Here is a 72,089-nt window from a genome sequence, read left to right on the forward strand (position 1 = left end):
GGTCATATTTGGTTTGTTAATGAACAGATTCAGTTCTGGTTCTAGGAATGGCAGTGTCACTTGATTTATGTTATCCACCTCTTTGGTCCATAACTCAACAAGTGTTGAATGGATTGCTATGAAATTCATTCACATTCATGGTCCTCATAGATTACCAAAGGCTACAGACTTTTGTAATCAAATTACTTCATCTAGCGCCACCAACAGGTCAGAGTTATCACTTGTCCAGTCACATATCTCCACATCTACCAGATAGATTGGTACAGACATTCATGATCTCCAGAGGTTGAATTTGAATGACTTTGGTGATGTCATGACTTTGCTACCTAGTCGATATTGGTTTTTGAGTGAAGTTTCTTAACTACTGAATGGATGGCTGTAGACTTGGTTGTGTCTCTTGTTAACTGATTTTCAGAATAGTTGCTGATTGATTACACAACCAACAGAAAATTAACGATTCATTTCAACTCTAGACAGGTTCCTCTCTGTTAATCATAAGATAGTGGAGATTTCTTTTGAGGTTGGGTACAGTGACCACCCAAGGTAGATGTAGAGGGAGTTGCCTTAAGTGTCAATCATGTACACTTGGATTTCTTCAGATTCAAAGTGCTCCAGCTTTAAAATAGATGCACTTGAACCTAATGAATCACAACCATAACATTTGTGTGTTGGTATGCTGACACATGAAGAATGAGAACAACGTGAATCTGCACCTTACCATACTCAGGATCCTTTCATTATTTTCAAGCCTGTGGAGTCTTTCCCAAGAGGGGAGATATTGTTCTAGCACAATGGGTGTGCATTTGAGTTTGATTTTGAATGTGGTTTGTCTCTGTGCCTGATAAAATATGCACCGAATCATGGAATTCTCTCCAGTGTCTTTCCTGGTGATAGAGTGAACCCGGAGACCACAATCAATTCTTGTTGGTCGTAAGATAATTCTTGAGACCAAAGCTACAGTTACACTTGTCTCTTGAGTTTGACTTTCCAGCACAGAAATCAGATTTAGCAAAAATAGCTATTGAATCTTTAAAACCATATGTGGAAGTGGTCAAGCTTGCATTCAACACAGTCTGCATGCAAACCACCCACAATGCATGTAGTAAGCAGACTGAGTAAAAATGTACACAGACACCATAAGAACTGTGTGGTCACATTAAACAAACACAGCCATTTTGAGGTTAAGTATAGATGTTAAGCATTTTAAATTAATTCCGTTTTAGATGACTCACGCAGATGGTTATAACTATAAATGCCAAGATAGAATCAACATGTGTTAGTACTGTGATTTTGGACAGTTCAGTCTACATGTGTCAGTGAGGCAGTCTGTCCAAAGCCTAGAAACAAGATAGGCAGGATATGTTTAAGAGGCAGGTTCTGAGCTTTGTTAATAAACAGGAATATGATATTACACTGTATGTGGTCATAGAAATGATGTACTGTATGAAGCCTGACAGAGCCAAAATGTGATGGAGACTGTACAAACTCCAAGCCTTTGAAAAACACACTTTTTAATCTAAATTAAGAGTGAAATAGGAGATAAGTTCTTTGTCATACTGTACACTGGCTCATATGCTTGCTTCAATATTTCCCAAAATATTCCTGTTTACAAAATGCATTAGTAAATATTAGGACTATCAATAAAGTCTAATAACTAAAAGCCAAGACTAATTTCTTTAATTTGCTGCCAAACAGGTGTGTGTGTGTGTGTGTGTGTGTTCCTGTAAGGGTACTTCATCTTTGTTTCTGAGCAGAATTGGCGGTGTGTTTTGAAACGTTACCCCTCACACCCCGGAATGTACATGGATCGCTCCACATGCCAGCTCATCACGAGGCCCGCAGAATGAGTGTGTTTGTTGTGTGTGTGTGTGTGTGTATGTGTGTGTGTGGCTGGCTGGTTGGGTGCATGCTGATGTGTGGGTGTTCCTTGATTACCCTGTAGTCTCTGAACGTATAAGGTTAACTACCAGTGCAGCATGGGCTGAAAGACTACCCAGGAAGGTGCATCATCATCATCAAAACTGAGCTGATGACTTCATGATGACAGTAATATGAAATACTGACTTTGTACTTTTCACTCGTCTTCATCTGTTTCTGCGTTCTCCTCCATGTCCTTTACTGGATGTAATATTAAAAAAACCCCACATGTCTTTACATACAAGTTGATGATCACGCTCTCTCACAAAGGACATTTTGCTGAGAGATGGACAAACATATGTTTGTAGCACCCACAGTGCCTTTGGAAATATTTTTAAGGTTTGACTTTGCTTTGCCTTCAAAATAAGTTTGGCTGACTATAGGGACTGTTTATTACCATCTGAGCACTTAAGTTTCTCATCCCATCAATTTTTTTTTTTGGTGAATATTATGCTATTCTAACTGGTAAGGATAATTCTGATTATTAAAAATACAAACAGAACAATAATTTTTTCATAGTATATTCAAACCTCTGATTATATGCTTGTCTCTGTAATCTTTGGATTCATATCCAAAAAAGTTTAACAACACTGACAGAGAAAACAAGTCCTTCAAGTTCAAGCACCAACTGACCAACACTCGATAGAGGGAGGTTCTTTAAAAAAAAATCTCCACTAGGAAGTGCTTGAGTATTTTACTGACATCAGACAGTGTTACTACATTTCCTCCTTCCATTAAGCAACATCTGTGTTATTGCGTGTGCATGTACAGTATGTGTGTGTGTGTGTGAGAGAATGTACATGAGTGTGTCCATCTGCATGTGTGTTTCCCTGAGCATTCCTACAGAGTTTCACCTCTAAAACAAATAGAGCAGGAGGTCACAGTTACAGATAGGCCAAGAGAGACACCACAAAGAAGAGAGGAGAGAGAGAAATGTCAAATAAACTCGCTGGCCTCCAACATCTTGTTTATCTATCAGAGTTTACTGGTGACTCAGTCTGAATATATTTTTTGGTTGCTCGCATGTCTATGTGTTTGCTTGTGTGTGTATATGTGTGTGTAAGCACAAGCTCACGTTTTGCTTGTGCGACACGTGAACATTTGTATGGACATTTGCAATATTTGGTTATTTTCATGCCTTTTGTGTACGCTGTCAGTGGGTGTCCCCAAATGGAAGTGTACACGTGCAACATATCTGTGGTTAACCTGGGGTGGCCTATCTGCCACTGCTGGTATATATTTCAAAGTGTATGTTTAGTTTTGTTTTCTTGCTTCAGCTACTGCTGCTGCCTGACATGTGGTTAAAAAAGAATGTGTTAGTGATGCATTGTAGGTATTCTCTCGGCTAAGGAGAATAGCGATGTCACTTAAACTTCCAAAATCTGTCAGGATGATGGATGTCTTCCTGAATTTGTTAAGTGTTACTAAATGTCAGTTTATTTCATTTTTTGTCAGACTTTTCTACAATTTTATGCTAATGATTTTTATGTATCTAATTTTATTACTATGCAGTTACATACCATGATCACAACACTGATCAAGCAACTGAAAAAAATTGCCATACTAAACCATACTATTCAAGGAGTAATGAACTTTAACCTACAACATTTGTTCCCAACCTTTTGCACTTGTAACCCCTAAAACTGAAGCCAGGTCTACTTGCTTCTCGTAGCTACAGTCAGTTCAGCCAAAGAATGATGTATAGTTGTATTAGATACTATTAGTGTTAGCTAGGTGTACCTAATAAATTGACAGCTTAGTGTGCAGTACATTGATTGGTCCAGTTCCACATATTTGTATGTGGTGTGGTCATCCCAAATGTATAGACTCTGGATATTGTTTTGTCTCTTGCAACCAATGAATTTGATGATGATGATGTTAATGATGAAGAAAATGTCAGACTGTGGGTTTATGATTGTCTCTTCAATTGTAGATACATCACTTTTTCCTGCTACTTTCCAGCTTGATCTTTCCTGTCTTTAATTTACATTAGAAAACCTGTTCTCAAAGGTCAAGTGCTTCAGTCTACCAAACATGTTTTGGGACACTTTGGGCCCATTACTCATGTGCATGTGTTTCTGAGTGGCACAGAGTTACTTTGGGGTGACTGTGTTAACAAAGGGTGAATCATCTCACCCCTGGCTGGATGTCTCCCCACCAGGGACTATTGTAAATATTTGAGAGGAACTGTTGACATGAAGATAACACTGACTAATGGATATACAAGCCTGGACTCAGGAAAGCACTGAGGGGTTTGTGGGAGTGATGGAGAAAAGGATGGGTGGGAGAGATACTGGAAGGGCCATGGAGGGAAGGATGGAAATGTGGTAAAGCACAAAGGGTGGAGACATAGAGAGGGGAGCGGGAGATGTAGAGAGGGGGAGGAGTGACATAACTGAGGAGAAAGTTGGGGGGAAAACTGATTGTGTGATGGAAAAAGAGGTGACAAGGCAGGTGGGAGAAGAGTGAGATTTGACGCTTAGTGTTGCCTATTGCGAATCAAAAAACTGAGCAAACAACCAACATAAATAATATATGAAAGTCACATGGTCTCCTGATAAACTGAAATTTAAATGAATGTCATTAGTCGTTTCTCTCTCATTTTCCTAAGTCCTGCTTTTTAAGTGTGCACCACGTTTTCTTTTTGATGAGTGGAAAAGAAGTGAGGGGATAGAAGGAGGCAAGAACGGGAAAACTTTCCATTCCAACACTGGTGTTTAGTTTGAGATTATATCAATATTGATAAAACTGTCTGTAACACTGATTTCAGGCAGATTACCTTTACTATTCTGAGAAGTGAAACACAACAGAAAGGAGGTGGCTGCTGCTATCTAATACACAATTTAATACCAAGCCTTAGAAAAGTCTGTCTCCTGGATCACCACACAGATTCTCATTCGTTTTGATTATACCGTTAGAGATGTAACACTTTTGATGTTTGCACTTTTAAATGATAATGATTACAATGACTTCTATTAACAAAAGAAAGGTCAGAGCAGAATTTGGCCTCAAGATTAAGTTTAACACAAACAAATGGTTTCTTCACTACTTTCAAGTTAAGTCTGTTTCTTTTTCTTTTCACAGTGTTGGTTTCAGCAATATTTTTCTGGAACCAGCTTTTGACAAATGTTTAGATGTTAGTGCTGGAGTCAGGTTTCAGGGTGGATTCTTCAAAAGCAAATCTGACAGCCTGATTGTCTGTTTGTGCTGCTGTGCACACACATGCACACACATGTTCACTCACTCCACACTTGGACCCCATCCATCCTGTCATAGTACCAGATAATGTACTGCTGTATGTAAGGAGCCTCTGGTGCTACAGGATCAAATCAATATTTCCTTGTCAGGGAGGGTTCAGGGAGGTCAGTGAAGCAGCAGATTCTCGCTCCAAAGTGAAGGAGAACCGCTCTGTCATCCCTGAGCTAAAATTATTTGCTTTTCTTTCAGGGAAGCTGTAAAACTCAACTTGTTGCTATATTAGTGAGACAGTGTAGCTTTATCTTTTGACCTGTATTACTTTGTAGGAGAGTTTTAGTGAGACCACAGTCAATAGAATACATTCTAGACAGGTGCTTATATTTTCCTACTGAGCCATCAACATAAGTTCTTCATGAACCTGAGCAGAGAGACTCAGCTGGATGTTCTTGCTTCCTGTTACGAAACTGAAATTTAAAAAAAAAAAAAAAAAAAAAAAATCCTGATGAAATGCCAGACCAGGCACTTGCTGAACGTTGCTTAAATCTTAGATTTAGAAATGCCTAGTTTAAGTAATTGCAGTGGGGTTTGGGGATCTAGTGGATGTTCTCCAGATCAATATCCCATTACAAAAATGTAGCCTTTGAGATTTAAGATGGCTTCTCTAAGACCAAACGGCAAAGCAAAGAGTCATTATGAAGTTGGAAACAGGCACAGTAAACAGCAAAAGAAGAGTCAAACCTTTTCCCTTAAAAGGAGGAAAAACCAGTCTATGCAAAGACTAATGTGTGACGTTTAGAGGGCGGTGGCTCTCTGTTCTGCATCCTCACATTCTTTATGGTGCTGTTTCTGTTCTGGCCTGTTTGTGCTCCTTAATGTCACTGTCCATAACTTGACTGTATCCAGGCCTGGATAGAGTGTTTGGCTGCCAAGTATATATTATACTGTTACACGCATGCTTTCTTCAAAGTTCATATCTGCATTTTGCCATACACTTTTGTCCTACATTTATACTCTTGTATATATCTGCTTTGTATCTGTTTTGTTTGTTTTTGCAGTTTGCCTGGTTGAGCAAGTAAACATGTCGCCCTTTTTATCCTTTGGCCAATCAACAACAAGATGCAGCATCCCCAAGTTTCATCAAAATCAGACCAGTGGTCCAGTGATGTGTGATGTTTGTAAAGACAGTTGTCAAGGTTTGTTGTCAGCAATAAGAATAGACATCATCAATTACTACAAATTAAAATAATCTTATTTAAATTAGATTAAAATAATGGCCTTACTCAAAAAAGGGGAAAAAAACACTACATCTAATCAGATTTAGTGCCAAACTAAATTCAAAACAAGCATGCATTGGCTTTCTGTAACAATGGAAAATACAATCATTCTCCAATGCTCCAACCATAAAAAGGGCATGTTAAGAATTCAGAATATGAGCAGTGCCAAGTTTCAGTCAAATAACCATCATGGCAAAGGGAAACCACAACTCGAAACATGGAATCTCAACAAGCCATGAAGAATGTAGAAAAGTAAGACTGTAAAAACCATAGACAAAAAGTCTACAAGGAGAAGGGAAGGAATCTTCAGAGGAGGTCTGAAAGGCACTCTTCTCTGTTTTACACTAAAAATTCAACACATATGTTGGCTTAGCAGACTTTTGAAGAAATTGCATTTACTTACATGTTATTTATCAGGGAATTAATCTGATCCCTAGCCCAGCCAGTACCCTGACCCAGGGGTTTTCGAGGTCTGACGCTATGGGGCGTTGTGAGACAAAATCGAGACAATTGCACATTATTTGTTGCACATATGTAAACTTCATATTTTTTTACATTGTGGCAAATTAGCACCATTAAAAGTATGCCGAATTAGCAATTAGTAGATGCTCTTGCATGGATGTACAGAAAACGATCACTGGATTACTTTGAAATCCAGAGGAAATATTAAAAACATGATGATTCTCAGGCAAGTTCTTGACCAATTACAAGCATTCTTTTTCTATGATACAATGCCATGGGATAATCATATCATGTCACACTGAATCTAAAAGTGTGTGTCATGTTTGTTGAGATTTGACTGAATAATGACTCAGAGGAGGCATATGTTTTTTTGTTTTTGTTTTTTTTTTAGCAAATTGCACCAATTGGACGATAAATGTTTTTAAACTATTTTAAGTGCCTCCTATGAGCTTTGTGTCACAGCGTCTGCTGGTGACTGTGTTGATACATGTGCTAACGAACTATGACACCCAAATATTTCATGCTCTGGTTCCAACTAACCAATGGTCGCCTCGTCAGTTTCAAATAAACTCACACTTTTGCCATGACTTACAAATCATCAGCTCAAGTCAAGGAAAACTTTGGCACATAATTTATTTCAGCATGAAATTATGAATTTTATACGCCTTCTTGATTTTATCATGCTCTAAATTTGATTAAAATCCAAGCAGCAATCACATAGTTCACAGTGATTCAGAGAGAGACGAGGGTGACTCAGTGTGTCACTTGCCGGTTTAATTGAATACAGCGTTTGAGCTGTTGCCCAACTTGTTGTCAGTAAAGAGCCCATGTCTAGTTAAGTGTGTGTGTGTATGTGTATGTGAGTATGTTCATGTTTGTGTGTGTGTGCGTGCTCATGCATGTGCTACGTTAAGTGTTCCAGGAATCAAAGTGAAATGAGAGGGAAAAAAGCTTGAGCTCCAAAGGACCTTAACTACGCCCTGGAGGGCAAGCACCCCCATGTCCCCTCCACATGTACGCACACACACATATACACACACACACACACACACACACACACACACACACACACACACACACACACACACACACACACACAGCAAAATAACCTGTAGCCTGTAGGTGAACCCCAGAACAGAGAGGAGAACAGAGCTGCCAGCTGCCCATAAAGCCTGACTGATAAAAGTGAATGAAACAAAATGACCCATGCAGAAAATGGAAGCCATTTTAACTTTCAGAGTAGACCTCAATAAGATATTTTACATGCTGTACTATTTTTTTGTATTTTTTGACTCCTTTCCCCACCCTTGATGAGATTAATGATCAGCTTGCTTTACAGAAGTGATATGAAATGGTCAATTTCCTCAGCACAAGTGCACCATTTGACTTTTTCATTTATTTATTTTTTTGTGGAGACGGTTAAGGATGATGTTACAAATAAAAGATCCATCCAAAAAACATTATTGCTAATGAAGGATGTATTAAAGGTAGATGACTTCAGAAGCTTTAAAAAAAAAAAAAAAAAAGCATATGAGCAGAAAGATATTTTCTGTTGCGTCACGAGAAATGATACAACAAAAATACAAAATAAATAAATACAAAAGATAAGATAACACGAAAATATTAGTTTTTATAATGAAATGTTTCATTTAATGTGTTGTCCTCCAGATCAAAGCATGCGTCAGCTGGTGACATGGAGGTCCTCATAGTCTGACTCAAGATGTCTCCAGGTTTTTTAGTGTTGTGCAGTCACAACTATGTGTTAGAACGTGCGTGTGTGCAAATGCCTGTGTGTGTGTGTGTGTGTGTGTGTGTGTGTGTGTGTGTATCTTTTGGTCAAGGTAGGAGTGTGTGAGTCATGCTGTGTACAGCTGTGGTCCAGATGAAGGAGGCCACCTGCTCCCTCCCTTTCCTTTATTTTCTTCTTACCTCCATCATTTACACATTCTCCCAGACATACAAACAACCTCCAATTAGGCCAACTATGACTCGCTCTATGCCTGGACTTTAACACACACACACGTATGCACACACACACTGCCACCTCATATTTGGTACGTGTGTTTGGTACGTGCTCATGTTTATGCAGTTTGTGACTGTATGAGCCAGCCAAAGAGGGAAGGAGAGGAGAAGACATTCGATTCAGTTCATTGGAAGCACTAGATTTTAATCTGTGCTTCATTGTGTTATTTGACAGAGATTAATCCCAGGACTACAGAAAAGATACTGTCCAAACTGAAATCCCAGACATAATTCTTCAGAAATCCTCCACACCACCCCGACTGACACCACTGTGGTTTTTGGCAGGGCTGGTAGTTAAACTTGTGATCCAAGTCATATTAGTGCAAACATGCCAAACGGAGGATATCCAACTCGGCAAGGCGGTTGTTTGACTCAACTGCCTGAAGAGACCTTGTATTTCCAAAAAGTCTGGAACATAAAAACCAAAAAGAAAAAAAAGGTGTCTTTTAAAAGACAAATATTCTTGTATCTCTTGTCATATATATTTTTGGCTTGTTCTCAGTATTATGAATCTTTTTTTTTTTTTAAATCTAAAGGAGAATTTCAGCTTTAACATGAGCTGAAATTACCATAATTAATTAATAAGAGCCCTTGTTAGCTGTGAAAAACCTTAATGCATGTGTTCAGTATTAATATGTAGAGGTGAGTTTACTTGCCCGTGGGTTCTGTGTTAGATTTGTGCTCGCCCATGTTATGCATTGTACCAAAATAAAACTTTTGCATGAATATTTTCTCAGTCAGGAATGACTGAATGCTTGTGGTTTGTGTGTTTGTGTCTCATTCAGTCACGGTGGTCGTTGGTCGGACCACACTAGGTGTGTGTATGTTTCTGTGTGTGCGTGAGTTTGGAGAGATGTAATGTGTTGGTGTGTGTTGTAGAGGCAATCGGCTTGCGTGCTTACTTGTGTTTGTGTGCCTGCGTGCGTTTGTATGTTGTGTACCGGAGGACCACATCAACCAGCCATATCAAATCGGAGGATAAATATCAGGCATTGCTTTGCCTAATTTCACCCAGTCAACCGGACCCATCAACCTGAGTTCAGTCTTTGTCCTGATTGGTGGAGGGGATGTGATCTGAATTCCTGTAGGTTATACTAATTACCCAGCATGCAGTTCTACTTGTATTTTATCCTAGAGCTGGTATTCATAGATTGGGTCTGTATTTTGAAGACCTATTCTGTGCTTAGGTTCCAATGTCTGGTTAAAGTTAAAAATATTTGGATTATTTTCTTGTCCTGAGTTTGGCCATTTTGCTTTTTTGCTTGTACGCATTTGCTTTAATTCAACTAAGAAAGCAGAATGGTTTGAGTAAAAACAGCTCATTTTAACACAAGCATGTTCAGAGATCATCCCATCATCTAAGCCATGCATTACATTTGGCATCCAGAAACACTGGATGAAAGTAAACTAATCAGAAAGATGGATATTGTACCATATTGCTCATGCTTTTATATTTACTCAAGTTCTGTATTTAATCTTACATATAGTCTTATTGCATTTCTGGATCTGAGTCATTTTATATTTTGTTTCTCTGTTTATTCCTACCAAGCATGTGAAGCTGTCATAAATTAAAGTTATAGAAACCTGCACAAAATCATCCATCCACATCATATAAAATAATACTGTTAATTATCTGCATGACTGTCTTTAGAGATTTCATATATTCAATTGATATAATAGCTGGAAAGATGATTTATAGATTGTTGCTGCCATTACCTGAAAATATTATGATTATACGCATTTTTACAAGTACCTTTGAAACCAAGAGCTTTCAGAGATCAATGAAAGCGATTGAAAAGCCATTGCATAATGAAAAGGAATGCCTGGTCTTTTACTCCCGCTCCAGTGGACACAAAGTTTTTATAAAAGCATATCAAAACGTCTGGTCTACAAATGGTATTTCTGTGTTTATCCCTGTTCTCCATTTCAGCCTCCATACATTCCAGTCAAATGAGGCCTCCCATTGGACCCAGTCAGTAATCAGCCCACTGGCTGGCTGCTGCTGTTCTGTAATAATATTCTAATAAGCAGTGACTGCTGCTTTGATGAAGGCCTGCTACTCCTACTACTGATCTACTGAACTTACTCCTACTTGGGTAATTAAATATAGCTGAAAACAAGGAAATGGACCACCAGCTCTCCTTGTTACTGCTTTTCCTCTGTGCCTCCCTTTCTTTCGCTCATGTTTTAGCACTGTCTTCCTCCTTGTGCTCTTAAAAAGCACTTTTATGTGCCTTTTGCTCATGCTTCACTGCTGTCTTGTTCTTTTTTCTATCGTTTTTTTGTGTTTTCTCTCTCATCTCTTTAATTTCTTATTTGTTAGTGTTTCTCAAGTCTGATAGAAGCCTAGTGCTGAACTGCTGCTCTGATCTCACTCCTACCCGGGCAATTAAATCAAGAGAGGCAACAGTGGGAACATGGACCACCAGTGGGAGGATGGAGAGACAGATTTCTTATCTTTTTGTCTCCCCTTTTTGTTTTCTTTCACACTTTGTCTATGATTATCCATTATCATTTTGACTTTAACACAGTCATTTTTTTTGTCTGTTATCCTCTCCCTTTTGTCTTGTTCTCTGTTTTACCCTCTCTCTCTCTCCATCTGTCTCTTTCTTTCTCCCTTCCCCCTCACTCTCCTGATTGACTTGTGTGGGTGAAACGGGCCAATTTGTTCTCCCGGAGTCTAAAATTACCTGCCTGTCTGTTTGGATGTGGAGAGGTACAGATGATTTCTGCTCTCCGATCGGTGACCACAGTTCGCGTCATTCAAATAAAATCTAAATCAGCATTGCATGTATAGGTCTTTACACAAGGTCTTTCCCCAGGGTTATTTCCTGAAGTGATATCAAAGTTGTTTGCATTAGCTTGTTGCCCCCAGGGACCAGAAATGGAGGCCTAGTTGTACGCTTAAGAGCTATAAGAATTGACAGCTTAAAAAAAATTAAAATATTGAATTATAAACTACTGTACTGGAAGGGCCAGTTACGTAAGTGCATTTTTTGTAGATGGTATGCTTCTTGATCTGGCATGATTTTGACAGCATTTCCTATAAATACAGGTGGAACCTACTGTAGTAATCATCCTCCTAGAGTATTTTGGTCCGGTGAAATCCCACTGAAATGGCACTTGGTATTTTTAACTCTTTGTAATGTGAAGTATGTCCAAATTAGGGGGATGTGATTTCTCAAAAAAGGTGGGGAGTAACAGGTGGGGTTGCTTCAGTTTCAGGCTCCTGGTATTGTGCATGCTGACTCACCATGACACATCAGGGCTTACTGGGGCACAGAGCCATCGTTAACATTATTAGTAGCACGTGTGCTTTTTGTTGCCATGACAAATGAAAATGTCTGATCCTATGAAAGAGGCCTATCGCAGCAATGCTGAGTTATAAAACACCACATGTCCCTCACTTGTGTTCTTGAATCAGGAGGCAGGGGGCGAAGGAGTGATGAATAAATTAGACAGGAACCACGCTCTTTTGGGAATGTAAATAAAATCAGGCAAAGTAAAATTTGCCTAATGATATCAAACCCTCGCCTTTAAACCCATAATATCACTCCACTAGTTACTACCACCCACGAGCGAACAGCCAATAGTCCTAGCTCACGGCAGCCATTTTGATTTGTCAGCAAAATTTGACTCATCTGTGATTTTTCCAGCAAACAATGGCTCATTTCCATTAAGTGTTTCAGTAAGCGATGACTGTAAGCCAGCATGCACAATACCAGGACCCTGGAACTAGCTCAGTTAAAGGGAATGCAGTCCCTTTTAATGTTACAAGTTACACCTGTGCTCTTCCTGCTGTCACATGCCAAAATGTCTTCTGTGAAAAAAATCCAAAAAGTGCAGAATGAGTCACTGTAATTATAGAAAATTTATAGAAAGAAGGATTTTTTCATATATATTATAACACAACAATTAATGCAGGGATGCAGGATGAGAAAATCATGGGATACTAGGTCTTTCTGTGGAAAAAAAAAGTTTTAATCAATTCAGTCAGACTCCAAATAATATACTGGTCTCTTTGGTACTATAATGTTTACTAGTTGATTAATGGCTCTTCAAATATTGTCTCCTGTGTAAATGTTATCACATCTATGGTACAAGGTACCACAAGCAGACCCTAAAACGACCTCCTTTAGTATACACCTGGCCCCCGTTCTCCTGTTGAGAGATGGTTTCAAGATCGCTGTAAATATGACAGATGAAGTGCACCTCAGTGGAGGCTTAGGAAGGTGTGAGTGAGTACTTTTTGGTCTCATTCCTGGCAGTGTCTGGCCCTTGTTCAGCTCCTGTTTCACTGTTCTGTCAGCCCTCATACTGGGGGTCTGGAATTAAACAAAACAAAACAAACATAGTACAGATTCCACTGTGTGTGTGTGTGTGTGTGTGTGTGTGTGTATGTGTGTGTGTATGATTTTCAGGCTTGGCTTTTTGGGGTCATTTCAGCTATTCCTAGATGTAATTTCGCACATGCTAACACTCACACATACAGATACTCAATATCCAGTTGAAATAACATTGCCTCCGTGTTCTAAGAGGTGTATTAATATTGGCACAGCTCTCTCGGATTAGGAAAAAGACAGGAGATATTTCTAGACAGACATTCTAATTTTACAACTCTGCATTAAAACTCATTGGGGCAGATTTTTTTTTTCTAGCATCCAAAGATCAACAGTTATTGTTTTTTGTGTGGTTTTAAGAGCCAGGATTTTGTGGCTACATCTTCCAGTCTCCAGTGTGCCTGGCCTTTTGTGCTGATTCTTTGTGTGAGGAATACTTTTCCACCTCACTAGCTGTGCTGCTCGCCTGTTTTCCCTGCTCATTCTTTGGATGGAGAGTGTGTTTTTTCTTTGTCAGTGTGAACATTATTTCATTTCTTTCCCCCCAGTCTGTGGAGACTGTGGTGAGGTGGGGTGACCTGAACTTTTGGCTGTGTGTGCTGTGTGTTTGTAAGTGCATGTGTGTCTATTAGGGCTATCACTTGTTATTTGAACATGGCAAATAATTAAATATGTGATCTGTAATGATCAGATGGAACTCAAAATTCAGAGCCATAGACCTTTTGCTGGGAGTGTTTGTAAAATCTTACCTCATTCACACCTGGCGTAAAAATGTGTTTTGGATGCTTGGATTGCAATCACATAGTGCTTGACCACATGAAAGTACAGCTGTAAATGCACCCAAGACACATTGAGGATGGTTTGTGATCTGATCGGCCAAACCAACTCCGGAGGTGGTCAGGGATGATTTGTGACCACATTGAACACGAGTGTAAATGCAATTGCACTGTCAGTTGAGATACAACAACTACGTGGACGGAAAAACATAATCGCGCACAACTGTTGTTGTCGTGACTGTTTCTTCCCCTGCTGCGAAAAGCAAATAAACACAATAATATTGAATAATGTGGCTTCATAGATGGCTACTGGCTGGATGGCTATTCTTCTTCTTCTGTCTTTTTTCATTGTTGTTTTGTATCTGTGTAAATGACAGGAGGATGCAACATGAGCTGATCTGATCTCAATGTGGAGGCACATAAGATCTAGGTGTAAATGTAATCTGGTTAAAATCATATCTAGGTACAATCTGGACATAACACACACTTAAGTGTCTGGAATGGATTCCCTTATGCACATCCTGCTGCCCAGCAGTTAACTGTGCTATTGTGCTATTTGATAACGCAAAATGGAGGAAAAGCATGACCCCTGCTGAGCTGATAATCGTGACACCAAACCAACATCCATCAAGTATTGTTTGGAAGCATTTTCTGTTCAACACAATAGGTGGAAAAATCATGGATAGATATGACGCAGCACTCTCTCTAAACTGCCTCAACATTACCACAACAACACATCTGAAGTCAAAGTTTGGCTTGTTGCTCACTGAGACAGCAGAGGCGCCACAACTGAACAGAACAACATCAGCTCTGCAGAAGAGTTTTTTCATTTGGGTTGTGTTTGAAGTAATCTCCATAAAGAAAGACATTTCCATAAATTTTAAAACATCTCAGACAAAACCAGAGGTTTAAAATACTCTAATACTAGGTAAACAGTAGAATTAAGCTGTTGATGTTTGTGGCTGTACACACAATGCCTTGTTAGATGATGCATTGTGCTGTGGCAAACGTTTAGCTGCATCAGCACCTCTTGTTTACAATAGACTTTGGCCCAGAGCAAAAAACACAACTTTTGAGTGTCTCTGGACAAAATGCAGTGTATTTGTCAGTGAAAATCCATAAGTATGAAAATGACGGGCTTTAAGTGTGAGTTTGTGTATGAGTGATTATGCTTCTGTGCATGTGTTTGTGTGTTTGTTGTCCTCCCTCTGTGACACCAGGTTGTCTGATTCCTGTTGTATTCCTCAAGCAAGCACCTCCACACATTTCCCCTGAGGTCCCAATAAAGTTGCCCGCTATTACAAAGTTTATAAGTCCACAGAGCCGCTGCAAAGTCAGAATCTTTCACAAGTGACTTGTTATTGTTTTTAAAGCTCTGTTTACTCTGAACAGCCCCTTAAACCCAGCCCCTCTCTGGGCTGCGGCCCAAAAGCTTTATTAGCTAGATGAGTGTTGGGTGGCCAAATCTGAAAGCGTGACTGTGTGTGCTGAGCATGTGTGTGTGTGTGCACACACGTGCATGGAGAGAGTAACTGTAACACAGAGTTTATGTATTTGTGTGCTTGCCTGCTTGCTTGTGTGTATCATATGTGTGCACGTGTGTGTTTAGTCCAGTTATGACCAGCTGCTGTGGCTGTGGTGTGCTTGACTTCACCTCTTAAAATGTTAGCAGGGAGGTGATTATTGCATTATTTGTTGTTTGTTTGTTTTACAGAGTCTGTGGTGCCAACAGGTGTTTATTTCAGTCAGCCAGGTTTTCATCTGCTGACAGGTGCAACACAACACTACATTAAAATAGTTACGGTTATTACTATACGTTTTACTCTGTCAGAATGGTAAAAATATTACAAAACATGTGTCTATCACAAAAGTACACACGAAGTAGAGGGAGACAAAAAATGCAAAAAAAAGAGACTGATCTTTTTGTTGAATCAAAGGATCATGGAGCTATCTCTAACTTCATATATTCCACATTTGTTTTTATTACACCAGGGCTTTCACTGACCTGCTAGCATTTTAATAGGTTTTGATGGAAAGGGTATAGCATTACTGCATCAGTAAGTTTCTGTGGTGGCCAAAATCCCTGAAAGCCATCCCTGAGAACAGTCATTTCAACTCTTTTTCACTATAGCACAATGATGTCACTGAGCCTTTCCTAACAACTCTGGGAAAAGTACATTTTACCCAGGGTTTTTTTTCCATCCCTCAGCTCCTCATTCACACATACAGCTTGGCTTGCTCTTTTCATATAGTCAGCTAATCAGGTGCCATTACTTGATTATATTTAAGGTAAATAATCTAATCACCTGGAAATGGTGATGATTGATCAGCAAATCTATGTTTGATCGATATCTGTCATTCAGGTTGATGGAATATTAATCATCCTTTGATAACTTTCAAATTTAAATACACCCAACTTAAAATGAGGTGTAGTGCCGCCACTTTACCGTGCATTATTTTAGTCTGAGCTCTACATTCTCAGGTTTCCCTTCTCAAGCTGTTTGCCAGTTAAACATCAACACACCCAGCCTTGCTGGCTGAGGAGAGGACATCCAGTCTCCTCAATTAGAATAACGCGTCTACCCTCACACATTCCTGTTGTCTCGCAGATGTCGAAAAGGATTAATTTTTATTCTCCCTGGGCCAGACTGGGGGTGAAGGAGACATAAAGAGATAAGGAGAGAGATGGAAAAGGCCATGGGAGTTGACAAATGATAGAGTATGTTGTCTTATCATGATCTCACCTGCAAATTTTTTCTGTCTTGATGCAGTTTCCAACCACGACTAGAGATATTACAAAAGATGATTGGTAAGTGTGTGGCCTAAGGTAGGAGATGAGTTAAATTAATATACAGTTAGGTCCATATATATTTGGACACTGACACAAGTTTTGTCATTTTAGCTGTTTACCAAAACATATTCAAGATACAGTTCTATAATCAGTATGGTTTTAAAGTGCAGACTCTCAGCTGTAAGTTGAGGGTATTCACATCCAAATTGGAGGAAAGGTTCAGTAATTAATAGTAAGTAAGTCAGTAAGTAATTGAACAGTTGACTCAAAAGCTATCTCATGGGCTGCATGGGCTATTCCCTCACTTCATCACTTCAGCAGGTAAAAGGTCTGGAGCTGATTCTAAGTGTGACATTTGCATTTGGAAGTTGTTGCTGTGAACCCATAACATGCGGTCAAAGGAGCTCTCAATTGAAGTGAAAAAGCCCATCCTTAGGCTGAAAAAGAAAAAGAAATCCATCAGAGAGATAGCAGAAATGTTAGGAGTGGGCCAAGAAAAGTGGGCAAGACTTGGAACGGCTCATGATCCAAAGCACACCATGTCTCCTGTAAAACATGGTGGAGGCAGTGTGATGGCATGAGCATGCATGCCTTCCAGTGGCACTGGGTCACAAGTGTTTATTGATGTGACAGAAGACAGAAGCAGCCGGATGAATTCTGAGCTGTATAGGGATATATTTTCTGGACAGATTCAGCCAAATGCAGCAAAGTTGATTGGGCAACGCTTCACAGTACAGATGGACAATGACCCAAAACATACTGTGAAAACCCAGTAGTTTTTTAGGGCAAAGAAGTGGAATATTCTGCAATGGTCGAGTCAATCACCAGATCTCAACCCGATTGAGCATGCATTTCACTTGCTAAAGACAAAACTTAAGGCAGAAAGACCCACAAACAAGCAACAACTGAAGACAGCTGCAGTAAAGGCCTGGCAAAGCATCACAAAAGAGGAAACCCAGCGTTTGGTGATGTCCATGGGTTCCAGACTTCAGGCATGCATTGCCTGCAAAGGATTCTGAATAATGTAAAAAAAATGAGCATTTTATTTATGGTAATGTTAATTTGTCCAATTACCTTTGAGCTCCTGAAATGAGGAGACTTTGTATAAAAATGGTTGCAATTCCTAAATGTTTCAAAGGATATTTTTGTTCAACCCTTTGAATTAAGCCTGAAAGTATGCACTTCACTTGGTTCATTTCAAATCCAATGTGGTGCAGAGCCCAAATCATGAAGATTGTGTCACTGTCCAAATATTTCTGGATCTAACTGTATAAAGTTGTTAAAGAAAACCCTCAATTCAGGTTTCACTTTTCCCTGACTTTTCAACTGCAAGATTTAGTTTTGTCAAATGATTGTTTCCCTGGTCGAGAATGACCCTTCACACTCAGATTGCGTTATTGCATAAATGCAATATGAACAAGCAACTGACAAGAAAAAAATACCTGGTTCAGACTGTCTCCAAATTCTTCACTCCAACTTGTGAACAGTGCACTGTAGCTTTTCTTCACATAGACTTTCCAGACAGAGGTTAAACATACTAATATCAGATTCCCACAAACCTGCTGTGTTTAATGTTAAGTCAAGATTTGCAGACTTTAACTTACAAAGGCAACAGTTGCTCCTTTGACAGATAATGAAAAACTGACTTTACAGGCACTGACAATACTGAGGGAAATTTTATGGGGATATGGGCACATTCTCTGGTTCAAAGATGTCAACACCACAGTGAAATAAAGGATGCAAAGTAAAGTTCAAACACACAAACATTCAGCCTTCAGTTCTTTCTTAATTTCTCTGGTTTCAAGCTTTGTGAGAGACATATTCCTGTTCACAATGATTATCTGAGCCATGTAAGATCTTCAGAATAACACATGGCAATTCTGTTTAGAGTGGCTTTTCTTTGCAGTATGGAGCTTGTCAGGAGCGATTAAACTGACATGGGCTTACTCCTCTCCAACAGCTGCTGAAGGATGAGACTATATGCAGTAATTCTTTTTTTTCTTTGTCAATATTTCAGTGTCACATATTTGAGAAAATAGAGTGTACAGTGAAGTATTTTAGTGTTATCTGTGAGCAGTTACACATGATTGTTGTTTTTCTGCTGTAGTAAGTCCCTTCAGCTGTGTACATCTTTGTTGCACTTTCCACTTCTTAACTCTGCCGCTTCCTCGTCTCTCTCTCACCTTCCCTCCATCTTTCCATCTCCCTCTCATCCTCTCCTTCTCTCCCTCTCTCTGTTTAGTAGGTCAACATGTCCTGCCTCCTCTCCACATTAATTGTTGTCTTGCTGTATCACGCAACCATTCGCAGCTGGGACTCATTAGACCTGTGTCTGTGTTTGTTTGAATGTGTGTGTATGGGTGTGTGTGTTCCCCAGGCCAGGGTAATTCCCCCTCTGTCTTTGATGAGCAGGTTGGTCCAAGGCTCCGGGCTGAGTACTGTAAGATGCTTCACACTTGGATGATACGCTGGTGTTTGTAGTTTTCCACGCATTGCTTCTGTCTCTCATGTGTCATGTCCAAAGTAGGAATACTGAGAACTTGAGAAAGCATGAATGTATGGTTGCTTGGAGGCCTGTAGTACATGTACTTCTTGTAGTATGAGATGCTAGTGACATTTGTTGCTTGTCATCGACTCTTTGATGTCTCTATTTCATCTCCATCTACACTGCATAGTATGTAAAATGGGTAATGTCTTGTAAGACCATGCTAGGTGGCCACACATCTATTGTAAGTAACATTTTAGGCAAGACATTTTAGACTATCTTTTGAAAATGAATGCTTCTGTTTCTGTGAATAACGATAATCATGATCCTCTCCAACTCCTGCAGTATTGCACCAAACGTGTAGGGTGTCTGAAATTTTGTAATTTATAGCCAGTGCTATATGTGAGTTTTCTGTGCCACTGAACGTGGTCTCTTGCCAGGAGTGAGTGGTGTTGATGGTCGCTTACCAAGAGCATCGGCCATAATTGTGTTTACTATACAAGAGGTTAAAATATGCCCTCTGAGTAGCAATTCTTCTTCAGGGCAGTCTAGATGCTACAGTGAGTTGCTATCGGAAAGTGATGAGATGGGGCAGCTGAGCCAGGGCTAGATGATTAGCATTCTTACGTCAGTAGAAGAAACAGTTTAACAGTAGTTGAGATTTCTTTGTCAAAATGCCTGTTATTTTCTTTGGTTGCTTTTGATTACCGATCAATCGTTCAACTAATTTTTAATTCAAAACCTCTGATTACAGCTCCTCCAATATGAGGATTTGCTGCTTTTCACTGTTTTAGAACATTGTATACTAAATATCTTTGGGCTTTGGACTGCTGGCAGAAGTTTGACATCACCTTGTTTTTTTTTTAATTACAATTTTATGACTTTTAATAGATGATGATGATTAATCAAGAAAATAATCAGAAGATTAGTTGATAGTGAAAATAATCAGTAGTTGCAGCCTTTCAGTACATTTAATAAAATTACAGTAACACTGTGCTAGCTAATACCGGGACAAACTCCAGTCTTAGCATGTTGCCTAGGCCAAAATTGAGGCCTCTCAATAGAGGCTCTCTCATGAGACAGGACCATAGCCATTTAAATGAAACAATTCAGGAACACTTTGAACTTGTAAGTTAACCATGGACCCAGTTCTGGCCAAGCCCTTGAGATTTCAATGGGTCAGGTCTGTCCTCAACATATGAAAAGTAAAAGTTAGGCTCTCAGATGAGAATACAACACTGAATATCCTTTTTTATTTTTCCAAGCTGTTTTGATGCTACCTGAATGAAAGCAGTGCATGAATATGCAGGTGGATATCATTCACATTAGATGTCATGATTTTGGAGCAGATCAGTTTACACTTTGTGTCTATACTTGATTTTCTTTTGGAATAACAGATATTATTTATGTAACTTAAACACAAAAACAGCATTGCCAGAATTACACAATATTTTCACTGTCTCCCATTTTAAAATCTTGTTGCCAAACCTTTCCTTTAATCCCAGTCTTGGAATTAAAGAGAGGGTTTGCACATGTACAGAGTGAGCCATTACTTGATATCAGATATAAGGTTTCATTTGTATAATTTAACCACACACAGGTGTACCTGCACACACAAACAGATGCATGATGTGAATCATCATCATCATCATCACAGAATTGTTAATTAATTAATAAGCTGAGTAGTAAGCTGAACTGTGTGTGTGTGTGCGTGTGTGTGTGTGTGTGTGTGTGTGTGTGTGTTATGGTGTGTTAGAAGGGATTTTGGTTACAAAGTTTGAAGATGATCCTTTATCAGGCTCTTGGCCCTCATTATCCACACACATGAATGTGTTGTAAAACCTTTTAATAATTTTATACTGTACTTGCAGCTGCATGTTGAATACCTACAGGTGCTAACCTTTCCACTTTTATCCAGTGATTTCATAGGACTGTGTGCACAAGCTTTTCTATCATCCAATGATCATTTTAGCTAAAAAATATTTAAACCACCTTATCTATGTTGTCTCTCTGTAACCACCACCCCTCAGCCCCCATTATCAAGGCACCATCTAACTTTCTGCATCCATGTTAATTTGTGTCTTTCCTGTCAAAAGTTCATCTTATTTTCATATGTGACAAATCTGTATAAGCCTCATGGCGTAAATAAGACTGTTTTTTTACTTCTGGAAACAAATGAACCTGCCAGTAACTCTCAGTCCAATCCAATGCCAAATACTCAATGGTGCATCAACCCTGAGCACAGGATAGGAATCAGATTTCGACACTCAATCCATAGTGCAGCATTCCTTATGGCAGCGTTGTAGTGCAATCATGCTGGAGTACATAGACAAAGCTGCAAGTCACTGTGGGATTCATCCATTACTCCCATTTTCAGCTTTGCTTCCATTCTGCCAGAACGACTTTTAGCTTGTGTTCAAACAGGGATTAGGAACAAGACCACATCACAACCCTGTGGGGAGTTTCAGTGTGGCAGCGGTGCTTGGACCATTCATTCACCCAGCTTTGTTTAATTATAGGTCAAAGACACCTCAAGGTTTGTGGCCACATACATGTAACAATTCAAAGGGGGAAACTCCCTGGAGGATACCTCCCGCATCATAAATAACACAATCCTACAATTTCTCTCTGGCCTTGTGCATTGATTTATGGATCACTGCCATGATCCATAAATAGTTTTGTGGAGAGTTTTTTTTTTAAAGCCCTCCACCAGCTCTGGGGGTGGGAAACACTTGTACAAACTAATTTAACGGACAATATTCTGTCCAGTTTGTGGAGTGATGATATAAAACAGACTGCCACATTCAGATTTTATGCAGTAGCATGCAACAGAGTTTTCACCAGATAACACGTTGTGACGAATCAGTCCAAGGCATTTCACAACAGCTTCTGAGAGCCAACAAATTCCCTCTTTAGTCAAAGTATCATTGTTGTCTTCATTGTCTTTCTAATCAAACAAAAATATTTCTTTGGTATGTCAGGGTGCACATGCTGGTGTGTGGACAGGTATTGTTTTACATTTAAAGTTGTTAGTCACCTTACTGTCAATGTAGTGCTGTTCTTATTGCACTGCACTGTCTCATCCTGAGAAACTCTAGGGTCTAATCTAGGCCTCCTACAGGCCAGACCATATCATAACACAACAATGGAGCACAAAGCTGTCCTCTGATGGCTTCATCCTGAATGTAAGGTGTTGAGATGAGGGAGCAAAACTTGCAGCCAGGCAGCTGTTGCTTGCAGGAGTCCAACTCTGGGCTAAATCTGTTTCATTTTTCCTTCACTGGTGAGGACCCGTAGTAGCAGCAGTAACATTACTGATATCCACGTGAAATATTCTCTTGGAGGCTTTGATTTGGTTAGTCATCACATGAAAAAAGGTGAAGTGCTTTTGTTGGATTGGTACTTAAAGGATAATTCTGGTATTTTTTCAACCTGGACCTTATTTCCCCATGTTTTTGGGTGTAAATGGGTGGACAAAAGTCTTCAGAGTCAGTGCTGTATTGAGCAAGAATGGTATTCCTGGCAACCTGGAACACGTGCTGCAATGGAATCCAACTGGGCATGTTTCCACGTCAAAGTATGTTCACTAAAATGCTTGTTTTTGCAACTGACAGGCTCAGATTGTTATCACAAGTGTTTGACAACATTAAGAATTCCTACAGAGAGAGACCATTTTATTAAAGAGTAAGATACCTTTTGTTTAACCAGAAACATTGCTATATATTGCTACCAGAGTCCATTGACAAAAAGAATAATTTTACCACTTGCTAGAATACAGCTTCCTCAGTCGGTTAGTTTGTTTGTTTTACTGGGTGACTTTCAGTGGCGGAAGACATATTCAAATGGTTTACATAGGGACATTCAGACAACATTCATTGAAGCAAGTCGTTTAAAGTTTGTTGGAACACACAAATACTCATGCAAGTAATTTTCCTCCTCTTGTATCAATGCTATATTTCCAAAGTGGGGTTTATCATTTATTATTGACAGTGATCACAAGTAACATCATTGCAGTGTGTGCACACATGAAGATAAATGTATTGTCATCATTAGGTGCTCAGTCCATCTCTCCTTGTCTCCCTGAGGTCCCTCATCTTTTGAAGTCTGCTCTTGGTCCCTGACTCTTTTTAATCATGTGAAGGACCTGAGTTTTAAAGCCAAGGTAAGATAAACTCTGACTGTAGAGTACATCTGGCTGGGAGAACTCTGCTAATAAAACAGTGGGAGAGAGAAAGGAAGAGAGAGAGCCAAGTGAGATGTCAGAGTGAGGGCAGCTGCAGGCAGAGCAGGACGAACAAGACAGGGAAGCAAAGAGAACAGTATAGAGATGAGGAGCTTGATGAAAAAGGGGCAAGAAAACAGGACGAAGGATTGACATGTAAACTGAAAAGAGACAGTGTAATTGCACAAACTGTAACTTCTGAGAGCATGGCCTTACATCTGCATATTCTCCAACCAAAATAAGTCAAGGCGGGAAAGGATATACAAAATCCATGGAGCAATATAGTGTTTTTATGATCACTGTGAAAGAACCCATGTTGTATCTTTGTGAGATTATTGTCATTATCTTTGTGAACGTCTCACAGTTAATCTCTGTCTCAATGAGACGAGAAAGAAAGCCATCATGTTTTCTTCTCTTGCTACTTCGATTAGTCTGCAAAAGCAAATTAAATTTAGGAAGCCAATAACTGGCCAAATGTAGTAGATTAAGTTAGTCTTGGCCAGGTTTCCTTCAGTGAGTCTTCAGTGGTTAATACAATTGAAATGAAATTTTTAAAAACTCGAGTGAGGTGATAACTATCTTTTATTACTAATTGTTATATTGTTTTCTTTAAGAGAACACCAAAAACATGCTCATTATTATGATGACCAGGGGTGTGTGTGTTTGAATGTCCGTGTTTTTTTGTGTGTGTGTATGTGCGCGCACATGAATATTACAGTTATTATGTGTCTGTATCTCTTGTAGTTTACTGCACGTTTGCCAGTGACTGTTTGGACATAAGCATATCAGTAACCGTGTGTGCTTGTGTATGTGCATGCCCTAATGTACCGTGAAAACTCTGGAGAAAGCTTGGGCCGGCATCAGTTCTATCTGATCCATCTCATGCAAGAAAAAGCACATCATCATAACGCCCGCCATATGGAGGTTGTTACTATGGAAAGCAAAGCAAAAGAGGCTGCTTGTGAATGCAGTTTGCAGAGACTGGAGTCTGCAGGAGAGTGCACACACGCACACAGTAAGGATATTGGACAGTTACCAGGGAGAATCAGAGATAAGGAAATTGAAGAGTCTCTTTCCTCTGTCTCATTCGGCTTGTTTTCTCTCTAAACAAACAGCCGGCAGCATCACAGCATTTAGGAGCCCTTTATGAAATAGTCTGACATCCTTTATGGGACACACACAAGCATGCGCACAAGCTCACACACAGCATTTTTAACTTGACTTTAACACACAAGCACAACAGAGGTTAACTAATTCCAGCAAAATAACACTTCCCGCCAAAATCAGCAGCTGCAAACTCAAAACACTTTGAACTGCTGGAGGTCTCCACCAGACGCCACCAGAGTTACTGTAGGTTACAAGCTATCTCACATCTGGATCTGTAGGTGACCTGAGGGGATAGACAAAGAATGCAAGCCTAAACCACCACTGTCCTTGCACTGTCTCTGTGCCATAGTGATCAAACAGTGGGGTGGTTAGTTGACAGATGAGAGACAAAACACGCATGCATACATATTGTATATGCTCACAGATGGACATGCAGCTCAGGCTCTTTTACAACACATAGAAATGCCTCTGTGCACACACTCACACATGTACCCACACAGAGTCTGGGCACAGTGCTGTGAGTGACATTGTGGTTGCTGGTCCTAGTCTCGTTCTGCCATAACCACTGTTCTCTCCACAGTAAAAAAGACTGAGGCGGACTGCATTAGACTCAGGCCACAAATCTCCAGCGACCTGCGGTTCCTATTAGCTCGCCATCATTTTTGACAGTCTAATAAAGCCAGATCTTTTCAGGAAGGTCTTTTCCTTTTGTTTTCTCTCGTTTTGAGCTTTAGTTTTGAAGTTAATGTCTGGTGCTATTGTCCACAGTGTCTAGAAAAATATGAGCAGGAATGTACTGTGGAACGGTTTGTCTTTGGTTTTATTTGTTAAAGCTGTAGCCGTGATGATTTGTGTGTCCATGTGTGAACCGGGGTGCCAGACTGTGGGGACACCCTCAGGGCACTAGCCAGCTAGTGTCTGCTGAGGACACAATATAGCTACTGTAGAGCAAGCATGGTAACTATAGAGAGGGCACCTGTATGGAAAAATATCTAGTTATTGCTGTTCATGTGTACAAGTCAATGTTTCTTAAAAAGGAAACTATTCAGATCAAATATGAGTAGTTTATGAACTCTATAAACTGTTAAAAAAATCAAAAATAGAATTAAAATATTGCATTTCACTCAACATAAGCCAGTATGGCAGTATGACAATCAACAACTTCTGACAGTCATATAAAAATCAACTCATTACTAAGATTACACTAAGCTTTCACACATGACTTTGATTAGGATTTTAAACTGTGTGATTAATGGCGAATGATTGTGTCTCATATAACCTTAGGGGCTTGAAAGCACTGTATAGTCAATAATTAAATGTAGTAAATGTGTGTTGGGCAGTCATCATTGCTATTATCTACGCTCGCCCTGTATGATGGCAGGAATTGAGGACATGGGGCCAGAAGCTGTTTATTGCTTTCATATGGAGCCAACATGTGTTTCACATTTGCCAGGAGAAGTTTTTTTCCTCTTTTTTTTTTTCTTTTAAAAAAAAAAAAAAAAAAAAAAAAAACTGTAATATGTACACTTGGGGTGCTCTCACCATTGAGACATCATCACTCTGCCTCCAGTGCACAGTTATCATTTGTTAGCAAAACTAAAAGTAAGAGATGAAAACAAAAGCCAGTTAAATTTGCTGCACTCTATTATTTTCCTCCTTTTTGTGTTGCTACATTATAAATGGATTACACAGCTTTCTTCAGTGATGAATTGGTGCAGATCGGATTTTGATACATGCAAAGTAAAATCTAAACTGTAACTGAAGTGTAGAATTACAATACAGTGTGCGGCTCACCTGCACGTAGATGGCTGTGGTGTGTTTGTAATTCATCAAGTAAATTTATTTGGGTGCTTTTGATTACAGTTTGACTATCTTTTCAGAATAAACAAATCTAGTTCAAGACTCCCAAAATAGCCAAAACATTCTTTCCTCATGAATTACTGATTTGGACGCTTACAAAGGCCCCATAAGTGCCCCAGCTCTTTCTAAGCATCTTGAACCTGTATTATAATAGAGATCAGTTGAAGATGTAGTCCAGTGATGATGCGCTGGCATGGAGCACTTTCAGAAAATGACATCAGTGGGACATCTTCTGCTGTGCTGAAAGGCAAAGTGCATCACTGAAAACCTCATCAATGTTCCTGTGGGCTCTGTGCTGTTGGGACCACATCATGCACATATGTGTGCACTCACATACACCACAACCAAACCATCACATGTCTTCTTCATGATTATCCTGTAGTGAGGCACAGCAGGATCATGCTCGGTTGAAATAGGCATTGTTTTATTCTGAAGCAGAGAAGGGAGCAAGAGTGGAGGGGGAATGAAATGGGTGAAGTTCTTTTGTCAGGTCCATGTCCTGCTCACCACATAAGATTAGTGGGTTTGCAACTTAAGAAACTTATCCCCAGCCCTTTGGTCTCATGTTGACACTGATCATATAATCATTGGACACAACTAATCTGCCAGGTTAGGGCTGTCAGGTCCAAATATATTTCAAAAAACATGGCATGACATTTCCCTTGGCTTTAAATAACTTAAAATTATTTCAGTCAGAAAATTAATTTACAATAAGGAAAATGTTGCCTGCAAAGGACTGAGGACCTCTCCAGCAAATACCATCCAATTCAAGTAGTTACTATTTGAGCTTATTACACAGACTTAAGGTTATTAAAAAGGCAAAAAAATTTAACTTGTCAGGAGAACCTATGAGTATCTACCAACTAATAATATCCAGAATACAGAAACATAGGATAGTAGAGACTTCTAAGAGGTAAGACAACATTAAGCAAGTTATAAACAGGCCCAGTTATCTTTTTCTTTTCAGTAACTCACATCTAGCTAAGCAGTGTCCTCGGCAATCCCTCTGCCCACTGCAAGCCCTGCCCTGTCACTGTAAATATGGCGACTGCATAGAAATCTTTTGTTCAGAAATGAGTAACTGTGAGACACCCCTCTGGTGTTTACAACTTTGTGGATATGCAGTGTAATGCAGTGCACCCCACCACAGTGATACAGCCATACATCCTGAAGCTAATGTTTCTATAGGCTCCAGGCTGTAGGTGTAGGCTGCACTATGCCATCAAAACCCAATGAAGTGGTGCACCCACACAGACCCCTCTCAGTGCGAAACCCTGTATTTCCTAATACCATGCGGTCTTAGACTGTATCATACCAGACTATTTTTATACTGGTTCCAAACCTGCCTGAGACATTCTGACCTTCAGGCTGAATCTGAGATCGAGGGACATGTGGGCCCAGTAGTCTTTGTAAGTGATCATGTATGACAAGTTTTGAGACTCTCTCTCTCTTTTTTTGTCTTTTTTCCTTGGCTTGTGTGCCATGTAGTTGTTCAAGTGCCTCTAAGAATGAGCTCAATTGTAGCAACAGTCAGTGGGAGGTTAGCTCAAGGGGGGAGTAAATGAGAACAAACTGAAAAAAGAAATCACTTTAATAACTCCCACTCACTGAGACATTAGTGAGTAGTAGAGATTCCCAAGTACATGATGTAATTATTAGCAAAATATGTGATGGGGAACCGAAGACATTACATTTCATATTTTGTCAGACATCAGAATATTAACAGGAACGTAGACACTAGGCGTACAGAGCGCACTAGAGAAGTTGGGTCTGCCAGACACACTCTGCCTTCTTCAGCCTCCTCATCTAGTACACATTACTGGATTTTGGAGTTAAATACAGTGTTTATTGTGTTTTTTAGATATTGAGCTTGTGATTCAATCGGCTATGTACATGTCCTCAGAGCATCTGTATTCCTGTGGCTCTGCTGGTCGGTCTACACTTTTGATGGTGTGCATTAAAGCATTTAAGGCTTCCACTTCCATGTGTGACCACTTTGTTTAATTTTCGGGACTTGTCCCATTTGTTGCATTAACAGCTGCTGCAGCCCTCAGCCTAGAAGACTTTGTGTTGTTTGTAACACAGTTTCCATTTTCCACAGGAACAATATCAATATTCACGAGTTTATGGTTAACTGTGGGAGTGTTTTGGGCAGAATATGACGCTCACCAAAGTGCATACATTTTTAAGTTGATTGTGATTTATAAAGCAAAATCTGCATGGAGGCAAGTGTGTACACAGTTTCATGATTCTGATTATTTTTGGGCATACGTCTTTTCTGTTTTGTTTGCTCATGTAAACTTTTGTGATGGACCTGTTGCACAGTTTTCTAAATTGGGATCCAGAACAATGAGGATGCTGAGGAACAGTTGATGAATAATAAGGAATATTTTGGAAAGGCTGAATGTCTGAGTCTGTGCAAGCAAATTTTGAAATGAAAATAGATGATGTAAAGACATGTTAGAGTGGAGAATGTTTAAAACAGAACATACTTGTCTCACATTTCATGCACACTTCACATTATGTATTTGAATTTGACAGTTATAAACTTCGTAAAACCAAGTCCATTTAATCTAGAGTAAGACCGCTCCAGCACACACTCAGACGCAAACACACACAGACGTTGATCCCCCTGAAATTGCACACTCTCGCCACAACCCTCTTGTATGCCTGCACCACAGCAGTCTCTACACACAACCACCAAAAAACCCACTGACTCTTTTTGCCACCTTACCGCATGTTGAGCACATTCAGTCTGTTCTTACTTTACACACACTCACCACACGCAACACACCAACCCCAGCCACAGCCGCTCATATTGCCGACACTCTGGCCAGAAAATTGTATGGGTCACTATAATTCTCACAGCTACATGTGTTATAAGAAAAGAATCAAGTCAAAACACATAAGCAAAGAACTTGAAAGCACTCACAGAACACATATTTCCACCAAGGCTGCACGGTCTTAGTTTTATAATGTAAAATGTGTACAAGTTATGTAGACAATAATTGATAATAATTGTTCATAATAATTGCGATAATTGTTAAATATGAGAATGACGTTGCACATTTCCAGACAGTCTCTACGGGAAGCCTTTCATTTTGTTGCACTTGGTTGTAAACGCAAAACCTTGAGAGAGAAGTTTTAACCTCGCCAGTTTTCTCACCATCACACTATGCAGTGAATATTGGATTGTAGGTTTTGGAAAGATAAACAAATTGTTGGATGTATTGTTACTATTATTTATTATCATTATTTAATTTTGACCAAATGTATTTGAAGTCTGTTTAGTAGCTTTTTTGAAATATCATGGACAGAAAGTTTGAAACCATAAGGTGCACTGGAGGTATTTTTGTTTGATTCTGTGGTACTTGGTACATATGGCACATGATGAAGAACAGAGACAGCTCCACAAAGACAGTGACCTTGTATAAACTCACCATTATCACTTTGAGTGTTTGGCAATTTTGGTTCACAGCAGTGATGTCCAGATGCCTTTAATCCATCCTACAAACACCTTCACATCATGTTTGGAGGTCTAAGCAATTAAAAAGGCCCCCGAGGAGAGTGATACTCTTGATTTTAATCTCCTTGATAACACTTTCCTACAGAAAGTCTGCATGAATCAATAGCAGATGGTCGAGGTATTCTCTATCATAACAGCTTGTAGTGCTTTATATCAAACTCTGTACCCTGCAATGTAAACATGACATTCAACTGAATCTTTGTAACTTTTTGTAAATCTGCAAATACCTTCCAATACAAAAAAAAGAAGTTGGCTTTTAAATTAAACCAATATGATATTCACAAAAAACACTCAACTCTTCAAAATCTGTCAGGTGACAACTCATCAGGTTTTAATGTTAATACCAGAATCCTGATCCATGGCAGATATGTTGCACTCCTCTCTGTCTGTCTTTAGTAAATGATTTCTTTATTTCTAATCAGCTGCCTGTCTCTCAAACATTCTACAAAAATGTTACAATAACATGTTTTTGTGTGTGTTCTGCTCCAGTAAAAATATCTGTCCCTCTTGTTCATCTAATCGATTCATTGATTCATTTCAGCCAATTTAATTATTAAAAAACAAAACTGGGAAAGGGAATGGTTAATGTGGTTTTACTGTGTACAGGCACCCAATAAATTAGTCTTTATTTGATCCCATGTCAGGCCCTAATGCCCTGCATGTTGACTCTGCTGTCAGACAGCCAGTGATCAAGGACTAATAGAGTCTTTCTGCTGCCATAGCCGCTTCCAGCGACCCTGGGTCTAAGGCTAAATCACGCCAGTGGAGTTAGAGGAGAGAAGGCCAACAAAAACAACAAATATATTTTCATTTAGACTGCAGGCATATTCCTCTGGAGAGTAGGGGGGTGGAGGAGTAAAGGTGAGGAAAGGAGAGGAGAGGAGAGGTAAAGCAGAGCTTAGGAGAGAAAGGAGAAACAAAATGAATTAAGTGAGGCAGATATGAGAGTTTATAAAAAAAAAAAAAAGGGAAGAAAAAAATGCATTTGGAGGAGGGAAGAGGAGAGGAGACTAATTTGGGGGTTCTGGCCCTGCTCTGGCTCAGGCTCTGGAAAATGTTTCATAGGTTTATCAAAGCCTTGACTAAAATATTAGTACAAAATACATGTTTACATTCTTGTTTCTATCTCCATGTAGCGAATGCATTAAGATGAAACACACACTACTCGAGTGACTCACATTTTAGGCCGCTCGTGTCAGAGTGACTTTTCCGAATATTTCTCTCTCCTGCCGACGCGCTTTAACTTTATCAGCTTTTTTTTCTCTCTTAATTTCTGTCTCTCCCTCCCTCTCCCGACTCTCCTCACTCTTTCCGAATCGATAAACAGAGGCCTCACCTCAGTGCAGGCCAAGGCAAATGTTTGAGCCACCTGTTGCAGGAAACTTGAAGCCCTCAGGAGATGTGAAGATGGAGCTGGAGCTAAGGCTGCGCTCCAGGTACAGGTCGCCTCTGAACCAGAACTGAGAGGGAGACGGAAAACGCTGAGCAAAGAGTGTGTGTGTGTGTGTGTGTGTGTGTGTGTGTGTGTGTGTGTGTGTGTGTGTGTGTGCGCGCGCGCGCACACACACACATTTGTGTCAATTAGCAGGCAGGGGGTGAACAACTTGGTATGACAGTGGTGTGTTTGTGTGTTTTTGCACATTTACAAATGAGATGGCGTGATCGTTATTTCTATATTTAAACTAACATAGTGTTTAGTCTCGTGACACCTCAATCAAGAGAAAAAAAAAAGAATTCCAAAGGGTAAAAGAAAAAAAAAGAAAAAGAATAAAACATTTTCACTCCCCCAATACATATTATTGATTTTACATTTAAAGTCTCCTCTAAGGAAATTGTTGGGCACTTTAGCAAGGCTGCTAAATGTTTGACTTTCTTCAGCAGCTAATAACTAACTTTGTGTGTGTTTTTTTTTGTGTAATGTTTGGTGCATGTGGTTGTTTGCGTCTGCCTGAAACAGTGTGTGAGAGCCGTGAGACTGAACTGTTAATATGTAAATGCGTGGGGCACAAAATCACAACAGAGCGCTTTAAGAGGTTTTTGATAGGTCTCCGGGTTTCTCCTTGACTTTACACATCATTTGCTTCATTCTTAACATACAAAATATTGATTAGTAGTAAAGGTATCAGTGAGGGGAAAAAGAAGACAATGACAGGTAGTTGGGCTGCGAAGGACTAAATGGTGAAAGAAAAAAGAAATTAAGTAAAAGCACTGAACATGTGAGGAGGAGGAGGAGGAGGAGGAGGAGGAGGAGGACTCCTGGTTCACCTCCTGGGTTCCAGGAACTCCCTTGGTCTGCTTCCAATGATGCCCCCAAGCCCCTTTGCCCCCCCAGCCTCTTTACCTCTGCAAATACCTCTTCAAACTACCCCCACCCTCCAACCCCAAATTTTCTGGCAACTCTTTTAATCACCCCCATCACCCCTTCTTCCTCTCAACCACTCACCCCCGTCCCCCTGCACCCCCTCCAGCCTTTGGCATCCCATCCAAACTGCTGCCCTCTCAGCAAACATCTCCTCCTCCTCCCTCCTCCCCGACTGCTGTAAATGCCCCCAGGACTGTAGTTCTTTCAGTTATTCACCTCTCCTCCAAACCCACACGTCTTTCTCGATGCAAAGCTTGCAACCTCTCTCTCTCTCTCTCTCTCTCTCTCTCTCTCTCTCTCTCTCTCTCTCTTTCTTTCCCCACGCCCCCCCATTCTCTGGCTCTCTCTCCCCCTCTCCCCGGGATGTAAAATATTCACAGCTGCTGCTGCGGTCAGGTCGCACGGCCACAAGACTCTATGAGCAAACAGAGGAGCTGTGAACGTGTGAAGCCGATGGTGTACGTTTCATTTGAGGTCCGACACAGGTCCGATAGATCCTGATGTAGTCAAAACAGAAACCGCATACTGAGCCTCACCACATGCCTCAACAAACCAAACACTAACCAAACATACCCAAGCACAACACTAAAAAATGACATTGGCAAACAGTTTTTAGAAACATGTTATGCGCACTGTAGAAATGGGAGAAACGATGTGTGGCTCAGTGCCACTAAACAGACTACCTCAGATGTCATTGGGGTTGATAATCAGTGTGAAACATCTGTCTTGAATAAATGCCCTGCGTTTAAAGTCTGGCCTTGTTATGTATTACGGGTAAAGGCAAGCGCACATTAAGTCATGTTAAAGTTGCAATAAAAATACATCGAGCCATTCCAAGACGTCTACACATGATCTATATGCAGACTTGATTCCAAGTTTTCTGAATGAACAAGTGGACGAATTTGTCTCAGATATCTAAGTTTGAATCCAGATTTCCATGTTCTAATAAGGACATAAAGAGGAGGTTTTACATATGTAGATCCCTGAAGTTGTACCACCAAATAATAAAGACATCTTGGCTTAGGAATGCCAGCCCTTGAACTTTATGAGGGAGGGAGAAAGGGGTAGAGTGGGGGAGAAGTATGGGATTGGGGATGGGGTGGTGGTGGGGTGGATCAGTTTCTTGAACACATTTCAAAGTAATTGTACTTGATATGTCGTTTACAGAACACCCAAGTAATCATATAAACAAAGGACTAGATGCCCTGGGAGGATGAAAGGAAATTTGAATCGCCCCCCGATGCATCATACTTACTCACATTTTGACATGAGTGTGAGACACTGAGGATTCCTGAGCACAAAAAGGATCGAGGACCTTTTTGTAATAAACACAGCGGGATGGACCGACTCTGGCGGGTTCCATCATACTCGGAAATTAACTTGCACACACACACACACACACACACACACACACACAGAAACAGATGGCAGAGAGTTGAAAGTGATGGATGCAATGAACAAATTACAACTGTTGCAGCCCTGGGCACAGGGAGGTTGTGTATGTGTCTGTGTCTTGTGTGTGTTTGTGTGTGTGATAGCCTTGCTCTAGGTCTGATCCCACTAATTTCTGGAATCTGTCTGAACTTAACCAAGACATGACAAAAAATTGAAAAACAGTGGGGGGAAGGAAAAAAAAAGTGGGACTCGGACGGCAACAATACGAGAGAACGAGTTAAAGAAAAAGAGAGGGGAAGCAAGAGACGAATAAAGAAAACATGACATCATAGTTAATTAGAATCAGGTGATAAACAAGGGAGTGATATTTACGTTATACCATATGCCCTGCTCCATGTGTCTTTCTGTCTCAGGGGGCACAGCAACAGGTTTCAGACAAGTAAGGTCAAGGAGGAGGCTTTTCCCAGCTGCTTAGACCACACTGATGCACACACCTCTTTACCCAGCCACCCGAGTGCATTTGTGTGTGTGTGTGCGTGCGTATGTGTCGGCCATTTCCAAAGCCTGTTTTGTTTTTGTTGTTATCACATAAAAGACAGTGTTTATCCTCCAGGAAGCCATGTTTGCCATGTGTACTTGTAAGGGAGAGGGCTTTTTGCAAGCGAGAAATGAAAACCCCTGCACTCATCAACCAGGTTGTCTGCTGGGCTTCTTTCAAAAGTCTAATCTCTTACAGATTCCTGGTTCACGTCTTGGTTTTATAAAGGTACTCCACCGATCTACTCACAGTTTGTTATAAACCCTGATTACTTAGATAAAGACAATTATGATGCTTTTGAGCTGGCAACATATTTGAGTATTTGAGCATCAAAGGTTGTTCGTGACCTTTTGAAATGGTAGTTTGACAAAATAATCTTAACTGATGTCCATTTGCTGGGTCTGTGTCTGTGTTCATCACTGAATGGAGTTTGCTCCATCCAGGCAAACTGAGCAAATTCTATCTGCTGGTGAAGACTGTGAGAGACAAAGAAAAAGCTTTCATGGTCTTCATGGTATTTATTTCTATCTCTTTTCTGTGTATTTACAATATGAGCAACCAGTAACTGAACCGAGAAAATATCTTAAAAAAAAAAAAAGATTCAGTCAGTCAAACAAGTTAAAGACAAATATATTTCTTATATTTATTCAGGTTTAAATGATTAGTATTCAAAAAGAGAAGCATAAATGGTAAAAAAAAAAAAAAGAAAAAAAGACAAGACTTTGTCCTTTTTGTGTTTTTGTTTTTTGTTAAATATTACACAAAATAAATAAATTTAAAGAAAAAACATGATAGCGTTAGACTTGCTCCTGTGTTGGTGCTTTCTTGACGAAGTCTTCTCGACCGCCGTTTTCTTCTTTCCTTCCTCTCTTGTCTCATTCTCCTTTTATCAGTCAGCTTTCCATCATTACTTCTTCTTTCCCCCCATTATCCTCTCTTACATCTTTTCCCTCTGTCATTTCTTTTCATTTTAATTTCTTCCCAGTCAAGCGCTTCACATGTACACAAATCTAGAAATGTGAGTTACTAAATCACATTTTGGCACAGAAGTCATTTCTTTTCATATTTTCTACTGTGCCTATGTACTTTATAACTTAAAACAGAAAATAATATATACATTGTATACCAATATATCTTATCTTTCTTTAAAAATAGAAATGTCTTTATCCAACAGAGATAGATGTCTCTAGGTTTCCGTTCTTTTCCTCCTCAGTGCATCATTCAGATCCCATCCAGATCTGTCCAATGTTAACCATCACCGTAACTCCAAAAAAGTCTGATACCCCGCAGTCTGCAGAGCTCTCCCACGGCTGACATGTCCAATCATCGTGGTTGAACCACAATGGGCAGGAAGTGAGTGGCTGTGTTTTTCCTCCGTGTCTTCCTCCCCTTCATTGGCTTTCCGTTGGCGTTCAGTCCCACAAACATGTGCTTCTTCTTGTTGCGCCACTCTGCCGAAGCGTAGGTGTTGTATTTGTTCTCCTCAATGCGTTCAATCAGACGACAGTCTGGACCAAAGTCCCTCTGTGGGGGAGAAACAAGGAGTGTGAATGGGAGACATTTAAAGAGCAGAGAGCCTAGAGATAATAGATCATATTTAGTGTTTGTGCTGTTTTTTTCTTTCTTTTTTTTTTTCCTCTGCCTAGTTTGGCTTTGATCCAGAATACCTCTGAAAAACGACTACCAAAAAGTATCTATCAGACCACATTTGTAAAAACATGAATCATCCACTTTTTCTTTTTTGGAACTCTAAATTCAGAAGCCTGATATACATCTGTGGTTTTGTATTTGTTGTTCTTCATTTTAACCTCTTAATTTGAATTATGGTTTACTAACATGAAAGTGAAAAGTAATGTAAGTTGTCCCTTACAATGGCACAGCAGTGTTCCTAGTATTCTTCATCTTTGTCCTCACTTTATCTACTTCTAACTGTAGGCTCTTTTTAATCTTTCAGTTTCATTATTACTATCATAAATAGCTATTAGTGATTAGTACACTGGTGACTGGAAATTGGAATATTTTTGTAATTACTAATGTTGATATTTCACTTCTTTTGACAAAAACAAATGGTCAGTCGTTGCTTAAGACCAGTCTGTGGGGTGATGGATGGGGGCAGAGAGGTTAGCATGAGATGTGACGTCTTGGTTGGGGCTTGTTGCCAGCAAAGAGCATCGTGACATCGATGTTTGTGGCTTACATTACCGCAGTGACCACCCACTGGTAAATGAAGAGAAAATGATCTGAGAGAGTAACATTTGTCAGTTTACTGGAAGCTGCCCTTGTGCTTAAGGCTAACGTCGCTTAAACAGCCAGTTAACTGGATGCAGTTGATATTCACGAGCAAAAACGTACTTGCCCTGCACACACACACACAAATACACACACACACACACACACACACACACACACACACACACACACACACAATATAACTCAGTCTCTCTCTCTCTCTGTATCTGGCCACAGCTGTTCAAATTGGTTCCAGAACTAAAACTGAATGTTCCCAAAGCAAAATGAGAATATTTTACAGACACTGTGCAGCTTTTCAACTAATGCTGGTGCTCAGTACAACCAAACAACGTGTGTGAGCTGGCTGCCTTCCAATTAAAATGATTAGAGAAGTAGTTGGGGAAAAAAGAAACTAATCATAAATGATGTCAAATGATAGTGATGAATCATATCATAAAATATTAATATCAGTGCTGTTTTACACAGTTATTTACTAGTCAGATCATAACTAAGTAAAAAAAATAAAATATATATATATATATATATTTGATAGAGATTTGATTTAGCTGTTAAAATAAGAGATTTAAGCAGTGTATATCCCAGACCACACAGTGAATTTATCATCCATCCTTCACTGTTGGTTTTCTTTCAATATTTTAAAAATTGGAGCATAAAACCTAAAGCCAGTCATAATTGTTTGTGTCACTTACATGTATTAATCTGACAGTATAATGAAACAATGATTTCATTTGGTTACCACTGGATAAAGAAGTCACTGTATAAACCCATCAAGTGTAATCGAACGCCAGTCCTTCACCACCGTGCTACTGTGGTTTGTGTTGCACTGAGCAGAAGACGTCATGGGAATTCAGTTTCAGGCCATGCAACAGAATGCCTCTTTTTCTTTCTTTTTCTACCGTGTGTCATTTCATCTGTGGTGTGGCTCCACAGAGACACGCTGAAAGTTTGGGTCCTTTCAAAGTAAGGAAAAGAGGAAGGAAAAAAAGGCGAAAAAGGCAGGGAGAGTATGAGATGAAGAAAAGGAGGGAGAGGGAGAGAGAGAGAAAACAGACGAAACAAGGGCTGCTCTCCCCAGAGGGACTGAAGCAGAATAGAGAAACTGAAGGATTGTGTTTCCTGTTTCTGAATGGAGTGGAGAGGAGAGGTAGGTAGCAAAGAGGAGGGCTCACATTGACTAACTGCGGTTCCTATTTCTGGAATAGAGTCTTGCAGCCTTGTCCATTGTTTTAAAAAGCCTTCAAGAAAAGCCGCAGAGTCAAAACTTTGAAGAAAACTGTCTCTTTCGCAAGGCTTTGATTCTCTTAGATTGACAACATCATCAGATGAATTTAACACGTCATGTGGATGTAAAAGTGCTCTTGTGAAAAGCAGGGAGAGATTCTAGATGAACAAGTCCTAGATATCTTGCATAAAAAGGAAGCGGATAGCTGTGAAACAGTACTGAAGCTGCTACTCACCGCTCCGTATAGCACTCCCTTCTTGTTGATTGCCAGGTAGTGGTTACTGCTGAGGCCCCTGATGGCCACCACTCCCACATCCACTGACTTGATCTCCAAAATACCTGGTGCAGCGGGGGACAGAGAGACAGACATGTCAATACTTTATATTCAATTTCTATGATACAGTTGCATTCAGATACACCATTGTCTTCTTTCTGTTCTGCTGCCTTTCTTCTGAGATTAGACAAAATATTTATGGTCCCTAAATAGTGCTGAAACTAATTCTTCATTTTTCATGACTGCGCCCAAGGTGATGTCTTCAAATTTCTTGGTATGTTTGATCATCAGTAGAAAACTCGAAGACAAGATGGAATCAGAAAATCTAAATCAAAAATGTATACTGTTCATGGTTTCTTGCAGGAGTTAACACTAGCTTAACAAGAAAACATTGCTAATCCTTTCAGAGACTGTGGGATTTGAAACACCATAAAAATTGTATTTGACTTTATTAGCATTAGTTTAAAATGTAAAAAGGTTAATGTTGGAATATTGATATTTAGGTTGGCATGCATCACTTTTAAATGGGTTTTATAATTTTGCAAAATAGCTTCAAATCCTGAAATACGACAGGAGAAACCTGCAGTTTCTCCCTTACAAGTGAACCCCAGTCTTGCCTCCCTTTTCACTTTTTTCCCTTACTATGTGACAGTCAGACCTCAGACCGGCCTCTTGCCCCCTGTTCATTTGCTGGTTAGCTTGTGGGCCGCATGCCCTGGGACCAAGGTGTAAGCCAGGAAAAAACATTTCTCCGTTCTCTGTTTGTTTTTCTGACCAGGGGAGCTCAGGCAGGCAGGCAGGCACACGGACAGGACGGAGAGAGGCTTTCTGGCTGCTAGACTGGCAAGAGGTCAAGGTGTCCGTATCAGTTTTCAAGCCTGAACCAATTACTGGTTTAAGCTGTGGTCGCTGGCCCTTTCTTCTCTCGTCCTAAAGTCAGTTATACCAAGCCATAAAACTATCAGGGGTTTTGAGAGGATTAGCTAAAGGGGCCAGTAAGAAGTGGAGCTTGGTTGCAGGAATAGTCAGGATGAAGTGAGAAACAGAGACAGTATTTCCAGAGTATCTCTAGAGGTCTGTTATTCTCATTCTAGAGTTTTTCATAGACCATTTGAGTAATGATGGACAGCCCTTATGTCAAGCTGCTTTTCTAAAAAAAAAAAAAAAAAACTTAAGGTACATGAATTAAAATTACGGAAGAAACGGCAATCAGAAGAGGCTAGGAAATAATAAATGAAGTGAGGCTTAAAGATGAAGAGATGGCTCTCACTTTGTTCTTTTAGCCTTACATCTCATATAAATCATACCTGGTCTTTTGACCTGATTTCCTTTGCCTGCCTATGTTCCAACTCTCTCATCCTCAGACAGATTTGCAACATTCTGCAGCCCTGGTGTGATTTTTATGATGGTCAGAGAGATGAAGATGAAAGTTTGGGATGTAGCTATAGATGGAGACATCTGAGAGCAGTTGCTTGCTATCTGCTGTCTTCTACAGCTGTAAATCCAAATTCTGAAGCTGTGTATGTTGCGATATATTTCTTCTTGTGTCACAGCTGTCTCCAAATGTCTGTTACGTCTCATTGATTTGCAATAGCAATGAAAGACAGTTTTGAATTTGTTTTGCAGTGTATAAAAGGGCATGCAATTAATTATATTTTTTCAGTGGCAAAAAAATCTCCATGTTGTTGTTTTTTAAATAGTTTTTGGCTTTTTTTGTTAAATGTACTCCTTGGCTGAAGAATACTGGCATTAATCCATCCCCACAGTTGCCTTATTTGGTCAGTAAAAGCTTGCTCAACTTCTAAAATTCAAGAAGATTTCCGTGGCTCACAGTGCATCATGTTGGCTTGTTATGTTAAGTCCATTACTCACACAGACGTGTACCACAACACAACACTGATCTATCAGGTTCAAAATGTTCCATCTCACTGCGCCACAGCTGACATTTCTGAGCTGTGATCCGTCAAAATAAGATCTGTCTGTGCTGCACTAAAGGCCGTTCCACCTGTTCAAACCCTTTTCCCTCCTCCCGTTTGATGTGGTTTTGTCGAAAACCAAAAGCACAGGGCTCTTTTATGGCCCCCTTTACCAGTTACCAGAAGCAGCCCTGTCTGCCTGTGAGTTAAAAGGCCGCAACAAAAGGCTTAGATTGCAACAACAGAGTTTATGGCGAAGGAGACAGAGAAAAACAGAGCTTGTATCACTGCAGACACACTCTTCAGGGCACAGATACAGTCAGGCGCACACATATAAACAATAAGGTTCAGCTGGTATTAGGCCCCCATTGCACTTAAAACTTTATTATTTTACTCTTATATTCAGCACCTTGTCTTATTGGTATCTTGAGTCTGTTAATGTATTTTCTCTTCAGATTTTTTCTGAAAAGGGAACACTGTTTTTCTCTCCTCCATGTGCCCCCTGGATCTCAGCCCAGCATATTAATTATGAATTTCTTTTTTTTTCTTTTTGAGCGCAAAGGGGAAAGAAAAAAAACGTTTTATGACCCAACACTGAAAGCACAAATAGCACAGGGTTCACTTAATATAAAAGGCATGGATATTTTCCGCTATCAACATTTTTTAAGAAACTACCAAGGGCAAACACCTGTGTGTAACAGGGCAACGCTACAACTTTCATAAAAACAAGCCAGAAGGGCCTTTGCCAGTCAAACCCAAAGCCGTAACACTGACAGAGCACAAATAAACACAACCTGGCCTTCTAACAGTAAGAAACTGTTCATTAACCACTTCATAAAGACCTTATGTTGTGAAACAGATTTTGTAATGAAACTTGACTGTGACTCAAATCCGTAATGTAAATGGAAATCTGCCTTTAAGAGTGCATACTGTCGCACACAGTAAGTAGAATGCAGAAATCTGAGGCATTTTGTGATCTATAGCTTTTATTGGTAATAATATTGGCTGATAGCAACTGTTGCTGTAGTTTATGCTCTTTGTGTTAAATCCACATTATATGGATATTCCCTCTGACTTTGTTGTCTGGTTGTCTCACACTATCTCCTCCTATCTCACTACCTCCATCAAAATGTAGAAAACATGATGGAAGTGTAACAACTTTTTCCTGATATTTCGCATAGTTGTCTTTTCAAATTTCTGATGTTTCCACTCTGTTTTTTTATATGCATACTGGAAATGCGCTTAAAAACAAGAGGATGGAAACACACTTGCTGTCTATGTCTCTTCCTTGCTTCATCTCCACTCTTCCTTTGTTCTTTTTTGATTTGACCTCTGTCTTCATTCTCTTACTTTGTACTTTCCCTCTGTTTTCCCTCTCAGTCAACCCCACAACTTCTCTCCCTCTTCCTCAGTGTTTTAATGTGACTGACCAGACATGTCACCACCCCAATAAGATCTCAACGGCTGAAGCTTGACAACACACCAACACACAGTAACAGGAGGCTTGCTAGCACAGAAAATCCAGTTTTAAGTAAAATATTGTTGGAGTAGTCAGTAGTTGTTAAGTTTGACATAAAGCTCAATAATTCTATTTATAATAATAATTTAAGGATGTTTATGGACATTTTATGCCTTTTATCAGAGTCAAAAGAAGTGTGGTGACAGGAAACGAGAGGAGGAATGAGATGCAAGAAAAATCCCCAGCCAGAATTGTTTCCCGTAGTTCACCACGGTAACACCACTTTGAAAAAAGTTTCTGATAAGGAAAAGACTGTCACCACTCCCTTACTGAACTACAGGAACTAGAAGTCCTCATTGGCCCTTTTGCAATGACCCTACATACAGTAACTTAAAGTTTCTCAGAGGCTTTCAAAATAGCTGCCTTTATACTTTTGCTTGGGAAGTTCTCAGCACCGGTGACTATTTGAGGCCGATAACATTATTTCTACTGAGGGAGGCTTGTCCTCACTGCACCATCTGTTTAGTTCAGTATAGTCTTCTTCAGCTGATCCATGCATTTAGTGATACACTACATTAATTCACTGATGTAGGTAACTTTAGGATTATACAATACTTTAAGAAGACTCACAAGTTTGAAACTGTCTCTGATGAGTAGTACAGTTAAATTGGATGTGCTTTTCCAGAGTAATTAATAAACTGCCTTTGTAGCTCATTCAAAGTGAAACAAACACAACTTTAGATTAAAACAAAGTTTATAGACAAATGTACAGCTCTGAACAGTATACCTAGAAGTAGATGATTGCTTTGGTCACACAGTTATTTTTTCCCGATATCAAACATACACAAAGTTGCCACCATATATATTTTTTAAATATGCTCACAGGTACGCACACAAACAAGCGCGCACACACACACACACACACACACACACACACACACACACACACACACACACAGACCTCCTGTCGACCCCCGGCTGGCCCCCTTTTGGAAACATGGTCAGTGAGACTCCAGCTGAACCTAAAGGTTAAGGGAGGTTGTGAAAATGTTTCCACTGTTTATCCAGGGGCTTTTTTGAAGATTATACTGCGGTTGTTCACATCATGACCTCGACACGGTGACCAGCTGTGAGTGGGTCTACTGCGTGCCTGCAGACCGGAGAGGTCTCGCTCTGTATTGTGAAATATTGTCACTTGCGGACTAGTTTGTGTCATGAACTCCCCTCAGTGAGAGGAATGGAAATGGTTTTGGTTCTTTTAATCTACGGCCAAAGCTCAGATATTTGGATGAACCTCTGACTTTCCTGTGTTTTTCTGCAGCGACTAATACTCTCACTCTTTTTTAGATTCGAAACATAAATACGACATTCAACGAGCAAAAATTTTCATGAGGCAAAAGTAGCCCTATTATGTATTGTTTTTAAGATTTAATATCTGATTTGCATCAGCTGAGGTCTGAGCACAAAGATTGTTTTTCCTGTTGAAACTATGGCAACAGCGTGACTGACAACATGTCGTATTCACTGTGACATGAGACTTTACATCCATGCAACCGCCAAAATCCATGCCAGTAAAAACAGTAAATAAATAAATAAAAGATACAAAAGAAGAATAGAGAAATTCAGAAAGCAAGAAATAGACCACCGATGTCCTCAAATCAGATACGAACTGAAAATATTAAACTATCCGGCTTTATTTGGCCATATAAAGACAAAACACAATGAGTAAAATGGATTTTTAAAAAAGTTCTTATTCAGAAAGAAATAAGTCCTCTTGGCCACCACTGTGTTAAAGGCCACCTGTGGTTTTAACAGGATTAAACTATTTCCTTTGCATTTTTTTTGTTTGGGTGAATATTTCCGGCTCTTTATGAAGTCTGAGAGAGAACAAACATTTCTCGCTTGTGCAGCTTGCTTGGCGAGCGCTGACGAAGATATTGGGTTGGAGTAGAAACTGCTGTATATTATGTGTTCTGAGGCGCATTGAGGTATTTAGACTGATGTGGTTGACAACAGTATCATCCTGTGCTAAGTGGCCACATCAAAGGCCGCCTGGCTGACAGTTTTGACTGAAGCTGAGAAAACAGAGGCCTGTTTCTGATTTTCAAGATGGCCAAAATCTTTTTACAAATAGAATATTTTGGTGAACTGATTTATTTATTTATTTTTTCAAATTTGCTCGTATTAAATTTCTGGATTATAAATCATATTAAGTAAATAATGGTGTGCTCTTTGTGTGCTACATTGAATGGGTTTCTTTTCGAGTAGTTTTCCCATTAGTAAGATTGCTCTGTTTGACCTGCACTCACTATTATTTTGCTTATTCTTGCCCCCATAATGGTTTTATTTCCTTCCCTGACAGGAACACTCACATCACTGTCTTCTTCAGAAATAGCAATAACCACAGAGTGTTCAAGCTGTGTGTGATTTCAGAGCTAGCTGAGGCACAGAAAGAAAAACAAGCCCAGATTATTCAGAAATCAAACAAAATGGATCACCTGAAAGAAAACAAGAAAAAAAAGCCCTCTACTTAATATAACCAGAGGTCAAGCGGACAGATAATGCTCAGTTTTGTCTGCATGGCTCTTTATTCCAGTCTGCACAATTCCAGATCGTTTTACAGAGCACAGTGAGTTATGTCATACTCATTTAAGAGCAGCTGGGAGGAAACTAGCAGAAATTCACAGTGATGTTAATAGTGATTTGAGTGAAAGGAGGGGGAAAAAACATAACCACCTGAGATATTGTGATTCCTTTCACACAGTTGACTTTGTAACATGATAAAGTGCCAAAGCTGCCAGTTTCTGTCAAAACATTTCACAGGCCTGAGACGGCAGGAGTTATGTTTTCAGGCAAAGTGCTGTGATGGTTGTCTGCATTTCACACATTTTTCATTTACAGTTCAGCTGCCAGTGCGATGTTTCCCAACTGTTGTGGTTCGCATTGTTGGCATTGGGACATTCGGCTTCAGAAATCTTGTTATTTTACACCACAAATATTATGCACGGACATGCACAAATATTATTCAGTTTGTCACATGCAGCTTTCTCTCTGTGTATCATTCTTACTTTCTTTGTCTCCTGTTGCGCATGTATTAATGTTCATGCACATACAGTACACACACCCACACACAGACACACACTGAGTAATTAGCTGGCATTCCTGCCTTCTGTGTTCAAATGGCCCGGCTGTCCAGATGCCTCTCTGGACTCTACTTTGAGCTCTCAGCTTTACCTTTGATGACTCCATTAAGGACCTCACTTTCATGCTGTGTGTGTGCGTGTGTGTGTGTGTAACAGGGTTAGGGGTGAGTGAGAGAGTATAAAGGAGAGCAGGAACATGAGGTGTGTGTATTTGGTGGGGGGCTTTTCCCCAAGCACATGGTGTCTATATGGCAGCAGCCCTGGATGTTATCTGTCACAGATGCTATTCTTCACCTCCTGCTGCTTTACTGGCCATGAATTCTGCCTGTTCACATGCACCAGGCTAATGCCAAAATGACACTTTCAGTATTGAGCTTCCAATGCATTTTTCATTTTTCAGCACAAAATATGTTATAATACATTTAAGACTTGTTGTTTTTGAAGTTTAAAGAAGTTTGTAAAGGACTTGGGCTGCAGCCATTGTTTTCTTGATTAATCGGTTGGTCTGTCAGATGTATAGATGTATAGGGATGATTGCCGGTTGCAGTGTCCCACAGCTCAACATCAAACATCTTTGAATATTGTTGACCAATAATCTAAAACCTAAAGGTATTCAACTGACAAAAATATATCCATTCGTTTTATGTTAAACAACCAAGTTTTTAAATACAACTTGATTTTCAGCTGGATATAAAGTTTTCATGCATCAGGAAGCTGTTTGCTTTTCTTCTGCAAGAGGTCACTGTTAAGCCCAGTTTACAGTATAAAAGATTATGTTATGGAGTGATCAGGAAAAAGCTAAGAACTTGTTTGAAGTTGAGTTTGAGTTTGAACTTTTACAGTGATACAATTTCTCTTCATGATGAAGTCTCTAGAGAAAAGTAGGGCTGGCTTTCACTTTGCTGATAGTACACAACGGTACGTCCTTAAGCCCTGGAGATGAGTGCACTGCTGACAAGGCGAATACTACAATTTTCCAGTTCTTAACTGTAAATGATGCTAACATCTTTCTCATCACTGTTTACTCCAAAGTGAACATTGCTGTGATTTCTCTTTTGCAGTTTGTTGTCAGATGTAATGACTTGTTATTTAGACAACAACAAACTGTTGGATTATTGTTAAGACATCACTGAGATGAGCCAAGAACTTCCCTGAATGGGCAACATGTCATGCATCCATGCAGTAAATACATCTCCATATTAATAATAAGGAACTCTGCAGGCATGTAAAACTTCAGGAATATGACTCCACACTCCCAGATACTAGATGGAAATGATTCACTTCAGATCTTGATAGTTGTTTATAAATCTGGTTTATTACTGAGGACTAGTTACATGTCAGAAAATCTCCTCCTGTTCTTTCTCTTCCTCTCCCTCTCTTCAGGAAATGTATGATGGTACTCTGCAAGAATCCTCCACATAACATAAACAATGAAAAAGGCCGTCCATCAAAACAAAGATGTCCAACTTAAGATTCTTTGCGGATAGTAATCGACTCTTGATGTTTGGAGCCATTTTCTCTTCAGAGAGCCGGAGTGCTCCAAAGCGGCAGAGGATCTTACAGAAACATGATTTGCTGCTGAAAGACTTTTGTTTAAGGTGGTGCCTGAATGGTGGGTTTTGTGGCAGGGCCGCCTTGGTCTGCCTACAGAAATCTGGCTCCTATTTCAGTCTTGTTGTAGCTGACACATTAATGGACAGGGGAGTGAATTGATGGGAAAATATCAAGCAGCGATGACAGGAAATATGTAAACAGTGATGGAAAAATGAGACGGATCCTGTCATTGTCCTCAGTGACTCTTGGCAAAAGCACAGAGCTTTCGAGACTATAAAAACTACACTTAAACAATGAAAAAATATCTTCAAGAGATATCTTGATTGGATGGTTGTTCTGATCATTATATTATATTATAAAATCTGTTCTGATATTATAACATACAACGCATAAACATACACGGTCTGTAAATGACCCAGTATGGGAAGGAATGGGGTCAAAGGGCATTTGCCCCTGTGTGTAAGATGGAAAATAGTGTCGATGTAGGAGGGCAGGGTGAGGTGAGAAGTTGCATAAATGGTTTTTAATATATCTACATCTACATCTAATGCAAGTTCTCAGTCGTAACTAGAAAACAAAGAGGGCAAAATTACAATAATTTGCCCTTTTGCCCTTTGCTATTTTAGTGTGTTAAATCAATTAGGAAGTCAATGGCAACTATTTCAGCTAATATTTATATGTGTTAAATGTGAGGATTGTCTCTTAATTACTACACTTATTTAGAATAACATGTAGACCATAATAATAAACTAAGCAGTCTTGAGATGAAAATGCCAAAGTTCAGTAAGCTCTGCCAGAGAATTTATCGCATAACAACTCAAATTGGAGCCTTTGAAAGTCTCAAAAGTTTCAGACTATATCAGTTTTTTATTAAAAGACAACAAGTTGTAAATTCCTCCAGCAGAAAAATTCAATAATGCTTAGTCACTTGAATCATCTGTTTCAGGGTGTAACCAGCACCTCATCACATGTAAGTTTTCTCAGCGCAAAGAGTCTCGGCTCTCTGGACTTCAAACGGCCTGATTTCTGGGACTCGCATTAAAGTCTTGTCCAGACTGAGCATGTTAGACTCAGGCATCAATGATTATGCAACAACTTATGTGAAGTGCCATTAAACTTCCAGTAAATACCAACAAATGGTTTGTTAATTCGTGTTTCTTGAAAGCTTGCAGTGTGTTATCGATGCATTAAGTAACTTCTAAATGTATGGGGCAAAGTTGTTTGTCATTTACAATCAGTAAAATAAAATTGCTCTTATGTAAGATAATCAATATTATGTAATGTACCATAGACAGCATTTGCTCCGTAAATTCCAGTAAAGAGAGTCATGAATCAGAACTGACATGATTTGATCCAGACTCCCACTGCAGTTTAGATATTAACAAAACATCACCATGAAGGGTGTTGTATGTAAGCAGTTCGTCCATGCAGGCAGATTGTAGCCTATAAGATGAATGGTTTTCCATGATTTCTGTTTACAACTTATCAGAACTACCTCCTCCTGTTTGCTTCAGCCATAAGCAAAATTAATGTTAGTGTAGTCAGAGTGAAGGCCATACGAAATCAAGTATGAGACTGTGTAGGTAGTGTATATTTATTGTATGTTTTCTGAATGTAATTGTTGAGGTTAAGCTGTGGCAGCTTTACTCAACAACAGGCTAAGTGTTTCCTGAACAAGCTCGCACTGTGACATTTGCACACCACTTTTATTTATGGCTGGACAGAGGGAGTCCATGAAGATGTCAAAGTAACTTTGAATGAAAAGCAATGCTGACACTAACCTCTGGTGCATCTAGTACCTCCTCATAACTCACTTTTATGGGCCACACTGTTACCTTTTCCCACGAGAACCCTGAACATGCTCATCAAGGAAAGAAGGGAGAGTAAGGCAGCGAAATAAAGATACCCAGGGACTAAAAAAGGGAAAAGACTGGGACTAATTTCATGGAAACGTGAAAAAAAAAATCAGGAAGGGCAAGCACTTGTTACATTTTTGTCTTGTGCTAATCTTGCTGAGTCATTGGAGGTTTATGGAGGCAAAGGAGAAAGCTGAAGAAGTGGTTGTGGTTCTGAAGCCATAATTCAGATGTTTCCAAAAGACAAATTTGTTCTACATTCCACATGTATTAAAAGACAAAGCGACTGATTATGGCATTTCTTTTTTTTTTTAACTTGAAGTGTAACTTCACTGCAAAAATCTACCCAAGTATTTTTTTTTTCTTTTCTTTGTCCTAATAGTCAAATTTTCTGAAAAACAAGCAGAAGAATCTACCACTGGAGTGAAATGATTGTAACATTTCCATTACAGACTTTTTTCATGAATTTTATAGAATCAAGGGCAATTTGTCTGTAATTTAGAGCAGTGATCTGTCTTACTTTGTCCTGTCCCAAGACACTGACTCGCACACAAACGCTTGGAGCCAAATTGATTTGTATTGGTGAGAGGCTGAAACAAACAACAAATTACTGGACTGACAGATTGATCTCTCTTGTTTTAAGAGAAAAAATAGACTCAATATTCTCTAGATTCAATATTCAGAAACATTTGGTGAGATGGAAAATTTCTACTGTAAGAAAATATGTTTCCTCTGGCAGAATACATTTGTATTATTGGAAATACAAATGTGTAGTAGTCTTTCACACCAAAATTATTAATCTTAATGTGAAATTTGTATCCTCTACAATCACATAGCTAGCTGTGGCAGGGTAACAGAACAGCCAAAAGTGATGCACTATGTCTAATGTTGACCTTTCCATTAACAAAGCTTCCTGACTTGGGTCAATAGGTAGAGGTCAAACCAGAGGGGGCAGACCTGTGTAATTAGCCTGGACATGGAAAACCTGCTCTAAATCAGAATAATGTCCTGTGTATTAGACTATTCATAAATTGTGGTGCGTTAGATTTGCTCATGTCAGTGGGTAATGTCTGCTGTGATTAATGTTAACAATAAGTTTGTGTGGCAGCTTTTGCAATCCGGGTGGCCACAGTGAGAATGAAAGCTCTGTACTCGAGTTGGCACCATTCAATACTAATTGAGCTGCGCACGACCACAAGTCTGTGGTCCAACTGCAAACACATGTCCATTTGTTTCATTGCTTTATTCATTTGTTTGTAAACAAGATGTGACAGTCTGTGGACATCATGGAAGGAAGAAAACAAGGGCAGTTTTGTTGCTTATGGTCAGTGGCAGGATCAGTGCTAATCACATGACGGCACAACAGGATTTCCGTATTCAGAGTACTCAGAGTGCCTCATCTTGAAGGACTTATGAGGTGAGATGGATAAACGGGCACCGATCACACGAACGCAAGTAGACAAACACTGACGCGCGCTAGTGAGCACATATTCACAACACGGGCCCTAAAGGCCCTCAGTGACATAATCCCCCCCTTCCCACCCCAGCTCTGACAAGATGATTAGAAAGGCTCGGCTGCGGAGGAGAGGCTCGACCCCGGAGCCGGGCCTAAAACTTCTTTATCACCTCTGACACCATCTAATGACGCTCATTTGCAATCTGACCTCCTGAACATTACCAGACTACTAGACCATGACAGCCACACTAGCAACTGCCTGCCTCGCTAGTTTTCAATTTAAAATGCTTTCTTAAAAGGAGAGGTCCATTTCTGACAATGAGCTCTTGGATCAAATTCTAGATGTGCAACACCTGAGTTTGCTTAGACTCACTGAAACAATGCAATGCACCCTGCATTATGAAGTTACATTGTATATATTGTATATTAATAGAATATGTAATTTACATTACCTCAAAAGAGCCATGTATCTCTGATAAGGACATACAGACCAGAAACCTGCATCAAAAAACTAATTTGGCAAAAAGTCTATGTGCAGCTTTGAAGCAGCTGTTTTGGCTCTATCACTTTTAACCCTAAACAGTATAAATGAACAATGGAGGCACATTGAAAACTTAGATGTGCACAGACACATGAGGAAGCTCCTGAGCAGTAATGATGGTCATTTGAAAAAAAGGAAAAAAAAAACATTATGTCTAGTATGTCAAATGACCACATCCATGTTCTCAGTTAGTTGAGGAAAATTTAATTATGTTCTGGTTGGTTTGGTTTGAAGGGTACAATTTCTTCTCTGCTGATCTTCTCTGCGGTGCATTAGCATAAGCATACATACTGCTGTACATGCAAGCTTGTGCACAGATGCAAGCACTGAAAATGCACGCCATATAATTATGTGTGATGGTGTGCAGACACACACACACGTGATTTAATCATTACTTCATCACAGCCAAGTCTCTCCAGTTTATCACCAAATTTCCACCCATCCTCTCTTAATCTGTAACATGTTTAACATCTGCACTTGCTATCAGGTAGATGCCTACTAAATCTGCTGCCAGGGCAAATTATGGCCTGAAAGGTTTGGCTTTCATGGCCAAGTCCTCATAGTTAAGATTTTTTCCTCTAGAAAGTTCTTACCTGTTTCCCACAACAATCAAGTGGCAAGAGCTGTTGAAATTGATGGATTGTGCCTCTAATGCCATGACCTGATGCCATTATAGTTAGTGACACATTGCACCCTAATAGTTGAACTCTTTCTGTGCATATGTGTAAAAAGTGTGTGTGCATGTGTGTGTGTCAGAGGACTGCAAGCAAGGGGAGGGAGGAAGAGACGCTAATTGAAATTCCTTCAGCCATGTCTGGCAGAGCCTTGGTGTCTGAGTGGCGCACGCACGCACGCACATATTCACACTGGCCCTGGCCCTAATAAAAGTGGGCTTTGCCATATGGAGGCCATGTGCAAGACTGGCCTCTCTGTGCTCAAGCGTGTGTGTGTGTGTGTGTGTGCGTGTGTGTGTGCGCATGTGTGCGTGTGTGTGCTCTCAGCAGGAGAGGCTTGTACAGCACCGCAGACCCACAGACAGATGCATACAAACCTACGACATGTGTACGAAGGTGTGTGAGTGATAAAGATCCATTTATAAAGATTACATTCCCAGACACACATTCGTGACGTGCATTGACGGATTCAAACACAATACAGTAGACATAATGCAGCCAGAGCCTGTTGTATAATCTTCAAGAAATTAGTTCGTGTTTTGGACGTCACCCATCTAATTCTATGAACTGGCAGGGGAGCTCTGGGCAGGTAAATGTGGGAGTAATGTTCTGTTCTCCCTCAACAACTACTGTCAATGTGCCCTTAGGCGATGCAGCTATTCTGAGCTGCTCTGAGGCCAGAGGACTGTGGCAGTCCTGGAGAACTTCCAGATGTGTTTAACTAGAAGATAAAGATGTGGACTACAGAGTGATAACAGCTGATTTTCTGTTCTGGATCGGTCATAAATGATTATGATGACCCTTACAAGTCCTTAAAAGTGTATATATTTTCTTGAGCACAGATTGGATTCTTTGTTGAGGTTTGTGCGCCATCACACAGCATTCATTGTGATACAATTCAGTTTTAAATGTAGCTTTTACCACAGTTTTATATTGATGCATGTTATAAATGTGCTATGTCAGTCTTTATTTCCTTAAAAGAAATTCCCTAAAATGTGTACAGTTCATGCAGTCATATTATTTTCCCCCTTAAAAACTACAGTTCAGGTAGCCCAGGGTGTCTTAAAGGTACCAGTGGAGTTTCTCAGTTCCCTGCGGAGGAAGACTAAGCGCTGGAAGTCTACCTAGTGTGAAAGAGTGTAACTGTGTGAATGTGAGGCGGAGTGGTGCTGACAAAAGAGCATGTGTGCTAAGTGACCCTTCTCAGGATAAATAAAGGTTAAAATCATATTTCAAAGCCCGCAAAATGCACAAGCAGAAAAAGGAGCAGGAATGGCATGGTTACTCTGCCCACCTCTATTATAGCTCTAGCACCATAAGCAGCAAGGAGTAAGTCTGCTCGTCATTCTCCCCAGGGGTTTGGTAATAGCAGTGTTTTAGATATTTCCTCAAAGAGGAAAAACTTTCTCTAGGCAATTTCTAATTGGTTCCAGTGGATCAGCTCTCTTTTTTATCTGCCCGGCTTACTCATTTTGTTTTCTCCTCTCCCACCGTCCTACTGTCATGCTGTCTTTTCCCCGAACTCTGTTGTCTGGCAAATATGCCTGCCTCTGCACATGGTGAAAAGGCTGAAAAGCACGCAGCTTTGTTATTTGTTCTTTTGCCTAGTCACCTGTCTTAATATGCGCGGTTGCCGAGGGAAGGGAGGGGGGCAGAAACCTCACTCCCCACAGATAAACACAGGAGAAGGAGCGGGAGACAACCAGCGCATCTTTTGCCATAGTCCTCTCATTGACAGATGTGGGGTTAAAGATATTTGATATAGTGAACACTTTGCTTTCAGCTGCTCTCATATAAATTTACACTGTTTGAAATGTAAAGAACAAATGAGACACATTCAAAAACATAACAAAGTTGACTTACTGTATGGATCGTCCTCGCTTTTGGTGCCATTAACTGTTCCTCTCTTGTCAATGCGAAGGAAGAATTTCTGGTAGGAGAACAGTTTCCTCCGGCGCACATCTCCTTGTAGATGGTTGTAGCTGCTCCGCACGTGGCGCCCGACGACCGTCGCGGAGGACGATGATACATTGGTCGCCCGTGGCAACCTCGCAGAGGATGCGTGCAGGGGTGCGGGTGATGAGGAAGGTGGCGGGTGTGAGGTGAAGAAGCGAGGAGGTGTCCCTCCTGGTGCATCGTGGTTCTTTTCAGAGTCCAGCGGCGGCGACAACAGCGATGATGAAGAAGCAGACAGGGGCGAGGGCGAGGAAGGTCCGAGCAGGAGAAGCAGGATGAGGAAGGTGAGGGAGAGAAGGAGTGAAGGAGGTCTGCAGCAGGGGCAGGAGGAGAACCAGGCGACCGGTGCACCTTGTGTCACTGTCCATCTACACATGGTAGTGGAGCTGGGAGAGCTGTGGAGGTGCTCAGGGGCTGGGGCATGCTGAGCTGGGTGCAGGGAGAGGGAATGAGAGTGGGAGAAACTCCCCCGACCGACTGACTACACCTCCTATGTTTTGAGACCCACAACCTCACTGGGACTGTGGTATAAAAACCTGTAGAATAGTTGGGTCCAAGACTGCAGTAGATGTGATCAGAGATTCTTGGTAGCAGATGTAGAGTTGTCAGTAATACGAGTGGTGATGGATGCAGTCACTGGTGGTGGGGAAGCCCGCAGTGTTGTGGCTGGCTCTGCTGTAGTCCCCGGTTCTGTTTATTCCTCACAAGCGCCGCAGGAATGTGTCCACATCCATAACTCAGATCACCTCGCAACAGGAACAACCGGGGGGCTTTTCTCAAAGACCTCTCGCCGCGTCCTCCCTCTCCTCCCAAAACTGACGCTTTTTGCCCCTGGTTGCTCACACACACACACGCGCTCACACTCAAAATCCCCCCCCCCTTTTTTTTAAAGTTTCAATGTACACCTATACGCTCGCATCCAAAGACACACACAGGGTAAATATCAGTTCATTCATGTATGCCACTAAAATCTACTCCACACACATGTCCCAAACCATTTATCTCCTCCAGTCCAGGGAGATGGATAACAGGAAGGCGAAAGGAGGTCTGGATAAAAGATGCCAAAGTGTTGAGTACAAAATGAATAAATAAAAACAGGAAGTCAAAAAAAAAAAAGGATTAATGCTGCTTCTCATAAAATGTCCAGAGAAATCCACGCACGGAGGGCCACAGAAAGAGTCTCGGGATCCAGACTTTCTTCTCTTCTTTTCTCTCTCTGTCTCTTTGTTTTGTCGGAGCTGGTTTGAAGTCACTTGAGTGTGTAACTGAGCCCGGGAGCTCTCGTCTCTCTACCCTCTCTAGTTGTGCGTCTGTCAGTGAGCTGAGCTCCCTATCTCTCCTCTGTCCTTGCCTCTCGGAGTCTGAGTGCCGGAGCAGTGCGCTGCCTCTCTTCTTTCCTCCTGTGTGTGGCTCCCTCTCCTTTGGCCCCCTCCCTCTTTCCTTTGCCTCTCCCTCTCTCCTATCTCTATCAGCGGTGCTCTCTCTGGTTATCTGGAGTTTCTCTGAGGTGACTGAATCTTGTCTTTCCTTTCACCTTATTTATCTGCTGCAGTTCGCCAGATGTCATCTCTTAGTGTAATTGGATGTCTGTGAAAACCACTTGGCTTTGAAGAGCTGTGCATTTATGTATGCGTGCATGTGTGTCTGCACATGGATGTGTGTGTGTGAGGTGGGGGGGCTGCTGTCCCACCCTCTTTCCCTCCTTCTCCCTCGTTTCTCGTCTCCTCCCCTTTTCTAGACCAAACCCCACCAGTTGAGCAGAGCAGGTCCAAAAGAAAGGCAGAAAGTCTTTCCTTCATATCTCTCTCCTCTCTCATGTTTTTATTGTCTTGATTTGGCTCGGGTATTGTTTGAAATGTTGAATTCTGGTTATGTTTAGTACCAAAATAATACTGGTTGTTTGTTTGTTTGTTTTTTTTTTTTTAAAGCAATAAATTTCATTTACAAATTATGTATAAAAACTTTTTTGATTCAACAAAAGATGCCAAAGTTCTGAAACGTTAACTGTTGTTACTTGAGCAGCAACTCAGAAACGATGCTTAAATCATTGAGTGAGACTTTAAGTACTTGACTTTTTTTTTTTTAAATACTCAAGGACACATTATGATAAGTAACTAAACATTATTAAACTTCAGTTTCCAAATGAATATCATAGTCTCTACTACTGTTTCAATAAATATAAATTCCGTGGGATATAATTTGAATAAATGGAATCAAGTTGACCTTCTAAATAAAAAATTAAGCATAGCATCAGTTCATGCTGTGTGCTGAAGTCATGCCCATATCATTGACAGCTGATTAGCATCAGCTGATCATTCATGTCCTACATTCACTGGCAGTCACAGCTGTGCAGCTACCAGCTGAGTAGTGACACCCAGTCATTCCTGGCAGCGTATGACACGAACTGACACATCAGACTCAGAGTCTGTTATTTCTGTGCCGACACTGAATGCTGCCTCACCCCCCTCTACCACAAAAACCTTCCTCCTTAGTTTTTCGTATTGTTTATTGAACTAAGATGAAATGTTCATGTATGTGTTAAGGAGGATTCAGTCTCTCAGCAGAATCATTACTGCTAATATTTTTCTGAGAACTCACTCAAAGAACAGGGCCTTTTCCGCCAAATCAAACTTAATAACCATTTTCTGTAAACTGTCAGTTAAATTTTGGAAGTGACTCTAACACAGTTACAGTCAGATAAACAACATTCCTGTCTTTTAAAGTGGAACAGTTTGTGATAACCAAACACTAAATCACCTAATTTCTTTGATTACTGTTGGCTGCTGTCTCTGGTTGAGGAGAATGCTCATCAGTGAAATTGCTCTCTGTAGTGTTAAGATGGAGTCAAAAAAGCAAAACTAAAAACCAACTATTGACTCTCTGCCATCCATGACACATTATTGCCTATCCCAAGTTTCTTTTTATTATTTGAAGATGCACAGAACAGTTTTGAGCTGAGTCAAGCTCACGTCAGCTGTTTTGACAGAAACTATCTAGTGATTTCTTTACTTGGATCATTAGAGCTAAATCTTTAGATAAACATCTCTCTGTCTTTGGATGAAATAAGTTGTACCTTATGTGTTTTGCTGCATTTTAACCTTTCAAGAATTTAGGTCTACTGTCTGGTTTCAGCATTGTTTAATTTCCTTTTCACATTGTCAGACAACAGCCATATCTCCGCCTCTTCTCCTCTCTTCTTCTCTCTTCTCTTGTCTGTTATTACTGGAACTACTGACTCCTGTCCAAGGTATGCTGCAGACAAATTTGAGTTAAGATGTTCTACTGAGGTTCTTCCCACATTTAGTTCCTCAGTGTGAATCTATCATGCTTTAGTATTTTCAAACAATTCCTTTTGGGGATACATCAACTGCACAGAAATAACCATATAAAAAGAGAGAGCTGTACACCTACGGTCAGCCTGCATTCCCCTCTGAGGTGGTTAACTAAGTTAGATTTTACAGATGTTGCCAACAATCTGTCATTCACATCAACTGTACAGGCTTCTTTTTCCCGCTGAGGGACCGACTTTGCAGATGGCAAAGATTGATTTGATGGGGAGTACAGGTGAAACCAACCACTGTGCAAATTTTGTGTTGAAATGATGATCAACAATTGCATGATTTTCATAATTGCTTATTGTAAATGGCAAAGTTAAAAATACTGTCTGTTGTGAATGCTTTTATGTTTATTCTGTGCTGTCAATATGACTTAAAAAAGGACTGCAACTAATGATTATTTTCAATATCAGTTAATCTACCAATTATTCTCTCAATGAATTTATAAATTATTTGGTCCAAGAAATGTCAGAAAATGGTGAAAAATGTCAGTCATAATTTCCTAAAGTTCAAGATAATGTCTTCACGTCACCTGTTTTGTCTTAGCAGTCAATAATTGGAACAGCTGTGGCTCAAGAAGTTACTCACCAAGTGTATTTGGGTACGACATTGAACCCCAAATTGCCCCCAATGGTGTACCATTGGTGTGTGAGTGTGTTTGTGTTAGAGCGCTGTATGAATGTGTGTGTGAATGAATGAATGTAGTGTTAAAGTGCTTTGAGTGATCAAAATGACTAGAAAATGCAGTCCATTTAGTCCAAAGCCCAAAGATTTCAGTTGGCATTTTTTCATGGTAAAATGATTTAAAGCCATTAATTGATTATTAAAACTATTGATTTACACTCTACACACAATAGGTTCATATATTCAGGAATTACAGGAACACTTACATGTCAACACCTGCTGACAAAATTCAGCACCACGGACAGCACTTTACGATGTGGTTCTTCAACATGCCGCATGTCATTGAAGATCCTCGCCTCAGACATCATACATTTCTCTTAGTGTCTCGCCAAGGTGTTGAACATTTTTATACTGAGTCTGGTGTAAGGAGAATCTCTAAGGCAGACATGTACAGACATGATCCTCTCTGAAGAAGACACTAGCAGTGTTGATACACTGACACACGAATGCATCATGGTAGAATAAACCTTAGCAGTGTGGCATTGTAGGTTTTGATTTAGATCTCATTCATTTGCAATGTGTGCCAGTAACCCTTACAATAGAATGGTATGTGATCTTTCATTCATTGTTATTCTTAGAATAGAAAATCAATTGATCGACACAAAAGTAATCAGTAATTTGGATGATCACTCATCAGCAGACCATTGGTACTACCTTGTGAAATGTGAATATTTGGTGCTTTTATTGTTGTTGTTGATGATAAAAGATGTAATTGATGTGATAAAACAAGTGATTTGAATACTAATCATCTTGGGCTCTGGGCATTTTTCAGTATTCTTTTATTTTATTAAGAAGATTATCAATTTCAAATAATCATCAGATTCACTAGTAACAAAAATATTCATTAGTTACATCCTTAAAGTCTTGTATTTTATACTTTTAGCTGGGTCTTGAGGATAGTGTTGATTACAGAGGCTTATATGTTGAATATACTTTGCTAACTGTATAAAGGCAGAGCACTGAATAAACAGATAATAAATACACAGAAGCAGAATAAAGGAAACTCGTAGGGAAAGTAAAAAAGGAGTGAGAGACAGAAAAATGCTAAGAGATAGTGTGAGAGGGAGAAAGAGAGAAAAAACATCTGGTCAGTGGCTCTGTGGCTTGAATTTGGGGTGTATAATGACAACACACACAACACACACCCACACACATGCACAAACACACAAACAAATACACACAGTATGTCTCTATGACCCTTCTATCATTGCGCTGAAATTTTAAAAACCATTCTAATCATTGCTGTGATGCTAGTAAGCGCGAATCACTGTTGAAATAATTATCAGTTACTGATCAATTGCTTACTGATCTCTTCATTGCCTCGCCCCACAGTCTTGTTGTTCTGTGTAACAGCCCTAACAAGACTCAGATGTTGGAAGTCAGTTGTCCATGAGGGAAAAAATGTTTCGTCACACCAGAAAACAATTTGTTGGATGCAGTGAAGCACCACATATTCAGTTTTTTTGTGTGTGTGTTTTTTTTTCTCTGAACTACTTAGGAAGGCTGTAGGGGCTTCCCTCTCTGAAATTGTCATTCAAATGGTGTTAGCTTTACATTAAGTAACGTGATTTTAAAAATTTGTTCATGACTCACAACAGTTAATTCTACGGCAATTGAAAATTGATTGTGAAAATACTACAATTTCTCCTGAAAATATACAAAAAATGCGACTTGCTGTAATTACGCCAATACATTTCAGTCGTAATACTTTTTTTATATTTAGGTCATGATGCAAAAGTCGTGCTTCTCTAATGATGAATATAAAATCTTTTTAGATGTGGCCGCATTTCTCAAAATCTTTTTTCCCCCCTTGTAGAAAAGAAATGAGTCAGTCTCATTGTCTCGTGGTTTTGGCTTAAACTGCCGTTGCAATCTGAGGCCAAACTTCAAAGTCCCGCAGAGTGGAAGTGCTGATCCAGGGTCAGCACCCAAAACAAATGGCTAAGAGCTACACTGATATTTTTTTTTTTCTCCTTAAGATCAGTACATATGAGCGGCTTTGTGGATTCCAGCTCAGATGACCAGTTCCCCTCTGGCTCCGCTGGTCATGCCTTGGATAAGTCTTGATTGCTCATGCCTAGAACAAGAGCGCCATTAGGGACCAGCAGTTTGGCTCAGTGATTCTAATTGTTTCATTGCGGTTGAGCTGGTGGCTTTGAACACATTATGGTCTTCAAACCAGCTCTGCAGAAATGGCCCTGGCAGTTAACTTTAATTACAGACACATTCAAGCGCTTGGAGACAAAAAGGAGGTCTTACGATAAGCTAACTTAGCTATACACTCCACTTAAGGTCAAGCCGCGGAATAGATAATTCCCAGTGAATGCAAACCATCAGTGACAACACAGAGCAGTTTGATTACAATCTGTTTTTTAATTTAAAGCATGAAAAATGATTTTAAATAAATCAGCACAGAGTTCTTTTTTAAAGCTCTGTTTTTTTTTCCCTTCCCGCTGAGTGCATTATTTTTGTCATTCCATTGGAATCTACTACATGCACTTGAAATGGAAACAAACACGGATCAGCGTGTTAACTGCAGAAGTAAGAGAAACATGAGTAAACACCTCTTTCTCAGGCAGCCTCAGAAGGTGTGCCAGACTCCTGAGCAAAGAGACACGACCTTCGCATCGCATAAACAAAGATGTTCTGAGACGGTGACATAGAACAATAAGACTGATGCTTTGGTTTAAGGGAGTTTCATGATTCACGTACCACAGTATTTCCGATGGTCTCCTTATGCTGATTTTCAAAAAAGGCACATTTATAATCACGAACAAGTCTCTCCTAAACCTAGAAACAATGCATAAAGACAGCACTGTCTTCGTCAACATCATGTCTTGTCACATATTAGAAAGTCCTGATGATCTGGTTTCTGTCATTCAGGGGAGTGTTTTATTGTTTAGACATTAAATTATACAATGTCATATGAGCCACACATGAGTTTTTTCTTGTGGCGGTAGTTTTTGCCATCGAGGGCTGATCCAGATGATTGTTGGATGAAGTTATCACAATGAATCTTTTTTAATAAATGCACCAATGAAAGTCAGAACTCTGAACGGGTCATTACCAGTGGGAACGACAACAACAACACACACAGCAGTCTGGTGCAGGGCTGCTGTTCTTCCTCATCCACAACTGTCCTCTAAAATGGACAGTGAGAAGGAATAGTTTGTTTCTTGAGGCCATGCAGAAAATTATGACTCAATATGAAGTCATAATGGAGCTAATTATACATTTGAAGGAAAGTGCTGCCATATTTTGGTTTTTTAGACACCAAACCTTGCATCTGTGAAACAGACATAACCCACTGACATCTGCCTTACAGATATATCCATACACCAAGAGCACTGATGCCATAATGAGCAATACACTCAAACAAACAACGCTCAGAAACATAAACTTCACAGAGCACATAGGATGTGTGTGCAGCGGGTGTTTATTTTATTAATGGCTGTGGACCTCCTCGATCGGAAGTATTTTTTGATTCTTTTGCATGTTTGCTCAGTGAAGTCAGTATAAACTAACATTATTATTAATCCTTGATGTGGGTTAGGATAAAGAATTAGTGTCAGTGGAAACACAGTGCCAACAAGGCAGTCATTGAATTTAAACTGGCCCTGGTTTCTTATGGCAAAACCTTTATGGTACAAGTGGAGAAGCAGTTACTAGGAGTGTAGTCTACATTGGAGCAGAATCAAGTTTTAAATCTGACATCACAAAACCTCATTGGATCCGTCTGCAGCCAGTTTCATACTTAATTTGTCAAGTACTGGCTTAAATTACAAACCGTTTCCTCATATCAGATGGTGCCGGTTCTTCGATTGAGTTTACATTTTGAAACATAAACCTAAGGTTTTGAAAGGCTGCCCACTACACCTCTGACAGCTTCTCCCGATAGTGCCTGTGCAAGCCGAGATAGCTTCCATATTTTAATAATGTTAACTACATGGAAGTAATTACTGTGTGGCCCATGCAGAAAACTAAAAAGCAGGAATGTTAAACACAACTGCCACTGGAATGCTAATTCTCATGATGCATTTGCTGTGATAACGAATTACATTTCACCAAAGTGACTCTCATTTCCATTACTTGACTGGCTGTTAACTTTACTGGCAACCACCTCAGTGTCTGTGAAATGAACTCTGTGGCCCAGAGAGCTTCTCTCAGATCTGTGAATGATACTCATTTTCTCCATTTGAAGCCTCCTTCACTGGATGTGGATAAAAAATCCTCTGCAGCTAAAAAGAGCAGTTAGTGTAGAGGTCATGTCATCTCAGCTTTATTTTACTATTTTACAATTTTATCATTAAGGTAAAGTCCATTGGCTTATTTAATGATGCAGATTTTTGTAACATAAAAAATTGGGCATACATATGAGAGCATACATTATGCACATCATCTCATTGTATTTTGTCCATTTACTCTTTTAGACTTTACTAAAGTTCCCTTATTGAGCATTTATAAGCCCTATTTAAACATATTATACATGGTAACACTTATAAAATATAAGCGTTGATTCATCTATAATAATGGTTGACAATGTATTAAACACAGGTGTGATAATAGAAAATATGTATCCATAAGCTGTAATCTTTAGAACAAATAATATACATTAATAAACACTTAAAATGTTACATCATAGTGTGTTATATACTGTGTAATATAAATGTTACAAACATTTGACATTAGAAATAAAGGCAAAACAAAACTGTATCTGTTTCTACCAAAAATTAGAACAAGCTGGATTTTTTTCCACCATATAACTTACCAGCTTCCACATCTGTCTAATAGCCCAGTAGAGGTGCACGATCTTCACTGAAATATTGATGCCGGGACTGGGAGTGTTGGTTCCGGGTGAATAATGCAACAGGTGGACCAGTTCTGGTTTCAGAGAAAGCGAGCAGATGGATAAATTAATGATTATAGCCGCTTCCATCCAGGTTTCTGGAAGAATTAAAGCCAAAAAAGGAAAAGAGGAGAGGAGAACACTTTGATCACAAAAATCTGTATTCACTTACTAGCTCAAACATTACAGAAATAATGAACGCATACCTTTATTTTCACTGCAACACTTCACAAACTAGATATACCCTTGTTGTATGAGTTTGAATTGATATGAAACACTCTGTACAAAACTTTTGTATCAAAACTTTTGTAGCTATCATGTAGGTGTAAACCTGCTGTGGTCTATTGTGTTAAAGGCTGAGTGGTAATTTGCTACATTACATTTAACAGATGTGACTAAGCACCTTTTATGTGATCATAATTAAGTTTGACATTCAGTATAAACTGGCACATCTGTCACAGTCCAGACATGTATGTACTTTAAGACACACGAAAGAAAAAGGTATACAAAATGGAAGAGAAGGGATAGGGTTTTTTTTTTTCTTGGTTGGGAGGAGGGTACTTGGGAAGGGGGAGAGAGGAAGGGGGTGGGGTAATTGTCTTTGATGATTGATGATTCTCATGGCTTTCTTGTTTATTTCACCAGACGGGAAGTTGAAAGCAGAGTAGGCCTGCGACCAATCAGTGGTCATCATTAAAAGGTGGGATGAGTGCCAGAACCAATCAAAAACCGGTTCGTTAGGAGGCAAGACAAGAGCGAGGCAAACAGATGAGAGGTGTTTGTTGAGTCTGTAAAACTCTTGTGTCTCTCTCCATGTTACATTACTAATGAGTGAAATACAGTAGTTTATAGTGTTGTACAATGAAAACCAGTAACTAAAACCTGGTTCAGACTGCAAGATTGACTCTCTGATGGATTGCCATAAAATTTGTTACAGACATGTCCCCCTCAGGATGAAATGTAGTAGCTTTTGGTAATTCCTTGACATCTAGTGCCATCATCAAGTCACAGTTTGAATAGGATACAGAAGGTCCTCTGTTTCTCATGTCAAACTGATTAGAGGCATCTTGACTGAGCCTGTTATCAGCAACGGAAGTATATATTTGTTTCCATGCTTCACAATAACCAAAATCAACTTGAGAAATCCTCTGTAAGGGACACGTCTATGGAGTGACTGCCATGACGTGCAGTATTGCGTCAGGCAGGAGGTAAAATGGAGGCCAGGTGTGCTTTTGAGCAGTGGCTCGAGGGTTATTTGGCCAAAATGCTCCCAGACCTTTTCGGCATGAAGACTATGCTGCTTTAGACAACACAGAGAGGCAACTTGTTTCATTTTAGAGATAGCTTTCAGTCCTCTCTACTGACATGATGCTGCCACAGATGCACACATCTCCAACCTCACACGCTTAGCAACATGTACACACAAACACACATTTGCATGAAGGTCAGATGAGGGTGAGAGGTCAGAGGAAAGAGTGAGACACGGGAAGTTCTGTCATCTCCTTCCTAGTGTTTCAGAGGATTTTGTAACCTCCCACCCACACCACACACACACACACACACACACACCACACACACACACACACCACCACACACCCCAACCCACCCAACCCCTGCTACCACTCTTGTCCATTACTTTGCCCATAGTTGGAACCAGACACCTGTCCTGTTCCATGTACTGAGGTTGGATTTCAGGTATCAGGTTTAAGTGGGTCAGTAACCCCACCTTCTTCCTTTTTCATAACCTCTCTGCACATGCTCAATCAGGCAGGTGATCAGTGTACCTGTGGCTGTCTTCAACGTACATGCACAGCAGGTTAATGTAAATGTAAACCTGCACCCCGCACAACACCTTAGCAAGGAGAAGAGAGGGCAACTGGAGTTGAAAGGCAATTATGTCTGGTCTCTGATGAGAGAACAAACTCAGGCAGACAAAGCCGTGTGATGTGGTGAAGTCATCCAGCCATCCCCAAATACACAGGTAGACAATAGACCGCCAACTCAAAGCCCAGCAAAATGTATTCTGTCTAGACATGCGAACAAACCAAAGCAAAAAGAGTCCATACAGACAAGATCAAGACATTTGTCAGTTGGTGAGACAAGAGCAAAAGAAATGTTGAGCTGGAAATGCTTTGAAAGTACTTTGAAGCACTTGAAATGTACTTGAATTAACCTGTTAAGCACTTGTCTCAGTAAGGGGCACTCCAGTTTAAAGATCAATCCAGAAAGATTGTTTTTCAGGTGTCTGGTATTTGGGCTGACTGTGGCTTCTTTCTTCCTCAAAAGAGCAAACTACAAAATCCACATATCAACGCCACAAGTGGGAAATATTAGAGGCTAGATAGATTTTTGTAGGACTGTTTCTTTCTCGCATTTAGAAATACTCATACTTTATCAGAATTCACTCCGTAACTATATCGTAGTGTGTAAGTTCTGTGTATATCTACAGTCAAAATAACTTTTCTTTCCATTGTAATGAAGTGATGCATTTTGACATTCATGTAAGCACCTGTACTCCAGTCTTTCCTTCAGTCTGAATTTATTAGCGATGATTGATTGATGATGGTTGTCATTTGTGTGTAATAACTGTGTTGCAAGTTTTTACAAGGCTTGCATGAACACCTGCGATCACATGCTCTAACTCGCTCTGGTCCCACGCTGGGGCTCACAACCAAAAAAACATGTATTTACAGCATTAGAAGAAGCACTGCTACCAGTGATAGCACACACTCGCACAGACACACATAAAACACACACATGAACCTGTGGTTTTCAAAACCACAACAAACACTTAGTCCAGCACTAATCCCATGTCTGTATGTAGTGTTTTCTCCTGTTTACACTCTCCAGTAATGATAGGGCCATTAGACATGAGACTTGGTCTCACATAAAAGGAGTCATCACGCTTCATCACAACAGTCTCTTGCTTGTAATGAGGACAGTGCGGCAGGGCTTCCCCTCATCTAGCTGCTGATGCCTTGAGTCATGGATTTCCACAGCAGTTGTCCCTCACATGTCCTGATTGAAGGTAAATCCCACCTTACACCATCGCAGTAGTTCTCAGCTTTTTTTTTTTTTTTAAGACTTAAACATCCAATATTCCATATTGTGAGTGGAACCAAAGCCTAATAAAGTTTATTCATCTATGCCATGGAGCTCCACTGTTACCTAAAAACAAATAAGGCCCTATCTTGGTAGTTTCAGACAGACACAGTTGTTATTTTCCTGTGCAACTTTATTTTTTTCCATCATTACACTAGCAAAAGTGGTTTTAGACACACCCAAAATGTACTTGCTCCATGCGCTGTAGTCCATGAGTTTCTGTGGATACTGTAGTTTATTTTGAATTCTCTATATTTGTGACCACTTTTTAAAGATTTACATCTTCAGTGGAGAGGAATGAGCTCGGGGCTGAGTGCCACAGACAGGGTAGGAAACTCATAAAGCTTTGAGTGATGAACACGCTGCGGCTTTAAAGATGGCTGCCAAACGTCTGTAACTTTCACAGAGCACAGCAGCTATAGTCAACTTCGATTCACTCAGTGTATTCAAATGTTGACCTAGCATCCATGGAAAATTGTGTGGAAAAAAAATCCTTTTATATAATATATGTTATCAGCACATTTTCTTACTGTTATGACATTGACATACAGTATTTGGAGCTCTGACATATCTTTGTGATAAAACCCTTTGCATTTCAAAGGGTTTCATCATATGGTGGCCAGTGCAACTGGCATGTTGACTTCTCCAGTCACCACCATTGTGTCAACTTTGGCCAAGTCATTCATATGGAGGCAACACAAATGACATTGTCTTTTCTCTGTGGTTGACTGCCTCTCTGTCACACACATACACATACACATACACAAACACACACAAAGAGTCTGCAATACCCTTTTGCAGTGTGTAGAAAAAAAGTGTCTGTTGAGGCCAACTCCCTCATATGGAGGCAACAACACAAAAAGAACTTTGATGTTTTGGATGCAGACCCAACTGAGTCCACATGTTTCCCAAAGAGATGATTAATGGCTAATAGAACAGAGAAGGATTAATGAGAATCGCCGCAATACAGGTCGTGAACTTTGTACACAATAAACATGTTGTGTCACATTTGTTTGTATAGTGGTTTTGATTGTTTGTCTCGTCTGAGATGTTAATGAATGATGAGGCAACATGGGAGCTTCCAGAGACAAAACACAGCGGTGTTGGTACAGTAGAGCTCGCATGTGTGTGTTACATCAGCAAAGTTAGGTAACTCACATCACCGCTGGGCTCTTCACAAGGGACTGTGGCCTGCTTATTCAAAACAGTAATATGTTACCTCACACATGCAACTAATTCTAAGGCAACAATATTTGCATAGAAATCCTTGTTAGGACTAATGGGCTGCATTAATTATTATATAACCTTTCATTTATACCCTTGGAATTTTTGTTCATTTTCCCAGAAACTGAGATTCTTCAAGTTGTTGTCCCTATCTGTTTCTTTTTTCTTTCTTCTCAAACCACACTGAAGACAACCAAACAGCACTGCAGTTACAAGCAAGAGTAAGCACCTGAGTTTTATAGATATAATTTATTTTTGAATGCACAATTTCACACTTTAAGCTTCCTTTTCTCTCATTTTTAACTCTTGGCTGCTTTATTCTTGACCATGTAAGGCTACATTCAGACCGACTTGAACCCTGTGTGATAAAATGCAGCTGTCTCATTCATTTGAGTAGTGGTGCAGTATAGGTGCCAATGCTTTTTTTCTTTGAAAAAAAGCATAAAGTTGTCTGGCAACATGTTCAGCTTTTGCAGCAAGGCACTGTGTTGGCTAGTCAAATACATGCAAAAGCTGTAGTCTTATCATCTACTTTGCAGTTGTCGTGACAAAGGATTAAATGGTTGCCACCGCGATGAATTTTCAAAAATTCTGCCTAACTCATAGTTTAATATTATCATTTGTGCAGATTTCATGTCATATCATCCTGTCCCTTTTTCATTGTTTGTTTAGTTTTTTTACATCGCAAATTTTTTTGTTTGTTTCCTTTGTATTATTGCTGTAGGGTGTGACCATTTTTGCATGCACCAGTGGGAGTGGCAAAAGCACTGATTAATTCTTTCATTGATTCTTTAATCCAGTCATTCATTCATGGGATCAGTTTTTGCACAGTCCTTTGACTTGCACCAGTAACTGTATAAAGCTGAATCAGATAGTGAAAGTTTTCAATAATCATAACTAGAAAGGAGAAATTAATCAAATTTCCTCAAAATTCATTTTTAGTTTATGTTCTGTTGCTTCATTCTACATCAGCTCAACACATTCTGTTAAGATGTGGCAGGATATAACAACAGAGAGACTGGATGCAGTCAGCGGTGTATCTTTGATGTGATCTGTAAAGCATCTGGTGTAAGTAAAGGCATATCATGGGTAGACCCAACAAGCCAGCTTTAGCCCAGCATCGTTTTTAGCCATGTGGACTGACAGACTGAGACAGCTGAGGTGGCTACAGAATTAAAACTATGTCATCAGAGACACATTAACCACCTGCTGCTGCTGCTGTTGCTGTGGACTGGTCTTTTCTTCACCAACTGACTCTGCAGAAGTGGCTTCCTTCATTTCTTAGTATAACTGTTCTGATTCTGTAATTTCTAGCAGCTCAGCTGACTCAACAGGAACACTTGTAACCCTGCTGCTTAGAGACTTTGCATTTTCACACCTATAGCACGCCTCCAGTGAAGGCAGTATTTCCTGCAAATGTGCAAGCAAGCTGTGGATTGATGGGAAATGTACTATTTATTGAGGGCAAAGGGGGGGATGTATGAAATTTTATTAACGCACTGACAATCAGAACATTGACAGATGTTAGATTGGATGAATTTACTTATTGGACTTGTTTTTGTCAGTCCTTATGAAACAGATCTGTGTAGGTTAAGTCACAGATCAAACATATTACATACTATATATTAGTTCACATTCTGCCTACCTAGTACTATCTTCCTCTTTTCATCAGCAAAAACATATTCTTTATGCAGGAGAAGCAACTGTCACACATCCAGACATAGAAAAAAATACTACAAATTCCCTCACTACTTCTCCCTCTCCCTGTTTGTCTTTGCCCGTCCTCTGTTTCTGTGACTCTCTCTCAACCTCTGTTTTATTTTCAAGGTCCATGACCTGAGTTCCTCTCACTGATAAATCTGTTCCATCCGACTGTAGAGACCACACACTGTAGAGACTCAAATATTTTGAACATTACAAGACATCTGAGGGTTTGTTTTCTCAAGACACACATGAACATTCAGGTGTGGCTACCATACTAACTAATATTAGAACTGCGAGACTTTTCGATAGTTGACAGATTGATAATAGACCTTGATGGGTAACATTTGCTTGTCAAGACACAATAAACTAATCTGAGAAATAACATTATTGGAACCCTCAGCCATTTCCCGCTGAGCTTAAAACAAACACACGTGATTCGATGACTACTCAAGCTTTCACTGGTGGGGATTACAGTACCTTGTTCCCAGTAGGTTGCTGGTTTGAAACCTCATTGTATCATGTCTGATTACGGATTTAATCCTGAACCTGACACTGATTGGTCCACTGGACCGAGACAAGACATCCGCTCACTCAACAGGAGGGCCCTGGATCATGCCTCACAGGAGCTTCATCTTGAACTGATTTCTCAAATTCTGATTTCTTTCACCTGTCAAGATGATAGGCAGCCATGTTACTAAGCATGACATATTTTATCAAGGGTATGTGAACTTCTTTAATATCATCATAATGTTTTACCACATTTGGAACAAACACAATACAAGTGTTTACAAAATAAGCCCAAAGATGGATGCCTGGAGCGTTTGCAGTGAACCCAAGTGTAACATTGGTAAATGAGGCATTCATGGAGAGAGGTTAAAGCAGAAAAGCAGAGGCAGTGCAAGAGACTGTCTGAGGAGAAATCATTCAGGACCTTTCCTCTAACACTAGCCTTGCACAAAAGGTTTCACATGCACACAAAATATGTAATAATCTTATCAGTTATGCCCCTTAGAACAAAAATACACAAAAAATTGATTTGCACACAGGATATTAGGACAATCTTGATGTACACTCCATGATGTCTGACAGAAAACAACCATAATTTCTGTCTTAATGTTGGTCATGTTTGAAATGACACTCTTAACAGTAGAGGCTGAATGTTGCAGTATTACTGTCAATCCTGTAAACTTGGGCCTTTCTGTCATCGAACATTGTGAGACTGTCCTTTGAAGAAAAACAGAGGCAGTAGTTGTTCCAGAAAATGCCCAAATACGCCGTTTGTTTTTGTTCACATGTTAAAGCCCTCTAGTGGTTGTAGTAAATATGACTTGTGCATCAGAGGCAAAGGATAAAGTCGAGTAATGTTAGGAAGTTTGGGAGGCTGGATCAACAAAATGTTGGGTTTGGACTTGCGAGTCAACTGTTTGCTTCTTATTTCTTCCGGACAGTAAACATTGATTTCTTGTAACTAAGATAGCAGTCATCCCCTGACCTTAACCACACAGTCATCATTGTAACCACGATGCCAAAGGTCCCCTAACCTCAACCAAGTACTTATTTTAGCCCAAACCAGGATCTTTCCCTAACCCTCACCAAGTTGCTTTCGTGACTAAATCCAACCAAACATTAATCATAGAGGTGACGGATTAGATTATTTTTGAAGCAGTGATTTGGAACGGTTTTAGAGGGCGGTGAAGAATGATGTTTCCCCGCAGATACATATGTGAGATTAAAAGATTACGTTTGTTTGTGTTGTTCTTAAGGGCTGTTACAGTTAATTTTGTTGTTTAATTTGGAGGCTTTTAGTGTTTTTCTGTGTGGAAAAAGTGCTGCCCGGACCTGCCACCCCAGGCAATTGGCTACATCGTCTGTAACTTGGCCTGCCACTGATATTGCACTGATATGTAAAGGTTACTTAGTCTGATCCCATAGGGTTAGAGTCATGCAATATAAGAGCATTAATGTCCAATTTGTCTTTGTCATTGCTTTTGTGGGAATCAAAAATCAAACTTCCTCTTTACGTCATGCAGCTGCTCCCCATATAATGTGCTATTAGTTTTTTAAGAATGCAATGTGTCAGATGTATATTTCAAATGAACTGCAAAAGTAGTCCTTAGACATCCAATGGAAAAAGAGTTTCATTCGTTTTTTATTTGGACTAATAATAACATAACACTTTTGCTTGGCCTGAGTGGAGCCCATTAAAACCATCTAACAGTCAGCATGTAGGGACCTCCAGCAGTAGGTCATACCAGTTCGATTAGCTCAGTAGGAAAGGGTGACCCACATTCTGTCTGTCTTTCTCATTGCCTGCATGTCTGTCTTTTTTTTTGCCTACAGCATATCTGTGTCAGCCCCTTTCACAGTCTTTCTTTCATTGTCTTTCATGCACATGCAAACACAAACACATGATCTAACATCTTTGTCATGTTTCTGAAAAGTTGCAGTAATCTTCATTTCCTAAAATTGTTTGCTACCATTGAATTCTAAAGTTAAGTCATTCCAGAACTCCAGTTTCTAGCATACCCATCTGTTCCAGCGTTAACCCAGCAGATGCAGTGATCCTTGCGGTGGTAAATCTGCCAATATGTCTGACGTTAAATATGTCTGTCCCGCTCATCTAGCATATCCAGCCACTAGCGTGAAATCAAGAGGAGTCTTCTTGATGTTGGGAGGGAAAATACTCAGCTTGTGATGGAGGGAAACTTTTTGTTTGTTTGTTTGTTTTTCGGGTGGGGCGGTGGTGGGGGAGTTGTCCCAACAGAAGCTTGAAAACCACAACGTATTACGTTACTGTAAAAAAAACTTTCAAATACCCAGTTTCCCTACATTTTATTAAGTCTATAAAATCACCTTTAATTAACAGTTTTTAAACAAAATCCCACAAATTTTGAAATATCATAACACATTACTACTCCACTACTGCTCATTCAGAAGAATGGTAAAAAGAAAACAAAAGTCAGCTTTCAGGGCAGTGTGTGTTATGAGGGGGAGTATTGAGAAGAGTGGGTGGGCTGTGATATATGCAACAGGAATGATGTCATGAGAACAATTTGTCTGAGAGATAAAGACAAGTGGTGAAGTTGTTATCTAAGCAGGATGGAGAGGGAGGTTGAATGCAACAAATATATCACCACTAAGATACATTATAAGATAACCTCAAGTCAGTGTTTGCATTTAGACAAAAATACTTTGTGTATCATGAAAGCTAATAAAATCAGCAGTTAGTTTTTTTGCTCTTATTGTTGATATTGTTATCCACTTTTTTATCTTTAATGAGTGCAGAGTTTGGGAGCTGAGATTAAAGAACATCTCCAGGTTTTGATATATTAAGTTTCAGCTTATTTGTAGTGTCCAAGAAGTTTCTTGACCGTTGCAACACTGCAGAGCTCTTCCAGTTCCTCCTTTGTCACTGCTTTGCAGAGCAGAGAGATCTTGTAAAAGTCCAGCTGTGAAGACGGATTCCAGAGCTTCCAGGAAAAATGCTATCAGACAGCTTTAGCCCAAATAACGTTGTTGATTAATCATTTACTAACAGGCTCTGACGTCGCTTCATATGAGAGACATCCAAAGGCTAAGGCATTACTCACACCGCCTGGTGTTTCTGGTCACACACTGATACACACTCACACACAAATACACATGCATGAAGCAGGAATAGAACTGAAACATTCGTACTCACATGCACCGAAACACTTCTTAGAGCTCTTCAGTGTGCGCATACCGCTCCCAGGCTCCTTTGGCCTGTTACCTGACTGTAGCTCGCAGACCAAGTTTGGTTTGTAATTCAACCCCTTCTCTCCGACCAACGTTTGACAAGCAAATTTCCAGCAGGTGACAAAGACGGAGAGTAAGATGTGGGCGAAAACCTGATTTTAGGAGGTTTTTTTTTTTCTCCCAGTGAGAAATTAACCTTAGCCAGATAAACAGTGATTAATTTAACTGATCAGAAACACATGGTTAAACTGCTGCAAGGCCCTGATGAGAACTGAATATAAGGGCCAGATACTCTAGATCTAATTCATTACTCTAAGTACATGTAGATTCATTGCCTCAGCAACATCAATGGATCAAAGCAATATCAGCAGATTGGATTACAGTAATGATGATTGCTTTTTACAGCGGGACAGACGAAAGAGGCAAGGGAAGATAAAAAAGAGAATTTGATATCGCTCTCTCAGTAATCCTTTGTACGATGACAACATTATTTTCATGCTGGTGTCTCCCTCATTACAGTAAACCAGAACATATGTACGTGGTGTCGTTTGTTTGTGCTAGTAATTAAAGACCCGTCACTTAGAGACACTTAGGCCTCCTCAGGCCAAGACACACACAAAGAGAGATGTCTGTTCTATAATAAAACTAAATGAATCATTGTAATTATTGTCAGACGGGTGCTGGGAGGGAATACCTCAGAGGCCGACATTATAGTGTCATGTAAGCATGGGCATCACTTCAGTTTAGAGGCTGAGTTCAGATGCAGAAAATTGCAGAATCATCTGAACAGTAATTATCCTCATAATATGATTTGGGCTTCAAGAGAGCCTACAGATATTTGATGGCATACCTGCTAACATATCATTACACAAGACAAATGGTTTAAACAGTTCTGAAATAC

The 72,089-nt window shown here is 39.9% G+C and overlaps 1 protein-coding gene across 1 annotated transcript; it reads right to left on the reverse strand.

The window, feature by feature from the left end:
- Positions 1–34,773: 34,773 nt before the first annotated feature.
- fgf10a (fibroblast growth factor 10a) lies at positions 34,774–54,243 on the reverse strand. Its single transcript, XM_018670387.2, has 3 exons — positions 52,484–54,243; positions 37,983–38,086; positions 34,774–35,799 (listed from the first exon to the last, which is right to left on the reverse strand). Exons 1-3 carry the CDS (start codon positions 52,950–52,952, stop codon positions 35,599–35,601), a joined length of 774 nt encoding a protein of 257 aa, XP_018525903.1. The 5' UTR covers positions 52,953–54,243; the 3' UTR covers positions 34,774–35,598.
- Between the last annotated feature and the right edge of the window lie 17,846 nt (positions 54,244–72,089).

The sequence above is a fragment of the Lates calcarifer genome, linkage group LG9, assembly GCF_001640805.2.
Source record: "Lates calcarifer isolate ASB-BC8 linkage group LG9, TLL_Latcal_v3, whole genome shotgun sequence".
Lineage (NCBI taxonomy): Eukaryota > Metazoa > Chordata > Actinopteri > Centropomidae > Lates > Lates calcarifer.

What these genes read in the sequence shown, in the direction of transcription:
- fgf10a (XM_018670387.2), bottom strand. Translation starts at nt 52,952, where the DNA reads ATGTGTAGATGGACAGTGACACAAGGTGCACCGGTCGCCTGGTTCTCC. An exon ending in AAGCGAGGACGATCCATACA is followed by an intron (nt 38,087 to 52,483) that starts GTAAGTCAACTT and finishes CCGCTGCACCAG; the next exon opens with GTATTTTGGAGATCAAGTCA. An exon ending in AGGGAGTGCTATACGGAGCG is followed by an intron (nt 35,800 to 37,982) that starts GTGAGTAGCAGC and finishes TCTCCCCCACAG; the next exon opens with AGGGACTTTGGTCCAGACTG.